The following is a 72089-nucleotide window of genomic DNA, read 5'->3' as shown; positions in this document are numbered from 1 at the left end:
CATACCTTATCGGGAGGATTTCCCGATTTTGCAACCGTTCAATAATTTTTCTTTGTCTATCCCCTGGTTTCCCTCCTCGAAGAATGAATCCGTTAAACTCCATTTGAAAGCTCTTGATAAGTGATGAAGGAGATGAAGTGGTTTGTGAAAAGGTTGGATTTTTACAAAATCCGACGGATGAAATCGAAAGTGGAAATTGGAATAATGATTTGTGTGGTGTGGTGGTTAGAAAAGTATGAGCTTTTTGTGGGTTCAAGGATGTTTTTCCAAGGTGAAAAAATGGGTTTGGAAGGTTGTAAGTTGCAAAAATGGTGAAGAAAGGGGTTCTGCCCCAACCTTTTACAGACGCTGTGGCGGGCGCCACAGGGTCTATGGCGGGCGCCACAAGGCAAAATCTAGTTGGGCCGGATTTTGGTCCTTTGGCTTGGGCTTCTCTTGTCTTTTGGCTTTGAGGGGTCCGGATAGCATTTGTCTTGTGATTTTCCTAGTATCTTTGACTTGCATAATTTTATAAAGGTAAAAACAAAAAATAAAAATGAAACTGAAACAAAAACAAAAAATTAAATATAAATAAATAAATAACTGAAAAATTAAAATGCAAATAAAATAAACATAGAACATATATAGATAAAAATAGAAATACTAATGTATAGATTTTATATAATATTCCAAATGCGATAATATAAGATGAGTTATATAAATACGAGAAATATAAAAAGGAGATAAAATAAGATTAAATGGTGAGATCATATAGTGGGGATGTCATCTTCTTGAGAGGAACCGCGGAGCATGGCTACTTCTTGCTTGAGCTCTGCGATCTCCTGATATAGACAGTCGGCTTCAGTAGCATGGGTGAGATCAGACACTCCCATCTGTAAAGTGAGGTCTGCCACCTCCTGTCTAAGCGTTGCGATCTCTCTACGATACTCAGCAATCTGAGTGCGGATGTCGGGTGTCTGCAATGAAAGATTATTAGAGAAAATAGTGATTTTGGGAGATGGTGGTGTAGGCGTTGTAATACCCCAAAATTTACCCTTCATTTTTCCTGAAAAAAAAATAAAAAAATAAAAATAAAAAATAAAAAAAAAAAAACGAAAAAAAAAAAAAACGAAAAAAAATAATAATAATAAAATAATTTAATTAATTAATTAATTAATTAAATAAATAAATAAATAAAATATAACAAATTATTTTGGACTTGGGTCTCCCTCATTTGAGCCCATTACCCACGAAAATCAGTCTATAAATACTGAAGTTTCAGTAGAGGAAAACACACTTGGAGTTACACTGGGAGATTCACTGGAGAAAGAAGGAAGAAAAGCAAAACCCTGAGGAAAAGATAGTGAGAGAAAAGCCAACAGAGTTCAGAGCAACCTCCAAACCTTGAAAGGAACTCAACTTGTAAACCTCACGGGCGCAACTCAATCAAGCTCTCCAATCAGGTTTGCCCTATATCCATCATCTTTATGCCTTTTATTTGAATGCTCTAAATGTATGAGGTATTATGGGTGAATTTGATACCTTTTTGTGAGCCTTTTGTGAATTTTGATGGAATTATTCATGTGGTTACATTTTGATTTAGGGGCAACTCTGGGTTACCCTATTTTGTTTATTCTAACCTGTCTTGTGTTTCCATGGCATTGTTTTCTCTTGATTTCATCCTACTACTCTAACCCTTTGTCGAGTTTTGTGAGGGCTCACATGGCTTTCGCAGGGACACTCGCGTGGTTTCCCACTTTATTTGTGGGATACCCCCTGGAGTTTTATTCTGATTATTCGTGTTGACTGATTTCCTTTGACGGTCCAGCTGGAGACATTTCAGGGTTTCTTGCCCCTTTAACTGCTATAGCTTCGGATCTTTATCCGTGTGGTAATTTTTTCCCTTTCTCATACTTTATCGCTTTCTTAGCTGGAAGACCTCGATAGGAGGCAATGTTTGAGCCCCTTGGTGGCATTTTACTTTGAGATACATGTTTTGTGTTTTGTATTCATATCCCTGCAGGTAGCGCGGTTCCTTCGTCAAGGACTGCCTTTTTGCCCTCGAGCATCCCAAACCCTAAAACCCAAAGCAACACGTTTACTCCTTCTACTACAGGCGAGTAAGTCTCCAAAGGTCGAGCATCCGGTAGATTGCGTAGTAACGTTGTTCGTCCAAAACCCAATCCATAACCCCGTAGTTAGCCGAACTACGGCTTGCTCTGATTCTCATTCCAGACGAGATACGTAGGCATAAGACGCGATGTCTTAGCGAGCACACATCCCCCCAACTCATAGGTCAGCCGAGCTACGAAGACTCTGATTCTCATATTCAGATGAGATACGTATGCAGTGGATGCGACATCCGCGCGAGTCATTTCTCTTAACCTTTTTAGTAAATAAACACATTAGGTAAACCCGCACCCTTTAGACAAAAACTACAAAAGTGGATCCCGTAGAGTACTATGGATGCGTAGGGGTGCTAATACCTTCCCTTCGCATAACCGACTCCCGAACCCAAGATTTGGTTGCGAGACCCCGTCTTGTCCTTTCCTTTTTTCAGGTTTACTTCGAGCGTTTCCTTTCCCTCCTTTGGGATGAATAACGCACGGTGGCGACTCTTCTGTCATTCTCTTTCGCCGGTTGTTTTTTTCGCACACTGTATTTTTCAGGTTGCGACAGGCGTGTATTCAGCAATGGGTGGTGATCTCGGTTCCTCGACGGTCTCTCCCTGTCCCTCAAGAGCATAACTCCAATTCGCTGGATCATGCACACTGGTCATCATAGGATTTGGCAGTGTGAAATAGTGAATAGCCTCGCTGTCGACTAGCAGTCGGGACTGACATGGGTGGAAAGAGGCTCTCCTCATCAACCCTCTGGTCAAACAGAAGTCGATGTCCATGGTAGTGTACCTACAGTAGGTCCGAAGATGTAACAGTTTGCGAGACAGACCTAAAGCGACAGCAATCTGCATGATGATTCCGCCAACATGGATGGCTCCTTCGGTAGATCTGGAGATACCGTTGAGACTGTATAACAAGAAGTTCACACATGCGACTGGGCGAGACTGGGATGCACAAAATAACAGGAAGATCTCCTCTTCACTTAGTAGTGTCTCTGCATCCGGCCTTCCTAGGAAGGAATGTGCTAATATCATCTGAAAGTATTTGAAGGCGGGGTTATGTATAACATGAGACAGCTACGTAGATGGATCCTGGTTTCCGCCACCCGATATATCACTCCAAAACTTCTCCACCTCCTTACCCAGAAAATATCCCATAGGTGTCTCTGGGATAGCATCAGGAGTGGTTTGGAAACCCAACAGGTTGCCGAACTCTTTCTGGCTGAAAGAGTACTCAACTCCAAAGAGCCTGAAAGCAGCATACCCATCTGGTCCAGAGTATGGGTCATAGTCGAATGAACTCAAGAACTCCAATGTCAGGTTCCTGTAGGTGTTACTCAAGTCATCAGCAAACTCGTCCCAGTGAAGCTGGTGGCTAAGGAATCGGATACTCGGCTCGATACCCAGTGCCTCCATACAGTGCTGATCAGGATAACGTATGGGCGCCATAGGGCGTTGATACAGAGCGATGTAGCGCTCCCTCTGAGCATTATCTCTATAGGCCACGTGCATGTCATCAAAATCCTACATCCTGCAAAACTTAAGAAAGTGATCCTGAAAATACAAACCATTCAAATCTTAGTCTCAATGCAAAAATATGATAAAATAAAATAAAAGAAAAAATTAAATTAAATAAATGCGAAAAAGTAAAATGAAAGAAAAACCATGGGTTGCCTCCCACGCAGCGCTTGTTTAACGTCATTAGCTTGACGATTAGAATTTATAAACCTGTAGCAGTAGGAATCGGTGGATCAATCAGGGTGTGGCTCGAGTAGTATGCTGGAATGTCTCCTCCTTCGTAGAGCTTCAGTCTTTGTCCATTTACAATGAATGGACTATATGTATCGTTCTTGATTTCTACGGCTCCGGATCTCAGAATCTTGGATACTTCGAAAGGACCGGTCCATCTTGAACGTAGCTTTCCAGGGAAGAGTCGTAACCTAGAGTTAAAAAGGAGAACAGGATCGCCTATATTGAAGTTTTTCTTTACTATTCTTTTGTCGTGTTAGGCTTTTGTCCTCTCTTTATATATTTTTCCATTCTCGTAGGCAGATTTCCTAAGTTCTTCTAATTTATGAATGTCTAGGGTACGCTTTTCTCCAGCGGCTAGGTAGTCTAAATTCAAGGTTTTAATGGCCCAATAGGCCTTATGCTCTAATTCAAAAGGTAAGTGACAGGATTTTCCATAAACTAGTTGATAAGGAGTAGTTCCTATAGGGGTCTTGAAAGCGGTTCTGTAGGCCCATAATGCTTCTTGAAGCTTCTGAGACCAGTCTCTCCTAGAAATAGAAACAGTTTTCTCTAGAATTTGTTTTATCTCCCTATTAGATACTTCTACTTGGCCACTAGTTTGTGGGTGGTATGGTGTTACTACTCTATGCCTAACTCCATATTTTCTTAAAAGTTTGTCAAATATTCTCGATATAAAGTGTGATCCTCTATCGCTTATGACTAAACGTGGTGTTCCAAATCTAGGGAATATATAGTTTTTGAATAGTTTGATTACTACCCTATTGTCGTTTGTGGGTGCAACTATAGCTTCCATCCACTTAGACACATAGTCTACAACTACTAAGATATACCTGTTTCCTAAGGATGGTGGAAAAGGTCCCATGAAATCTATACCCCATACGTCAAAGAGTTCTACTTCCTGAATGTTTCTTAGAGGCATTTCATCACGTCTTGAAATGTTTCCAGTGTGTTGGCATCTATCACATTTGACAATGCAAGCATAGACATCACGCCACATGGTAGGCTAGAATAGGCCAGCTTGAAGAATCTTGGCGTATGTCTTAGAGGTGCTCGCATGTCCACCATAAGGTGCAGAATGACAATGCTTGATAATATTATTTACCTCTCCTTCTGGAACGCAACGGGGAAAAATGCCATCTTTACCCCTTTTGAAAAGGAGTGGTTCGTCCCAATAGAAGTTTCTCACATCGTGGAAGAATTTCTTCTTGCGGTGGTAATCAAGATCAGGGGGGTACTATATCAGCAGCCAGGTAATTAACGAAATCTGCATACCAGTGTACGTTACTTATTGCTAAAGAATTTTGGAGGTGCTCATAAGGATCTAGGTTATCATCTCCCATGGTTTCTACTCTAGCGATCAGTCTATCATAGGCGAAGTCATCATTTATGGGTACTAGTTCAGGTTTTAGATGTTCTAACCTAGAAAGGTGACCGACTACATTTTCAGTGCCTTTTTTATCTCTTATATCTAAATCAAACTCTTGTAGTAATAGAATCCATCGGAGTAACCTGGGCTTGGCCTCTTTTTTACTTAATAGGTAACGAATGGCAGCATGATCAGTGTAAATTATAATTTTTGCTCCTACTAGATAAGATCTAAATTTGTCTATAGCGAAAACTACAGCGAGTAATTCTTTTTCAGTTGTTGCATAGTTAAGTTGGGCAACATCTAGGGTTCTACTGGCATAATAAATGACATGTAATTTTTTATCTTTCCTTTGTCCTAGAATGGCTCTAACTGCGTAATCACTAGCATCGCACATTATCTCAAAAGGTTTCGACCAATCAGGTGGTTTCATAATGGGTGCAGATACTAATGCTTGCTTTAAAAGATTAAATGCGTCATTACATTTTTCATCAAAAATGAATTCAGCATCTTTCATTAAAAGTCCAGTTAAAGGTTTAGTTATTTTGGAGAACTCTTTAATGAAACGCCGGTAGAATCCAGCGTGTCCAAGAAAGCTTCGGACTTCTCTGATGGTTTTTGGGGGTTTTAGGTTTGCTATAACTTCTATTTTAGCTTTATCTACCTCTATACCTTTTTCAGAAACTATATGTCCTAAGACTATTCCTTCGGTTACCATGAAATGACATTTTTCCCAATTTAGCACGAGGTTCACCTCCACGCATCTCTCCAGGATTCTCTTAAGGTTAGCAAGACAATTGCGGAAATCAAATCCGCAAACCGAAAAATCATCCATAAACACTTCCATGATACCATCTAGGCAATCTGCAAAGATTGACATCATAGCGTTGGAAAGTAGCTGGGGCATTACAGAGGCCGAACGACATTCGTCTGTAGGCAAAAGTTCCATAAGGGCATGTAAAGGTAGTTTTTTCTTGATCTTCGGGGTGGATAGGTATTTGGAAGAATCCAGAGTATCCATATAAATAGCAGAAGTAAGAGTGTCTGGCTAGACACTCCAACATCTGGTCTATAAATGGTAAAGGGAAATGATCCTTCCTAGTTGCTTTATTTAATTTTCTATAATCTATACACATCCGCCATCCTCCTTCTAAACATTTTGCTACATGTTCGCCTTTATCGTTTTGCACGACTGTGATGCCTCCCTTTTTAGGTACTACATGCACAGGGCTCACCCACTTACTATCCGAGATCTGGTAGATTATACATGCCTCAACTACTTTAGAACTTCCTTTTTAACAACATCACTCATTATAGGGTTTATTCTTCTCTGATGTTCCCTAGAGGGTTTTGAATCTTCTTCGAGCAAAATCCGATGCATGCATACAAATGGGCTTATACCTTTCAGGTCAGAGATTTTATATCCTAAGGTTGAGGGATATCTTCGTAAAATGTCTAAAAGTTGGTTCGTTTCCTTTTGGCTCAAGGTAGCACTAACTATGACTGGACGGTTCATCATTTCATCGAGGAACTCATATCTCAGGTTCTTAGGTAGTTCCTTAAGTTCTAAGGTTGGTTTCTTAGGGCATGGCATAGGATCTGGGGTAAGGGATAAACATTTGTAAAGGTTATCTAAGGCTGAACCTATTGAGAAAAGAACTCCTTCATTTGCTTCCTACAAAGATGCAAAGTTGGCCATTGAGCGTGGTGCAACTGCTGGTTTAGGGAAGATGATTGAGCTAGAAGAAAACAGGTCCCGGGCTGGCATAGGTTATTCTTCTGGGGTTTCTCATACGCAAGGGTTGTTCAAGAGTGGAGGTTTCATCCACACTGGTCAAGACGAAGAGGCTGCTGCCATCTTGGAAGAGGACGAAGAGGATTCTAGCAACTTCGTCATCCCTGGGGGAATCTGCAATAATTGGGTCGCTGTGGATATTCCAACAGTTATCCATAAGTCAAAGTAATGTTCATTGTGTTTAAAAACCCTCCTCCCATGCCAAAAGGAGGAGTGATGACATTGTTGGCGCATAAATACAATGATATTTTCATTCAATAGATTCATGTTAAATGTTTGTTTTCCAATTATTTTCCCTTTTCGCTTTTTGCATGAAATTGGTGATCACATAAAACCTAAAAATAGAATAAAATCAATCTTTTCATCTGCATAATGATTTGCCTTGTGTGAATTCTAAAGCTTTTTATATCCAAAATCATTATGCAGGTTGATCAAACCCATTGAACATAATGATCCAACACCATCTACCAATTTTGAATTCCCTGTATTTGAGGCGGAAGAAGATGTTGAAGAGATTCCTGACGAGATTACCCGTCTACTTGAGCATGGAGAGAAGATCATTCGGCCGCATCTTGAGAATCTGGAAACAATCTGTAACACCTCAAAATTTGCCCTCCTTTCTTGGGACTATCTTAGCATATTGCATTTCATTTTTAGGACATTAGGCATTTGCATATTTCATATCATGTGGCTAAATAGATAAGTCATCCTCCTAAGTCTTTTTCAGAAGATAGAGAGGTTAAGAGATTCAAGCTTGAGGGTCTTGTTGAATTGATCAATCATCTGAGGGTTGCTCTTCAATTAGGGTTTTATTGGTTCCTCAAGGAGGTTGAGTATTATCTTGTTGGCAAGGATATATCACCATCATCGTGGTCTTATCATCCTCAAGGGGTTCATTGTGCCTGATCATTTTCTTTAGGATTAGGGTTTTGACCTCTGGTCAACCCTAGTCAATGGCATTCTCCCAACCAGGGATTCTCAAGGAGATGAGGTCTTTATTGAGATGGAGATCATCATATTGATTTTATTGAGCTTGTACAAGCTAGGGTTTCATTTTGGAGCCATTTCATCAAGTGGTTGAGGCTCAAAATCATTTGTGTATGTTCAAATCATCTGTCAACCATAAAAAGTCAACTGCAAGTCAACTGAGGGCTAGGCGGGGGAGAAATGAGTTTCAACATCTCATTCATGTTCAAGAGAGGCTTATTCATCATGTCAAATGCATATCTTGAAGAATTTGAGGTCAGATCAAAACTTTCCAAAAATGGAAAGTGACCTGTAATTGAAAGTTTCCAAAAATGGAAAGGTTTTGGTTCAAATTCAACTTGATTTTACATCATCAAAGAAGCTTCAAATGAATTTTTGTCCAACATGCAAGTTGAAGATCTCTCTCTCCCATTTCCAAAAAGTCCATGATCATGAATTTATGATGAATGGTTGAGGAGATATGATCAAATCATTGTCAAGTGTGCATGGGACTTCAAAAGGGCATAACTTTTGACTCATAACTCCAAATTGAGTGCTCCTTTTTGCCAAATTCTTCTCATGACATGAACTTTCCAAAACATTCATCACATTGCATGAATTTCCATCATATGATCATTTGCTATTCCATGCCCATTTTGGAGGGAATTTTGAAAATTTAAAATTGGTGCATCATGGGAACTTTTTACCATTGCCATTGTGATTGAAAAATGATTTTAAGTGAATTACATCATGCTTTGGTTACTGTTCACGTTCAGTTACTCCATGCACCATGCAATTTTCATTTTTTGGCCAAACACCTTATTTTTGCTAATTCCAAATTAACTTTGCTTAATTTTGATTAGAAGGTGATTAGGACATGATATATATACATAATTGTAACAGAATTTTGGAGGATTCTAGATCTAGATCTCAAAATTCTCTTTCCCTCCAATTTTTTTCTCTCAATCATAATTCAATTTTTCATCACATAACCTTCCAATTTTCTTGCATATTCTTGTTCCCTAGTGGGGATTTAGTACAGATCAAGCCTTGGATCATCAAATTTGGACCAGAATTGTGCATAGCAAGCTCAAGAACACAAGCATGGAAGTTGATTGTTAAGCAAGATCTAAGCTGTTTCAAGCCTCAATTTCAACTTCAAGCTTCATAACAGTGATCTAGGAGTGGATTTACACGCTTGCCAAGTCCTGGATCTGCCACTGCCATTGTTGGATCTTCAAGAGGTCACATTTTTGAACCTCTTAATTCCTGTTTTTATGTGCCTAACGTTGTAGATCTTTACTTCCTGATCATTCTGATATAAAGAACATGAAATTTGGTGCATTATTCATGGAGATATGATGAATCTAAGTTTAGGATGTGAAATTTCCTTCCCTTCGATTTGCATTCATGATGAAGTAGAGTAAAACAATGGTAGATTTGAACTCTACGTGACAAGAGCTTTCTGGTGATATAAAAATCTTGAGATTCTGGAAAAAAAATCGTGTACTGTTCACCACCGTCTTCATGAAGAAGACGATGGTTTCCGCCGCTAGCGTCCGCTAGTGGCCGTCGCTGGTCCGTCACTAGTTTTTGACTAGGGCTTTGAATGAAACGATGTAGTTTTGGCCAGCGAAGTTCCCCTCGCTTCGATTTCGGCTGGGAGCATTTTCCATTTTATTCAATTCTTTTCATTATTTCATGTTCTTTTTCAATTTTTATTTCATTTTTTTTCATGATCTTAAAAAAATCATAACTAATTGTAGAATGATCCAAATAATTCCTTGTTTTTTGCCACCTTATCCTTGAAATGTCTAGAATTTTATGAGGTTAATTTCTGGAATTGTGCATGGCTGGATTTTGAATTGTGTTAGATCATGTGAACATGTGTACATATATGACATTGCCTTGTTCTTTCCATTGTGAAATGCTTGATATTGCTCCAAATGCCATGAAATTTTGCATGATGATCCTTGACATGTTGATTGATGTTTTAGGCTTGGTTTGATATTTTTCTCATTTGCCATTTCTGTTTTATGTACATGTTAACATGGTGTGACAATGTGTGTCACACAATTGGATGTCCTGTTTGATCATTTTCATTTTCATATCATTTGATCTCTTCTGTTTACAATTTTTGGTATGCTAATTGTGTTTGATGTGTTGAATGCTCATGAAAATATCCAGAATTGTTTGAGCCATTTATGATTTAATGTGCATTTTCTCATCTTGTATGTCCAATTGATGATCATTTTGTGTGCATTGCCTTCTCTTGGTTGGATCATGACCTTGCTTGATGATTTTGATTTGGAATTTTTTATGACATATTCTCAGTTGATTGAAGTTGCTTCATGTTGAATATCAAGTTCTGTTTTGGCTTTTTACTTCACCTTTGACCCTAGGCTTTGTCCTAGGGGTTTGTACTCACATTTGAGTTGTGAATTTCAGGTTCAAGCATGCATCTCCATGATTGATGTTGCTTCTTCATTTGAGCTTGGCCATTTGTTATTGTTTGCTAACATTTGTTTGTTTTGTAGGCTTTGATGATAATTCATTTGAGTGTTTTTCTTATGGCTTACTCATTGTGTATATTGGACTTGTCTGTCTGTTGAGATCTATTGATTGTTGTTTGTTTGTCTGAATGTAGATATTGACTGTTTTAGCTTTTCTTACAGGTACTTTAGCCGCTTTAACTCATTATTTGAGTTGCTTTGCTTTGCTTGTGGTTGGCATACCACCTAGGTAACTTCCTATTCTCCATGTAGTCTGGAAGACCTGTCATGTTACTTTGGCAGACACCTGTCTGAAGCCCTCCTTAAGAGGCAATGTTTGTGCTTGTTTATCTTTGTGCCTTGTATATTCAAAGACCTCCTAAGTGAAGAGGCATTGGCAGATACAAGGGATGTGCAATCCATCCCCTGCTACTCAGTTGTGTCATTCATCTTGCTCACACCATGTGTTGATTCACTTTGAATAAAAACCCAAAATCTTGTTGTGTCAAGTCATGTGGAATAGAGTCCCACATTCTGGATTCCCACACATTCTTTGATTCAAGCTCACCCAGGCCTGGGTTAAGAGCTATGAGGCATAACCCTCATCTCCATTTCATCTGCTCACCCTAACTCTCAACGTTAGAGGTTAAGATTGAAGGAGAATTGCGGTCCAAAACGCAGCGGAAATTAAAATTTTCTCCTTTAGAGATCCTTACGAATGGTCATGATCAGTGATAGAATATTTACCTCTTGTGACGACTGAAACCTTTGGTGCAGATCTCTTGTGACGATCAAAACCTTTGATGCAGATCCACGAAGCGATCACGAACGTTGAACGATGACAACGTCTCTACTCAGTCCACACGAACGGGTTCCTTCAATCTCAGTGCTAGCTGGTACGAATGAAGGCTTTGAGTGAGAGAGAGAGAGTGAGAGAAAACGAAAATAATGCAACCGCAAATTTTTGCTTCTGCACAAGGGTTCTATTTATAGAACCACTTGTGTGGGCTTCAAGCTAAAAAGCCCACTTAAGTGTATTTTGACCCATATCTTATAATATGCCCAAAATCACTTAAGCCCATGGTACCTTACCATATTTCGTATTCTACTCAAGTACACCGTACCTTACGATATTCTATAATTCACTTAAGGGCACCGTACCTTACGGTATTCCTTAATTACTCTATCTCTCGTCAATCCGTCCTTTGTGTGTGACCCTGTAGGTTTTCGCGGCATTGGCAAATATATTAAATCATGTATTTAACATAATAAACAGTGAGCGGTATCTAGCAACACATCACTGCTACCCAAGACACGAAAATGTCATGTGATCTGACAATTCCTTCTGTGATAATAATTATGTGTATAATTACCCTTTTGCCCTTATGTGTATATTGAACACAAGGCATAGACCGTGTCATCCTTGTCCAGTTCAATATTGGGCCCATAGACATTTATCCTGTTATGCAGGATGGGCAAATTCCATCTAGGTCACTCATGTCCCTCAGCATGCTTTGTGGAGTACCCATCAACTGTCTTTATGGTTATCCAGTTACGGACAACGTTGGATCAGCAATAAAGCACTCGACTCTACATCTAGGATCCATAGTGGTTTCAGGTCGAAGAGTGGAATACACTATTATCACCATGAGAATAACTTATGACACCTTGCATAACTTTCTATATAGTATTCTCATAGCGGGTCAATCCGGTATAAATATTACTCCTAATATTCATACCTATGTTTAAGACTTGATAACTCTTTATCCATGATCCATGAGATGTGATCATCAGTCTACAAACATAATAGTCTTAATGCTTTAATGTTATCCCACTTCACACTAAAGCTCGACTACAGATACTTTAGGAATAGTGTCCTTATGTTTAATGTGTTCTCATGATTAAGTCACACTTAATACATTAAACGGACTATCTATTCCAGGGACTTTATTAGTCAACCATAATAAAGAGAATGCCTTTTATTATTCGATACAAGTACCAAAATGTATTGGCCTCTAGGGCTTACACCAACAAAGATCCTGACCACCCTTCCAGTATTTGGCTTGTTTGTCAAGTTCGATATGACCCCTTGACTAAAGCCCAACCTTGCTTGAGCCCCCTTGGTTGTGTATAGTGTGTGCTATTTGCTTTTGATGTTTATCTGCTCAGCTTCTCATCTCCTTTCTGTAGGAGTCGTATGATCAACTTTTGAGGAAGTTGGCGTACGTAGAGATAGACTTGAGTTGACTCACTGCCTGTGTGAGTCAAACTCTTGTTAGAAACCTCAACCTAGGACTATTGTGGATTACATGATAACTATTAGGCTCGAGTCAGTCTCCCTTTTAGTTTGTCATTTCCCAGTCTCTAGTTAGAATAGGAATTTCTCCCCTGTTAAGGGGAACTACGTTGCCCTGATCCTCATGCCAGATGAGGTACGTAGGCAGGAGATCGTGCGAGATCTCTCCGGGCACCCTTTTCTTTTTTTGGTGTGTGTTTGTTCGTTTGGAGTCTGATGTAAGCCCAACGATTGGCAGTTAGTTTCCTGTGGGTTGTGTGTGTGGAGTCTGATGTAAGTCCAGCGATTGGCATTTGGTTTCCTTGTTTGTGTTTGTTGTTTGGAGTCGGACGTAAGACCAGCTATTGGCAGTCTGTTTCCATTTGTGTGTTTGCTTTGACGTCTCAGCGTCTGTGCGTGTGTTTTGTTTCGGCGTGCGTTAGCCGAACTACGGTAGCTCTGATTCTCATTCCAGATGAGATACGTAGGCATAGGATGCGATATCCTAGCGAGCCCGTTCCCATTTCCCCGAACTACATCGACTCTGATGTTTGTTTCTGACAAACTACGTAGGCCCAGGATGCGACATCCTACCGAGTCACCTTCCTCCGTCTTCTTTCATCCGTGTTTTATTCCAGTGTGTGTGCATTCTCGTTGAGCAGTTATTCAGCAACCTTATTCTATTCTTTTGAGCGTGGATCCCGTCGAGTACGACGGACGTGAGAGGGTGCTAATACCTCCCCCTTGCGTAACCGACTCCCGATCCTTGCAATCTCCGGTCGTAAGACCATTTCCTTTCTAGGTTTACTTCGAGCGTTTCCTTTCCCTTCTTTGGGATAAATAACGCACGGTGGCGGCTCTGTTTGTTTTGTTTTTTCCCGCCGGTTGTTTTTCGCGGATGCGACAGCTGGCGACTCTGCTGAGGAACTATAGAAGTTGACCTCTTGCTGGTCCATTTTCCCTAAGCGAGTCAATCCTAGCGTTCTCTAGGATAGTTTTGGTTGCTTTTGTTGCTCTATTTATTGCTTTCATGATTATTATGTTGTGTATATATTTGCATAAATGTTTTCATGCATCATGTTATCATTATGCTGGATTCTGTACAGGTTGGTTCCTCTGATTTGGGGTGGGTGTTCTGTGTGGGGCTAAAACCCAGGCCCGAGTATACACCTAGGATTAGCGTAGTTTCACGTTCCTCACATGTTGGTTGGGCATGTTGTTGCAACGTGACATACCACAAGCCGGACGAGGTTCTTCTGAGAGAGCTCTTCCATTGTGGAGTATTCCACTTTGGTTGGGTTATCTCTTTTGAGCTGTTGACTTCGGTGACCGTTCTTTCTCGGATCTTTGGTTTAGACGATCTTATGAGAGCTGCAACGGCACACCCGAAAGGGCAAACCCGTTGAGTATCTTGTCCGATTGTTGAGACCATTATCCGCCTTAGGATGACCTGATTAGAATTCACCTGTGAGGGGAGGGTTTGATTCTTACAGATGCATGTTCTGATGGTGACTCTTTGTTGGTGACTGTTGGGTCCTATTTATAAGCCGAATTTATGGATGTTTATTTCTGAGACGCCGGAGTTCTGTCCGTGATATTTATCAACGGGGATCCTTTTATTTCAGGATTCCCTGGGTTGGTACAGATGATTTTTGTTGATATCAGTCCAGTGGTTTTCCAGTGATGATGGTGATATATCCTCAGGTTCCGTTTATTTCGGAACCCCGAGTTGGATTTATGGTTGCTCAGTACCTCAGATGGTTGTGATCAGTTCAGAGACCGGGACTCAGTGTAGTGGATGTTCAGATGACTTGGAGGATGGCACAATGCATTGCATTCATACATCAGCATCATTCCCATTTTGCATTCATCTGCACCTAACTCATGTCTATCCATATTTAGGGTACATTCTCGATTGAGATTCTGGTTGAGAGACATCTTAATGTCAGAATGTTATTGTCAAATTATTATCTGTCTCGATGAAACCAGGATCGAAAGACAGAGTGTTCCTAATATGGATAGACATTGCATTCATGCGTGAGTCATAATAACCCGTCTTCTGTTTTGCAGGTGTCAGTTTCTAACGTGTTTGATTGACTTAGGAACCATTGCTCGCGCACGTAGAATCATTCCTTTGCACGCAGCTCGTCTGCACAGATACCCTATCAGACGCAACAGACCCAGACTGATGGATACACCCAACGCAGACATTCTCGAATTGAAAGAGAAGATGAGTGAGCTGATCAATGTTATGCAAGGGTTCGCCTTGGGGCAGAAGGCGTTGGTTGAGAAAGTGGAGAAGCTTGAGCGGGCTTCAGCTGCTAACAATGGTAATAATCAGGAGGGTGTTTCCAACAACGGTCTTGGTGGTTCTAGGGACGGTGGTGATCCCAGAAGGAAGACAACTACTGCTGGTATAGTGATCAACAATGGGGGAGGTTTTGGTTTCACTACAGGCGGAGGGCCAGGTCCTATGGGCAATGATCTGAAGGATAATCAGTTTCCTCCTTTCTTTGGGGCCGAGGAGGATAGAGAAGAAGACCAGTTCTCCGTGCTGAATGAACAGTTTGGTCAATATGCTGCCCAACCACCAAATAAAGAGATTCAGGTATTGGCTGAGAAGATCAGGGCTCTGGAAAGCCATGCTACTCCAGGGGTTGTCAACATGTCAAACATGGGGCTGGTTGAGGGGATTGTGATCCCACAGAAGTTTAAAGCGCCTGCGTTTGATAAATATAATGGGAGTTCTTGCCCGGAAACTCATCTCCAGGCCTTTGTCCGGAAAATTTCTGCCTATACTATGGACCAGAAGCTCTGGATGTACTTCTTCCAGGATAGCTTATCTGGTGGATCCCTTGAGTGGTACACCAAATTGAGATCATCAGACATTAGGAGCTGGCAGGATATGGGGGATGCATTCTTTAAACAGTACCAGTTCAATGTTGACATGGCTCCTAGCCGTACCCAGCTGCAGGGTATGTCTCAGAAGCCGAACGAAGGGTTTAAAGAATACGCACAAAGGTGGAGGGAGTTGGCTGCCAGAGTTCAGCCTCCGCTGGTGGATCGGGAGATGTCTGATCTGTTCATGGGTACCCTGCAGGGGATTTTTGCTGAAAGGATGGTGGGTTGTCCCGTCACTGGCTTTGCAGACATAGTAGTGGCTAGTGAGAGAATTGAAAGCTGGCTGAGAATGGGGAAAATACAGGGAAATGCTCCGTCATCCAGAGTAAAGAAGCTATTCGGGAACGGTCAACGCAAGAATGAGGGTGAATCGAGTGCTGTGTATGCCCAGAGAGGACACGGTAGGGATCGTTACTACCAGCACACTGCTGTGGTAACCATTCCTGCTGGTAATCAATCGGTACAACAGCAACATCAGCCACCTAAATAGAGAGCACAGAGAGCTGGGTACCAAGTGAGAGGCAAGGGGATTGATCGACAGTTTGATAGGCCACCCGTGACATATGCTTTACTGTTTAAGAAGTTGATGGATCTTGGGTTGGTTCAGCCGAGGATGATGGTTCCGGTAAGACCAGATCAGAGGCCTCCTAACTATGATGAGAATGCCAAGTGTGAATTCCATTCTGGTACACCAGGGCATAACATTGAGGGTTGTAGAGCCTTTAAACATGTTGTCCAAGACTTGGTAGACTCCAAGGCCATCAATTTTGCACCATCTCCGAATGTTAATGCTAATCCCATGCCTGCGCATGGTCAGGTGATGGTGGGCGTGATTGCTGAAGATTCGGGTCACGCCTGTGCGGTAGGTGAAGAGACTGACAGTGACTGCGAGCTCGATAGTTGGATAAAACCGTGCGTACCAGGGATGGAAATCCAAAACTCGAAGGCCTAAAAGATCATCACTGTCACTCTGCGCGAAGAGTATTATTTCTGTTTTTCAATACTGTCTGCATGAAAGCCATACGTTTTGCCCGAAACGTAATGGTTCATTGTAAGGGCCACCTCATGTGTTTCATTTTGCAACATTTTACATCAGTAATAAATGGATGTTTTTCACATTAAAAGCGGTGTTCCCTGTTTTTCATTTATTTTTGCAGTTTAAAAATAAATAAAAATGGCAATGTTTGTTTTCATTTTCCCCCCTTTTGATTTGTCTCGTTCCGACTTCAAAAAGTAATTCTCCGGATCTCATTGATAACAATTCAGTTACACCTCTGTATGACTTCGACAATCCGATCTATCATGCCGAAGAAGAAGGCGAAGAAGATTGTGATCTGCTGGAAGATTAACCAGGCTGTTGAAACAAGAGGAGAAGGTGATTCAACCGCATGAAGAGCAGGTCGAGGTTGTTAATCCAAGCACCGAGGAGGTCTGAAAGGAAGTAAAAGCTGGGGCCGCCTTGGAGGCGAGTGTCAAGAGCGGAAGTGATGCCATTCGGTCTCAAGAATGTCGGTGCCACGCATCAGAGGGCCATGATGACTTTGTTTCATGATATGATTCATCATGAAATTAAATGCTATGTTGATAACATGATAGAAAAGTCCCAAACAGAAGAGGGGCACCTGGTAGATCTGGCCAAGCTGCTTGACCGATTGAGACAGTTCAAACTGAGGTTGAATCAGAATAGGTACACTTTCGGAGTGCGGTCCGGTAAGTTGCTGAGGCTTTTTGTGAGCGAAAGAGGAATCGAGGTTGATCCTGCTAAAAAAAAGAGAAAAGGAAAAAAAAGGAAAAAAAAGAGAAAGAGTAATACAAGAAATGCCTGAACCGAGAACAGAGAAGGAGGTTCGTGGTTTCTTAGGTAGATTGAACTACATTTCACGGTTCATATCTCATCTAACAGCCACGTGTGAACCTACATTCAAGCTGTTGAGAAAAGATCAAACGGTCAGGTGGAATAATGATTGCCAAGGGGCATTTGAAAAATAAAAGAATATTTGCAGGAACCTCTGATTCTGATGCCTCCTGAGGAGGGACAACCGTTAACCCTGTACTTGATAGCCCTCGAGGGGTCTATGGGGTGTGTACTGGGGCAGCATGACTAGTTTGGTCGAAAAGAGCATGCAATTTACCTTAGCAAAAAGTTTACCGACTGTGAAACAATATATTCACTGCTCGAGAAAACTTGCTGTACTTTGGCATAGGCTGCTTGCCGACTGAGACAGTATATGCTGGTTCATACCACTTTGTAGATTTCCAAGATGGATCCAATCAAGTACATTTTTGAGAAGCCAGCATTGACCGGACGAGTTGCGAGATGGAAAATGATTTTGACTGAATATGATATCCAATATATCTCTCAGAAAGCAATCAAGGGGAGTGTATTGTCTGATTACCTCGCCCAGCAACCCATTGAGGATTATCAACCGATGATGTTTGAGTTCCCTGATGAGGACATCGAGGTTCTCAAATTGAAAGATTGTGAGGAACCGATCCCAGAGGAGGGGCCTGACCCTGAATCCGAACGGATTCTGATGTCTGATGGGGCCGTTGATGAGAATGATAGTGAAGTTGGTGTTGTTTTCGTTACGCCAAAGGGATCCCCACATTCCTTGTGTTTCCCGGATAACATTTGAATGCACCAACGATGGTGGCTGAGTACGAAGCTGGTATCCTGGGTATCGATTTTCAGTGCGTGCGTCTATTGGGGCAACGCCGTTCTCGCTCGTGTGTGGGATAGAAGCGGTATTACCTATGGAGGTCCAGATCCCGTCATGGAGAGTCCTGATGGATGAAAATTGGAAAAGGCTAAGTGGGTAAGTACTCGGTATGAAGTGTCGAGCCTAATTGAGGAAGAGAGGCTGGCAACCGTTTGTCATGGGCAGTTGTACCCAGTGAACGAAGCGTGCTTTTGACCGAGAGGTGCGACCTCGTGGGTATCATATGGGAGACACGATGTTGAAAAGGATCCTTCCTCCTCAGAGATCGTAGGGGAAAGCGGATACACAGTCATGAATGCCCATTCGTGGTCGAGAAGGTTTTCTCTGGCAGAACCTAGTTGTTGACGACCATGGATGGCGAGGATTTTCCATCCCCTGTGAATGCGGACGCAGTTAAAAAATACTTCGTATAAAGAGACCCGCTGGACGAAAAGAATAAAATAGTCCAAGCAAAAATGGGCATCCCGGTGAACCAGAAAAAATGGAAAAGGTTCGGGCAAAAATTAGGGATAAAAGGAAAAATTGTACACCCGGCAAGTCGAAAACCCCACAAGGGCGGCTTGGGAAAAAAAGGGTATCCCGGTGGACTGAAAACCCGAAAGGGCGGTCCAGGCAAAAGAGGGATTGAAACGAACAACTGCGTCTGGCATGATCGTTTGTACCTTGGTTAAGACACCATGGATAATCCCCGGTAGGGATCGGTCGAAAGCATCTTGTTCAGAAGGCAGAAAGCGCGGAGAGTCTTGAGGACATATGGGGTGTAACCGAGTTGGAACTCGATGAGATCGTGGTTTCACATTGCCATTAGGATAGATTTTCCTTTTATGCGCAATTACCTCTTTTCAGGAATTGCTTCCTGTATTGCTCAGTTTTGAGCCACACCTTTTTCAATCAATAAAATGCATATTCAGTCAAATAATTTTGTTTTTGTGTTTCATTACCGCTTTGATTGCAAAAACATCCGTTTATTTTGATAAAGAATCTTTGCATTTTTAGACATACAGGTCCCTTCCAATGCATGTTTATAAGATTGAAAGCTTGAAATCTTATTCGGAAGGTGGAGTGACCCAAGTGTTGAAACTTTGGCACGCCTGGGGCACGTTTTATCTAAAGATCTCTTTTGCAGGTGCTGTTAGATGTTTTCACTCACTTGCAGGTTGTGATGTGAAGTTTTGACAAAAGATCCCCGTGGAGTCCAATCATGGACAAGGGATTGAAGAATGGTGAAAAGACGACGGAAGACGTGCGACGATCCTGGAGTATTAATCAAGAAGACTCTTCAAAGTTTGAAGAATTGGAAAGTTGATACCAATTTGAGGAGTTCGATCTCCGCGGAGTACGGAGAAGTCGAGAATACAAGGTGATGAATCAGAAAAGTCCAGACGAGTCTGGGAGCTCTCAAAAATGGAAAGCTGACACTGGAGTTAGACGGTGAATACCATAGTTCGACGAGTCGATGGGTGTTCTGTGCCAGACTTTCCTTATTTCCCCAAGCAGAGTTGGGATTGTTACCTCCCCAGCAGATTCAAGGTTTGTGTCTTCCCTAGCAGGGTCGGGATGGTTATCTCCCCAGCAGGTTTGAGATCGGTGTTTCCTCAGCAGCCTGGCCTGAAGGTTACTATTTCCCCAGCGGAGGTGTTTATTGGTATTTGTTTCCCCTAGCACGGCGGAGCTTGTTAGTTTCCCAGCAAGTCGAGGATTGTTGTTTTCCCCGCATAGTGCGTAGGTGGTTTCTTCCCCAGCGAAGTCCCCAAACGGATCGGGTTCAGCGGAGGTCATCCCTGGTGAGGGTGGTCCTTTCCCCAGCAGCAGTGCTATTCCCCGGCAGGGTGGAGATTGGAGTGTTGTCGAGTTCCTCAGCAGAGTGCCTCGAGTTCCCCAGAAGAGTCCCTTGAGGGGGATACCTTTTATGCATTCATCATATAGATAAGCATAGCATATTGCATACTTAATTGCGTAGCATTTCCACGATTGTGGAGCATCACGCTGTAAAAAATCATGCATCAGCATTTCAAGCATAAACTAGTCTCAAGCCGTGGTTACCGTTTGAGGATTGGTTTCGCCAATTGGAAGATGTTACTCTGAGGAGTTTAGCATCGTGACGTTTGGTCAACAGCATTCCCCCTAGTAGTGCGATATTGGAGGAAGAATTTCTGTCGTGCGAGATGGAAGTTGGAAGGTGTTACTCTGAGGAGTTCAGCATCGTGATTTTGGATCAACAGCATTCCCCCCAGTAGTGCGATATTGGAGGAAGAATTTCTGTCGTACGAGATGGAAGTTGGAAGGTGTTACTCTGAGGAGTTCAGCATCGTGATTTTGGATCAACAGTATTCCCCAGTTAGTCCCCGACAAGCGTCTGCTTGGTTTTGACATATGTAGATGTCATCCCTGCGATACCAGTAAGTGTCGTGTCGATCCCCGTAATGTGTTTTCTTTGGTGTCAGTAAACGTCGAGTTCCTTCCCAGTCATCAGTAAATGTCTGGTCGAGTATCTTTTCTTTGGTGTCAGTAAACATCATTGTTCGATGTCAGTAAACGTCGAGTTCCTTCCCAGACATCAGTAAATGTCTGGTCGAGTATCTTTTCTTTGGTGTCAGTAAACATCATTATTCGATGTCAGTAAACATCGAGTTCCTTCCCAGTCATCAGTAAATGTCTGGTCGAATATCCTTTCTTTGGTGTCAGTAAACATCATTGTTCGATGTCAGTAAACGTCGAGTTCCTTCCCAGTCATTAGTAAATGTTTGGTCGAATACCCTCTGATATGTCGCCATCAGAGTGGTGGTTGGTGTTATTTCCGGCATTGCCAGCGGAATTATCACAAGAAAATGGAGAACGGGGTTCAAATGGAGAGGAGGAGATGCTGGGCATTTTTTGGAGAACGAGGTTCAAATGGAGAAAGGGAGACACAAGGTGTTTTCTGGAGAGCGGGGTTCACAACGGCGATCTTGAGCTATCGTCAGGCGACTGGGGTTCAATTGGAAAGCGGGGTTCATTGTTTGGCAAACAAGACTACTATGAAGGTGTCGGGGTTCAATTGCGGTGATCCGGGATCATCTGCACGAAAGAAAATATTTGTTCGGGGTCCAAGAAAAGCAAAAAAAATCATCAATCAGAAAGTTTCGGGGTTCAAGAAAAAGTAAAATAATAATAATAATCCCCAGCGGATGCGGCGTTCAGGCCATGGTTATTCCTGTGTTACCATTTATTTTGGTATCCAGGTCAACATTCTTTTCGGTATTCAGGCCAACTTTCTCCGTACCAAACGGATTTTTCTTTCAAGATCACTTCTTTGCCGATTCTGACAGGCATGGTTAATTATTTCCCAGCAGAGCGCAAATTGTTCGTCTATTCTTGGTATTCAATCACTCTTCACCCTGATCATCTGAAAGCCGAGGTTGTTCATATCGACAGGTTCACAGTGGATTGAATAGGGGCAGCTGTAACACCTCAAAATTTGCCCTCCTTTCTTGGGGCTATCTTAGCATATTGCATTTCATTTTTAGGACATTAGGCATTTGCATATTGCATATCATGTGGCTAAATAGATAAGTCATCCTCCTAAGTCTTTTTCAGAAGATAGAGAGGTTAAGAGATTCAAGCTTGAGGGTCTTGTTGAATTGATCAATCATCTGAGGGTTGCTCTTCAATTAGGGTTTTATTGGTTCCTCAAGGAGGTTGAGTATTATCTTGTTGGAAAGGATATATCACCATCATCGTGGTCTTATCATCCTCAAGGGGTTCATTGTGCCTGATCATGTTCTTTAGGATTAGGGTTTTGACCTCTGGTCAACCCTAGTCAATGGCATTCTCCCAACCAGGGATTCTCAAGGAGATGAGGTCTTTATTGAGATGGAGATCATCATATTTATTTTATTGAGCTTGTACAAGCTAGGGTTTCATTTTGGAGCCATTTCATCAAGTGGTTGAGGCTCAAAATCATCTATGTATGTTCAAATCATCTGTCAACCATAAAAAGTCAACTGCAAGTCAACTGAGGGCTAGGAGGGGGAGAAATGAGTTTCAACATCTCATTCATGTTCAAGAGAGGCTTATTCATCATGTCAAATTCATATCTTGAAGAATTTGAGGTCAGATCAAAACTTTCCAAAAATGGAAAGTGACCTGTAATTGAAAGTTTCCAAAAATGGAAAGGTTTTGGTTCAAATTCAACTTGATTGTACATCATCAAAGAAGATTCAAATGAATTTTTGTCCAACATGAAAGTTGAAGATCTCTCTCTCCCATTTCCAAAACGTCCAAGATCATGAATTTATGATGAATGGTTGAGGAGATATGATCCAATCATTATCAAGTGTGCATGGGACTTCAAAAGGGCATAACCTTTGACTCATAACTCCAAATTGAGTGCTCCTTTTTGCCAAATTCTTCTCATGACATGAACTTTCCAAAACATTCATCACATTGCATGAATTTCCATCATATGATCATTTGCTATTCCATGCCCATTTTGGAGGGAATTTTGAAATTTTAAAATTGGTGCATCATGGGAACTTTTTACCATTGCCATTGTGATTGAAAAATGATTTTAAGTGAATTAGTCATGCTTTGGTTACTGTTCACGTTCAGTTACTCCATGCACCATGCAATTTTCATTTTTTGGCCAAACACCTTATTTTTGCTAATTCAAAATTAACTGCACTTAATTTTGATTAGAAGGTGATTAGGATATGATATATATACATAATTGTAACAGAATTTGGGAGGATTCTAGATCTAGATCTCAAAATTCTCTTTCCCTCCAATTTTTTCTCTCAATCATAATTCAATTTTTCATCACATAACCTTCCAATTTTCTTGCATATTCTTGTTCCCTGGTGGGGATTTAGTACAGATCGAGCCTTGGATCATCAAATTTGGACCAGAATTGTGCATAGCAAGCTCAAGAACACAAGCATGGAAGTTGATTGTTAAGCAAGATCTAAGCTGTTTCAAGCCTCAATTTCAACTTCAAGCTTCATAACAGTGATCTAGGAGTGGATTTACACGCTTGCCAAGTCCTGGATCTGCCACTGCCATTGTTGGATCTTCAAGAGGTCACATTTTCGAACCTCTTAATTCCTGTTTTCATGTGCCTAATGTTGTAGATCTTTACTTCCTGATCATTCTGATATAAAGAACATGAAATTTGGTGCATTATTCATGGAGATATGATGAATCTAAGTTTAGGATGTGAAATTTTCTTCCCTTCGATTTGCATGATTCATGATAAAGTAGAGTAAAATAATGGTAGATTTGAACTCTACGTGACAAGAGCTTTCTGGTGATATAAAAATGTTGAGATTCTGGAAAAAAAATCGTGTACTGTTCACCACCGTCTTCATGAAGAAGACGGTGGTTTCCGCCGCTAGCGTCCGCTAGTGCCCGTCGCTGGTCCGTCACTAGTTTTTGACTAGGGCTTTGAATGAAACGACGTAGTTTTGGCCAGCGAAGTTCCCCTCGCTTCGATTCCGGCTGGGAGCATTTTCCATTTTATTCAATTCTTTTCATTATTTCATGTTCTTTTTCAATTTTTATTTCATTTTTTTTCATGATCTTCAAAAAATCATAACTAATTGTAGAATGATCCAAATAATTCCTGGTTTTTTGCCACCTTATCCTTGAAATGTCTAGAATTTTATGAGGTTAATTTCTGGAATTGTGCATTGCTGGATTTTGAATTGTGTTAGATCATGTGAACATGTGTACATATATGACATTGCCTTGTTCTTTCCATTGTGAAATGCTTGATATTGCTCCAAATGCCATGAAATTTTGCATGATGATTCTTGACATGTTGATGGATGTTTTAGGCTTGGTTTGATATTTTTCTCATTTGCCATTTCTATTTTATGTACATGTTAACATGGTGTGACAATGTGTGTCACACAATTGGATGTCCTGTTTGATCATTTTCATTTTCATATCATTTGATCTCTTCTGTTTACAATTTTTGGTATGCTAATTGTGTTTTATGTGTTGAATGCTCATGAAAATTTCCAGAATTGTTTGAGCCATTTATGATTTAATGTGCATTTTCTCATCTTGTATGTCCAAATGATGATCATTTTGTGTGCATTGCCTTCTCTTGGTTAGATCATGACCTTGCTTGATGATTTTGATTTGGCATTTTTTATGACATATTCTCAGTTGATTGAAGTTGCTTCATGTTGAATATCAAGTTCTGTTTTGGCTTTTTACTTCACCTTTGACCCTAGGCTTTGTCCTAGGGGTTTGTACTCACATTTGAGTTGTGAATTTCAGGTTCAAGCATGCATCTCCATGATTGATGTTGCTTCTTCATTTGAGCTTGGCCATTTGTTATTGTTTGCTAACATTTGTTTGTTTTGTAGGCTTTGATGATAATTCATTTGAGTGTTTGTCTTATGGCTTACTCATTGTGTATATTGGACTTGTTTGTCTGTTGAGATCTATTGACTGTTGTCTGTTTGTCTGAATGTAGATATTGACTGTTTTAGCTTTTCTTACAGGTACTTTAGCCGCTTTAACTCATTATTTGAGTTGCTTTGCTTTGCTTGTGGTTGGCATACCACCTAGGTAACTTCCTATTCTCCATGTAGTCTGGAAGACCTGTCATGTTACTTTGGCAGGCACCTGTCTGAAGCCCTCCTTAAGAGGCAATGTTTGTGCTTGTTTATCTTTGTGCCTTGTATATTCAAAGACCTCCTAAGTGAAGAGGCATTGGCAGATACAAGGGATGTGCAATCCATCCCCTGCTACTCAGTTGTGTCATTCATCTTACTCACACCATGTGGTAATGCACTTTGAATAAAAACCGAAAATCTTGTTGTGTCAAGTCATGTGGAATAGAGTCCCACATTCTGGATTCCCACACATTCTTTGATTCAAGTTCACCCAGGTGTCGCATCCTGCGAAAAATCAACCGGCGAAGCTCGAAATAAAACACACACAGAGCCGCCACTAAACGTTATTTATCCCAAGATAGGGAAAGGAAACGCTCAGAGAAACCTGGAAAGACATGGTCTCGCGACCAGAGAGAAAAGGTTCGGGAGTCGGTTACGCGAGGGGAAGGTATTAGCACCCCTCACGTCCGTCGTACTCGACGGGATCCACGTCCTAGAATAAAGAAAAGGTTGCTAAACATCACACACACACACAGGGAACGCAGGTGGGGTTAAGAGAACGGGCTCGATAAGGTATCGCACCTTATGCCTACATATCTTGTCTGCTACAAGAATCAGAGCCACTGTAGTTCGGCTTACGCACGCCAAACAACACAAAACAAACAAGCAAGGGTGGCAAACATGGAGCCCGACAACCACTGGATGGAATTACGTCGGCATCCGAACCAAAACTCACTCAGAAGGGCAAACGTGGAGCCCGACTGCCAATCACTGGGCTTACGTCGGCATCCGAACCCAAACATACGCAGTCAGATAACATGCAAACACACGCAAAAAGAAAAAGGTTGCCCGGAGTGGTCTCGCACGACCACCTGCCTACATACCTCGTCTGGCACGAGGATCAGGGCGATGTAGTTCCCCTGAAAGGGACTGAATTGCTAACCAGAAACCGGGGAAAGATACACAACTAGGGAGCTGAGACTCGAGCCTAATGTTGTCATGCATCGTTAACCCTAAGTTCGGTTTTCTATCCTACTTGCATAAGCAAACTAACCTAACCAGGAAAGAAGCTAGCACACAAGCATACAATCATATATCATCAAATGAGAACAGGTATCTCAAACAAACATGTCAATCAGATATCCACATAACACGCACTATAGCCAAACAAGGGGGCTCAATCAATCAGGTTTGACTGCCTAAGCAATCGTCTGTACAGGCTGTGTTTGCTCTTAACCTTGCCATTACGAGGCTAAGGTGAAGCAGATGATGGGATGAAGTGAGGATCAGACCTCACAGCTCTTATCCCTAACCAGGGAGAGCGTCTGACAAATGAGCATGGGTCCAGAATGGGGGGACCCTTCTATACTCGGAGACTCTGACTCAATGTGCACTGCACAGGATCTTGGGTTAGGATCTCAATGCTTCAACCATGTAATGGGAGCAAGGAGAAGACTCACTGAATAGTGGGGGACAGGTTGCTTGTCCCTACCTTCCACCAATTGCCTTACTTGAAGGACTTTTCCTGCTTGGGCTTAAAAATAAACATACACAAGCATTGCCTCTTAAGGAGGACTTCAGACAATTTGCCCGGCCCGGTAACAGCCGGGTCTCCAGACTACATGAAGTTTTAAGAAGTTACCTCAATGCAAGTTGCTTAAGCAAAGCAAAGCAAAGCAATAGTTCACAAGGAACTGAGCAACTAAAGTACCTGGAAACAATCAAACTCAGTCAGTACTCAAGCAGACAAACCATAAACAACAAACAGTTAACCAGTTTAAACAATACAACACAAAGCAAGCCCAAGGCTTAAGCCCAAGCTCCAACACCTACAAAACAATGTTATGTTAGTGTACAAACATCCACAACATCAATTAAAATCAACTTGTATCATTCTCCATGTACATTGCTTTTTAATCCTGAAAAATCAAGCAAATATTAGCAACTAGACCACTAGGCCAAGCCTAGGGTCCAAAAACAACAAAAAACTCAAAACAGCAAGGCATTCACAAACCAAACTCAAATTAAAGTCAAACAAGAGCAAACATCATTGGTCTCATGTTTATATCATCCACCATATCCAATTCATGCACAAAACAATCCATATTGGTTCAAAGGAAGCATCAAATATACCAACAGAAGTATTGCATTCAAATCCACATCAAAAAACATCCAAAAATTCTCAAATTAATTACACCTAAACAGGGGATAATCAAGGTCTACCATGTCAAATTTGAGCTCAATTGGGCAAATGAAACCATGTCAATGAAAATCAACAAAAACAGACACAATTACATGCTCCAATTCACAACATCAATGCATACATCCACTTCAAAAATTCATATCTCATTGAAAACAAAAAAGAAATGGATGAGACCAAAACAGGGATGTCACATCATGTGTCTATTACAAGCATATCAAATTTCATGATTATACAATACAATATGAGCATTTCCCAACCAATCTACCAACCTATGTCAAACAAGCTTGCACAATTGGTCAACAGAAATGAGAAATCACAATCAAATTGAAAATGCAATGTAAAATTCCACAAAAATTCACATAGCTTCCTAACATGTTAACTAAGCATCATGCAAAATTTCAATCAATTTCAACATGTATAGGTCACTCAAATAATTCCAGCAATTTGACATAATGAGGTGTGACACAAATTGTCACACCTAAGTTCCAGAATTTGCTGCTCATTGACCAGGTATCAAAAATGCATGAAATTTACATATAAATGAACATCAACCAGTCAAGAATCACCATAAAAATTTTCAAGAATTTATTTAACATTATGAGCATTTCATGAACCAAATGGTAAAATGTGTCGAAATGTCATACATGTGAAAGAACCTTAGGTCAAACCAAAAATATACCATGCACAACTTTGACCAATAGGTCAAAAAAATTCTACACAAGTCAACAAAGTCAAGGAAAAAATCCTCACATTTTTATGAATTTTCTACAATTTTTTATGAATTATTCAATGTGTTAATGAATTTTTTGGAATTAAACAAAATAATTAAAATTGCACAGTGGCAGTTTGGTAATTCTCTATGGCGGGGGAGGGAAACAACTAATTTGAAATTTCAAACTGCTTTTTGGATCAAACACAGTTTCTATCATCACTTTCAACCAATAGTTTCCAGATTTTGAAAAAATCGAAGAACATGCAAACTCAACGAAAATGGCCGTGCATATAACCGTTTTAACCGTCTAAACAAGAGGAACATGAATATCACATTATTACATCCTAAAAGTTCCTAAATCAAGAGAATCGAACAACCTAGGGTTTGTGTTCATACCTTCATTTCCAGATTTCTCTCCCTACAGGTCACTATTTCTAAAACTAAACACATATCCATGATCTACCTAGCAAGGCCTTTCAAACACATATAATTATTAAGCAAATGGTGAAAGTCGAATTTGCTCAAACCTGGATATGGCAGCCGTGATTTTGATGTTCTCAGCGCCAATAAGCCCGAAACAGATGTCGTATAACGATGAGGAAAGTGAATGCCAGGCTCGGTTTCAATTGCTTTGGCCTCTATTGTTCGAAATCCAATTTCACCATGAATGAAGCTTCTTAGCACAGCTGCAATTTCATACTCTTCTCCCTCCAAATTAGCAAAACAGTTTGAGATAATGATGCAAGGAGTTCAAATTGAAAAGAATCACGAGATTTGGTGTAGAATTGATGGAGAATTTTGGAAATGAAGGTTTTTGTGTTCTTGAGGGTTTGGAGAGAATGAAGAGTTTCTTGATCTGGTTTTTGGGTGAATGAGTTTTTCTGTTATGATTAGGAAGTGTTTTAGAATTTATATGGATGCTTAATCCTCCACTAATCCACTTAATTAACCAAATTAGCATGTTAAGTGAAATTGGTTATTTTGCAAATAAGGGCAAAAATGTAATTTCCATGTACAGCTCATTGCCAGCTGTTTTGACAGCTCATGCAAACTCCAAATGTCATATGTGAACCATAGAAACTTGTCCCATGCTCATTGGTGTTGTATTTCTCAAATTCACATATGTGTGGTAATTGTCCAATTTTCACCATTTCACTTTTCAAGCCAAATCTCAATTTAAAAGGCCTATGCATGAAATGAATATTCAAACACACTCCAAATGCCGTTCCTGAGGTGTTGGAAAAAGTCCCATTCAAAAATTCCAATTATTTTGAGAGTTGGACAATTTTGCCCCTGGTCCAATTCAGCTGTCCAGTTGAAAAGTGACTTTTTGCCTTGGCCATTTTTGGGAAAATCCAATGATGCACCCTCAAAGTACATGTCAAATGGAGTTTGTGCATATAAAGAACTTGCAATTTGGACAAAGTATGTGGTAGTTATGGCCTCCCGATTACAGGTCATTTTTGAAATTCACTGAGCCATATTTTGCAAACCATACATTGGATTTTCAATTTCTTGGACTTTTTGGAAAGGTGAGAACAAGATCTACAACTTTCATGTTGAACAATTTTTCATTTGAAGCTTCCTTGGACATCTGTTTTTGAGGTCAAAAACTTTCCATTTTTGGAAACTTCAGTTACAGGTCACTTGCTATTTTTGGCAGTTTTTGTCCTGACTTGATTTTCTTCATTTTTAAGCTTTGCAATGTCATTTAACACTTGTTCCAACATGAATGAAGTGTGTCTAACTCATTTCCACCTCCAAATTCCTCTGATCATGTACAGTTGACCACAGTTGACTTTTCAACTGACAGATGAATCAGGCAATGCACAGATCAATTTGAACCCCAATCTCCAACTGAAATGGCTCAAGGGTGAAACCCTAGCCTCAATAATCACCATATAATCACAAAATGAACCTCATAACCATCAGAAACCTCATCTCCTGATCCAGCCCTGATTGGCCCAATACAACTGATTAGGGTTGACCAGTGGTCAAAACCCTAATCTCAAGGAATCTTCTTCAATCTCCTAATGACATCCAACCATGATGATGATGATGTATCAATTCAATCAATATGAAGACCAATACCCTTGAGAATCATGAAACCCTAATTCACAGCCCAATCCTCAGATGGCCATGATCAATCAATAAACCCTAGGCGTGCACTTGACTTCCTCAGCTTCTGATCAAGACTTGGGAAGATGGCTTGCACAATGTAACCACATGATATGCAATATGAAATGCCTAAAGCCCTAAAATGATATGCAAATATGTTAATACTAGTCCCAAGAGAAGAGGGCAAATTTTGAGGTGTTACAGCTGCCCCTATTCAATCCACTGTGAACCTGTCGATACGAAATAGCCTCGGCTTTCGGATGATCAGGATGAAGAGTGATTGAATACCAAGAACAGACGAACAATTTGTACTCTGATGGGATGATAATTAACAACGCCTGTCAGCATCGGCGAAGAAAAACTCGAAAAACTGACGACCTGGATGCCAAAATAAATGGTAACGCAGGGATAACCATGGTCTGAACACCACATCCACTCGGGATTCTCATTCTTTTTTTGCTTTTCTTGAACCCCGAAAATTTTCTCTTCTTCTACCTGGTCCGAAAACCACTTCGGTCTGAACTCCGAAAAACTGGCCTGAATACCATAAGTGCTTCAACCTGATAGTCGGAAACTTCACTAATCACCACTCTAAGGGCAACACGTCAGAGGGTACACCTTCAACCAGACACTGACTGATGACTGGGAAGAAACTCGACGTTTACTGAACATCGGACGATGATGTTTACTGACACCAAAAAAAGCTCGACCAGACATTCACCAATGACCGGGAGGAAACTCGATGTTTACAGGCACCGAACAATGATGTTGACATGACATCAAACAATGATGCGGACAGACATCAAACAATGATGCGGACAGACATCAAACAATGATGCGGACAGACATCAAACAATGGTGCGGACAGACATCAAACAATGATGCAGACAGACATCAAACAATGATGCGGACAGACATCAAACAATGATGCAGACAGACATCAAACAATGATGCGGACAGACATCAAACAATGATGCGGACAGACATCAAACAATGATGCGGACAGACATCAAACAATGATGCGGACAGACATCAAACAATGATGCAGACAGACATCAAACAATGATGCGGACAAAACATCAAACAATGACGTTGACAGGACATCAAACAATGATGTTGACAGGACATCAAACAATGACCGACCAGACATTAAACAATGACTGGGAAATAACTCGACGTTTACTGGACATCGAATGATGATGTTTACAGGACACCAAAGAAAGCTCGACCAGACACTTACTGATGACTGGGAAATACTGTTGTTCCAAAATCCCGATGCTGAACTCCTCGGAGTATCGTCTTCACTATCCGGCCAAACCAAATCCCAAGCGGTGACCACGGCTTGAATTGCGCTGATCGCGTAACGTCCTTTGATTTTATTTCCATCTCTGTCCGACGGAAACATTTCCTCCAATATCGCACTACTGGGGAACATTGCTGATCCAATCATGAGGCTAAACTCTTCGGAGTAACATCTTCACCTCTGGGCAAACCACCTCTCAAACGGTAACCACGGCTTGAGACTAGCTCTATGCTTGCAACAATGATGCATGATCTTTTTCTGCGTAATGCTCCATAATTATGGAAATGCTACGCGATTTATTATTTTTCTATGCAATATGCTATGCTTACTCTACATGATGAATGCATACAAAGTATCCCCTCAAGGGACTCCTCTGGGGAATACGAGACTCTCTGCTGAGGAACTCGTCACTGCTCTGATTCCACCCTGCTGGGGAATAGCACTGCTGCCGGGAAAAGGTAACCCTTGCTGGGGAAACACCTCCTTTGCACCCAATCCGCTCGGGAATTTGCTGGGGATAAGCACCACCAACACTCTGTGGGGATACAGTCTTTTGTCTTGCTAGGGATATCAATCCCGACTCTGCTTCGGAAAACCCTCACAGATACCTGTCGACTTTACTGGGGAAATGCTCACAGATACTCCGCTGGGAAACAGCAACCTCCATGTCTGGCAACTGGGGAAGCATCAATCTATCGCCCGCTGGGGACAACCATTCTGACCCTGCTAGGGAAACGAATGCTACTCCGCTGGGGAAGACCCATCCAATCCACACGTAGGATCAACTCAGCTGGGGATGCACAAAAAAACCGTCCGCTACGGGAACTTGTCCAATCCACTGGTAGGATGAACACTGCTGGAGATATATTTCATTGAAACCCGCTCCACTCGGGGATCTGCTGGAGATATATTTCTTTGAAACCCGCTCCACTTGGGGATAGCAACCTTCTGGCCTGGCTGCTGAGGAAACACCATTTTAAACCTGCCGGGGATAACCATCTTAACTCGGCTGGGAAAGTCACAGATCTGGAATCCGCTGGGGAGCTAGTCCCATGATTCTGCTTGGGGACTTAGCTGGGAAATGAGAAAAGTAGGTACAGAACACCCGTCGACTCGTCAAACCAAGGTATCTACCTTCCAGCCTCGCATCAGCTTTCCACTTTTGGGGAATTTCCAGACTCATCTGGACCTTTTCTGCTCCATCATCTTGCATTCCAAGTCGCTCCGCGCTCGACGAGAGACGTACTCCTGGGATTTATACAGAAATTTCAACTTTCCGACTTTGAAGAGTCTTCTTGGTTAATTTCAAAGGTCGTCGGACGTCTCTTGTCGTCCTCTACCGTTCTCTAACTTGCTTTGCCCCTGATCAGACTCTGCGGAGAATTTCTACAGACTTTTCAACCTTCCGACTTTGAAGAGTCTTCTTGATTAATTTCAAGGATCGTCGTACGCCGCAACGTCACTTCGTCATTCTTTCACTGATTCGTCCCCGAGCGAACTCTCTGGGGATTTATTACAATGCTTCCACATCACAACCTGCAAGTGAGTGAAAATATCTAACAGTTCCTGCAAAACAGACCGTTAGATAAAACCGTGCCCCAGGCGTGTCAAGATTTCAACACTTGGGTCACCCAACCTTCCAAATAAGATTTCCAGTTTCAATCTTATGAGCATGCATTGGAAGGAACCTGTATGTCTTAAAATGCAAGATTCTTTATCAAAAATTTCTGGATGTTTTTGCAATCAAAGCGGTAATGAAAAACAAAAACAAAATTATTTGACTGAATATGCATTTTATTGATTGAAAAAAGTGTGGCTCAAACTGAGCAATACAAAGGAAGCAATTCCTGAAAAGAGGTAATTGCACAAAAGGAAAAATCTATCCTAATGGCAATGTGAAACCTGTGATCTCATCGAGTTCCAACTCGGTTACACCCCATATGTCCTCAGACTCTCCATGCTTCCCGCCTTCTGAACAAGACGATTCCAACCGATCCCTACCGGGTATTATCCATGATGCTTTAACCAAAGCGCAAACGATCATGCTAGACGCAGTTGTTCGTTTCAATCCCTCTTTTGCCTGGACCGCCCTTTCAGGTTTTTAGTCCACCGGGATACCCTTTTTTGCCCAAGTCGCCTTTTCAGGTTTTCGACTTGCCGGGTGTACATTTTTTCCATTCATATCCCTAATTTTTGCCCGAACCATTTCTTTCTGTTTTTGGTTCGCCGGGATGCCCATTTTTGCCTGGACTATTTTGTTCTTTTCGTCCAGCGGGTCTTTTTATACGAAGTATTTTTTAACTGCGTCCGCATTCACAGGGGATGGGAAATCCTCACCATCCATGGTCGTTAACAACAAGGCTCTATCGGAGAAAACCTTCCTGACCATGCTGGGGATTCATGACTGTATATCCACTTGCCCCACGATCGTCTCGAGGAGGAAGGATCCTTTTCAGCACCATATCACCCACGTGATATACCCGAGGTCGCACCTTTCTGTCAAAAGCACGCTTCATCCTTTGCTGGTATAACTGCCCAGGACAGATGGCTGCTAGCCTCTTTTCCTCAATCAGGCTCAACTCTTCATACCGGGTCCTTACCCATTCAGCCTCTTGCAACTTCACGTCCATCAGGACTCTCAAAGAGGGAATCTGAACCTCAACAGGTAATACCGCCTCCAATCCATATACCAATGAGAAAGGAGTTGCCCCAGTAGACACACCGAAGATCAATACCCAGGATACCAGTTTCCTACTCAATCACACCGTCGTTGGTGTATTCAACGTTATCCGGGCAACAAAATCTTATTCACCTTAACCTCCCCATCAGACATCAGAATCCGTTCGGATTCGGGGTCAGGCCCCTCCTCCGGGATCGGTCACTCTCAATCTTTCGATTTGAGTACCTCGAGATGTCCTTATCAGGGAACTCAAACTTCATTGGTTGATAACCTCAACGGGTTGCAGAGAGATGTAATCAGACAATACACCCCTTGATTGCTTTCTGAAAGTATCCCAAATCAGTCAACATTCTCTTGCTTTTCTCGCAACCCGTCCGGTCAATGCTAGATTCTCAAACCCATACTCGATCGGATCCATCTCGGAAATCCACAAAGTGGCATGAATCAGCATATACTGTCTCAGTCGGCGAGCAGCCTATGCCAAAGTACAGCAAGTTTTCTCGAACAGTGAATGTATTGTTTCACAGTCGGTAAACTTTTTGCTTAGGTAAATTGCATGCTCTTTTCGACAAGACGCGTCATGCTGACCCAATACACCTCGTAGACCCCTCGAAGGCTGTCAAGTACAGATTAACAGTCTCTTTCCATAGGAAGTATCAGAATCAGAGGCTCCTGCTCCTTATTATTTTTTTTATTCTTTCAATGCCCCTTGGCAATCATTATTTCACCTGACCGTTTGATTTTTTTTTCAACATCTTGAATATAGGTTTGCACGTGGCCGTTAGATGAGATGTGAACCATGACAGCTAGTTCAATCTTTCGAAGAAACCACGAACCTCTTTTCTTTCTTCTCGGTTCAGGCGTTTCTTTTTTTTTTTTTTTTTTTTTTTTTTTTTTTTTTTTTTTTTTTGCAGGATCAACCTCGATTCCTTTCTTACAATGAACCCCCAACAGCTTACCGGCCTGCACTCTGATAGTGCGCTTATCTGAATTCAACCTCAGTTTGAATTGTCTCCACCAATTAACCGACTTGCCCCGGTCAGCCAGATGCCCCTCTCCTGTTTGGGACTTTGCTATCATGTCATAGCATAGCATTCAATTTCATGATGAATCATATCATGAAACAAAGTCACCATGGCTCTCTGATACAGGCACTGGCGTTCTGCTTCTTTAGAGGACGGTCTTCTCTCCATGGTAGCTTGTGTGCAACGACACCGGTATCCGACCCGGGCATATCCTGACATGACCAGGTGAAGGCATCCACATGCTCTTTCATCCAGGACTACCATTTTGCTCTTGACTCGCCTCTGAAGCGGCTCCAATTTTCACTTCCTGACCTCGGCGGTGCTTGGAATAACAACCTCAACCCGCTCTGCGTGCGGCTGAATCACCTTCTCCTCCTGTTTCAACAACCTGGCTAATCCCAGTAGATCACAATCTTCTTCGTCTTCTTCTTCAGCGAGATAGATCGGTTTATCGAAGTCATGTGAGGTGTAACCAAATTGTTATCAACGAGATCCGGCGAATTATTTTTCGACTTTGGGACGAGACAAATCAAAAAAGAAAAATGAAAACAAACATTGCCATTTTTATTTGTTTTTAAACTGCAAAAATAAATGAAAAACATGGAACACCGCTTTTTGACTGAAAAACATCCATTTATTAATGATGCAGAAAATGCAAATTTAAACATGAGGTGGCCCTTACAATGAACCATTACGTGTCGGGCAACACGTATGGCTTTCATGCAGATAAAATCAAAACAGAAATCATTACTCTTCCGGATGAGTGACAGTGCTGATCTTGTTAAGCTTTCCAGCTTCCTGGTGCGCACGGCTTTATCCAACCATTGAACTTGCAGTTACTGTCAGTATCTTCACCCACTATATAGGCGTGACCCGAATCTTCAACAATTGCACTCACCGTTGCCTGACCATGTGTCGGCATGGGATTAGCATTAACATTTGGAGACGGTGCAAAATTGATGGCCTTGGAGTCTACCAGATCCTATACAACATTCTTGAATGCTCTACAACCCTCAATGTTATGCCCCGGTGTTCCAGAATGAAATTCACACTGAGCGTTCTCATCATAATTGGGTGGCCTCTGATCTGATCTCATCGGAACCATCGCCCTCGGCTGAACCAACCCAAGATCCATCAACTTTTTGAACAGAACCGCATATGTCACGGGTGGCTTGTCAAAATAGCGATCAATCCCTTTTCCTCTCATCTGGTACCCGGCTCTCTGTTGAGGTGGCTGACGTTGCTGTCGTACTGACTGATTACCAGCAGGGATGGTTACAGCAGCAGTGTGCTGGTAGTAACGATCCCTACCGTGTCCCCTTTGGGCATACACAGCACTGGATTCTCCGTCATTCTTCCTTTGGCCATTTCCGAAGGGCTTCTTCGACCCTGATGACGAAGCATTATCTTGTATCTTCCCCATTTTCAGCCAACTTTCGATTCTCTCCCCAGCCACCACTGTAACACCCCGATTAAAATAAGAGAATTATTTAATTGAGTTAATAGTATTTTATTAATTTAATTAAATAAAGTTGAATTATTGGATTATTATTATTATTATTATTATTATAGATATTATTTATTTTAATAATAATTAAATAAATAATATAATTGGAATATGAAGAGTGGAAGGGTAAAAGTGGAATTGGGTAAAAGAGGCCAAAGGAGATAACTGAAGGTTTTCATTTTCACGTATTTTGCCTCAGAGTCAGAAAAGGGAGAAGCGCTGAAGAGAAAGAGAAGGAAGAGGAAAAGACCAAAGATTGCTCAGAGCTTCCTTCAATCCAAAGAGGTAAGGGGTCTGAACCTTATTAAACGATAATATGCGAGCAATTACATGATATAGGATTGGGTTGTTGATAAATTTGGGGAATTTAGGGAGATTGGGAAAGTTGTGGTTTTTGAGGGAAATTGTCCGATCTGTGAGTATGGTGGCGTTATATACATTGTAATCGAAGTATGTTGTGTATGTATGATTGTTAAATGTTGATATTGGGTTGTAGGCTTAGAAGCCGCGCGTCCACTGTTTCTGCGCTTAAAATCTTGTTTATGCACATAACAGTCAAATGACGTTCGCCATTATGCCTTTGGCGCTCGCCATTTGGGCCTTTTTCCAGAATAAGAGCGTTTAACGCTAAATGGCGTTCACCATTAGCCTAACGGCGTTCGCCATATCAGTTTGACAGACAGTTTTTCCAGAATAGGAGCGTTTAACGCTAATGGCGTTCACCATTAGCCTAACGGCGTTCGCCATATCAGTTTGACGGACAGCTTTCGCGTTTTAAACTCCCAGATGTGATATCGTTGTAATGTTGTTGTTGTTTTGTTGAGTTGTATGTCATGCTATTAATGATGATGATAACATGACTATATGATGTTGTTGTTGCTATGTTGATTATGATGCATGTTTGATGTGCATGCATTCATGAAAGGCCGATGCCTAGTGATGAACGGACTGAGTTCCAATGATGTTGTTGACTCCGGGCTTGTTGAGAGGCTTGGTTCCTTATGGGGAACTCGGATTCTATGGTGGTGAATCTGGGAGTAGTGATCCTGTAGTGGTCACAAAATGGGTATACCGAGTCGTGTTGAGTCATGCATGGGTGTGTGCATTGCAATTGATGTGTTGTTTTGTTGATATTCATGAGTTTGTTGATTATAATGATGATTGTGATGATCCGTGTTGACATATGTGCAAATTATTCATATTATATTCTGTCGTTATATTATTGTTTAATAATGTAATTCTCACCCCTTCTGCATGTGTTTATGTTCATCTATGATGAGCAATGTGCAGATAATGAGGAGTAGCTTTTGTTGAGGTGAAGAATAAGTGTAGAGTTATTCTACAGAGTCGAGTCAATGCTCTGGTCATGTGACACCGGGGTTATGGGATTCAATAGAGATTATATTATTATTTAAGTTGTGTATGAAGACTAAATTATTGATATGTTTTGTTGAAACATTTTTATAAATCGTTAATTGTGTTGTTGTCCGCTGCGAAGTTTTATTAAAATAAACGAAATATTTTTATGTTGTAAAGTGATGAGTGTTAAGTTGAATGAAATGTAAACTCTTCTACATGTTGTACTCTGATAAATTCTTTAAATATGTCGTTTGGGTAGAAGGGTGTTACAACCACAATGTCTGCAAAGTTGGTTACCGGACAGCCCACCATTCTTTCGGCAAAAACCCCCTGCAGGGTACCCATGAAGAGATCAGACATCTCTCTGTCCACTAGAGGAGGTTGCACTCTGGCAGCCAACTCCCTCCATCTTTGGGCATATTCTTTAAACCCCTCGTTATTTTTCTGAGACATACCCTGCAGCTGGGTACGACTCGGAGCCATATCAGCGTTGAACTGATACTGTTTAAAGAATGCATCTCCCAGATCTTGCCAACTCTTGATATCAGCAGATTTCAGCTTGGTATACCACTCCAAGGATCCCCCAGACAGACTGTCCTGGAAGAAGTACATCCACAGCTTCTGATCCGTCGTGTAGGCAGAAATCTTACGTACGAAAGCTTGGAGGTGAGTTTCCGGGCAGGAACTCCCATTGTATTTGTCAAAGGCCGGCGCTTTGAATTTCTGTGGGATCACGATCCCCTCAACTAGCCCCATGTTGGACATATTGACAAATCCCGGAGTAGCATGGCTTTCCAGAGCCCTTACCTTCTCTGCCAGCAACTGGATCTCTTTGCTCTGTGGCTGGGTATTGTATTGCCCAAATGGCTCGTTGTGCATTGAGAATTGATCGGCTTCTCGGTCTTCCTCTCGGTCCTCATCAAAACCGAAGAATGGAGATAACAGGCCGTCTTTCAGATTTTGCCCCTGACCGGGCCCAGGTTGACCACCAGCACCAAAACCTCCAGCAGGGTTGTTCACCATACCCACAGTTTCTCTTTTTCCACCATCACGAGACCCCTGCCCCTGGTTGGAGACACCATCCAGGTTAACACCGCTGTTTGCTGCTGAAGCCCGCTCGAGCTTTTCAACCTTATCAACCAAAGCCTTCTGACCAACTGCAAAGCCCTGCATGATGTTGATCAGTTCACTCATCTTGTCTTTCAACTCGAGGATGTCAGCGTTTGGGAGTTCCATGAGTCTGGGTGTATTTCTTCTGGTGAAATATCTGTGAGGTCGAGTTGAGTGCAAGGGTACAGTTCTACGAGCACGAGCAATGGTTCCTGAAACAGACAAGCACGTTAGAACCCGACACCTGCAAAACAGCAAACAGGTTAATATGCATGAATGCAACGTCCATCCATATGAGGAACACTTTGTCTCTTGATTTTGGTTTCATCGAGACAAATAATATTTCATCAATAACATTCTGACATCCGAATGTCTCTCAACCAGATTCTCAATCCATAATATTCCCCATATGGCTAGACTCAGGTTTGATGCAGATGAATGCAAGATGTGATGATGCAGATGTATGAGTGCACTGGGCCATCCTCCAAGTCCTCTGATCATTTGCACTGAATCTGGATTCTGAACTGATCATAAACATCTGAGGAATAAACAACCACAATTCTGACCCACGGGTTCCGAAATAAACGGAAGACAGATACATCATCATCATCATCATCAGTCTCTGAGCAGACACATCACCACCATCTGAATCGGCCCGGGGAATCCTGAAATAAACGGATCCCCACTGATAAATATCTCGGCCCGGGGAATCCTGAAATAAACGGATCCCCGCTGATAAATACCGGCCAGCACTCCGGCGTCTCGGAAATAAACGGCCATAAATCCGACTTATAAATATGACTCTGATCCACGGAACAAAAAGTCACCATCAACGTCACCATCTGTACCTGTGATAAAGATCATTCCCTCCCCACTCACGGGTGTCATCTAGGCCAGGGTAAAGTCGGAAGAAACGCAGCATAAATAACCTTTCGCAGAATACCATCATATACACACCCGAAGTATGTAACGATAATATCCCACCAGGGTCTGAACTGCTCGTGATGTCAATGTTCCGCTAAGTGGCGCCATACCACCCGCTTCCCATGCATCACTCTATTCCTAGGTTTCCTAGATTTCACTCATAGCCTGGGTATTGGGCCTTTTACCTCGAGTAACTCCCACCCCAAAACAGAGGAGCCACCTGTACAGAGGACGGCAACAATATGATGGTATGATGCATGCAGACATTAATGCAAATATATACACACTGGTTAGAATAATAAATGCAATAAATCAAACAACACAAGCAACCTAAACTATCCTAGAACGCTAGGAAGGACTCGCTTAGGGACGATGGACCAGCATAGGTCTACATATGATCCCCAGCAGAGTCGCCAGCTGTCGCATCCTGCGAAAAATCAACCGGCGAAGCTCGAAATAAAACACACACAGAGCCGCCACTAAACGTTATTTATCCCAAGATAGGGAAAGGAAACGCTCAGAGAAACCTGGAAAGACATGGTCTCGCGACCAGAGAGAAAAGGTTCGGGAGTCGGTTACGCGAGGGGAAGGTATTAGCACCCCTCACGTCCGTCGTACTCGACGGGATCCACGTCCTAGAATAAAGAAAAGGTTGCTAAACATCACACACACACACAGGGAACGCAGGTGGGGTTAAGAGAACGGGCTCGATAAGGTATCGCACCTTATGCCTACATATCTTGTCTGCTACAAGAATCAGAGCCACTGTAGTTCGGCTTACGCACGCCAAACAACACAAAACAAACAAGCAAGGGTGGCAAACATGGAGCCCGACAACCACTGGATGGAATTACGTCGGCATCCGAACCAAAACTCACTCAGAAGGGCAAACGTGGAGCCCGACTGCCAATCACTGGGCTTACGTCGGCATCCGAACCCAAACATACGCAGTCAGATAACATGCAAACACACGCAAAAAGAAAAAGGTTGCCCGGAGTGGTCTCGCACGACCACCTGCCTACATACCTCGTCTGGCACGAGGATCAGGGCGATGTAGTTCCCCTGAAAGGGACTGAATTGCTAACCAGAAACCGGGGAAAGATACACAACTAGGGAGCTGAGACTCGAGCCTAATGTTGTCATGCATCGTTAACCCTAAGTTCGGTTTTCTATCCTACTTGCATAAGCAAACTAACCTAACCAGGAAAGAAGCTAGCACACAAGCATACAATCATATATCATCAAATGAGAACAGGTATCTCAAACAAACATGTCAATCAGATATCCACATAACACGCACTATAGCCAAACAAGGGGGCTCAATCAATCAGGTTTGACTGCCTAAGCAATCGTCTGTACAGGCTGTGTTTGCTCTTAACCTTGCCATTACGAGGCTAAGGTGAAGCAGATGATGGGATGAAGTGAGGATCAGACCTCACAGCTCTTATCCCTAACCAGGGAGAGCGTCTGACAAATGAGCATGGGTCCAGAATGGGGGGACCCTTCTATACTCGGAGACTCTGACTCAATGTGCACTGCACAGGATCTTGGGTTAGGATCTCAATGCTTCAACCATGTAATGGGAGCAAGGAGAAGACTCACTGAATAGTGGGGGACAGGTTGCTTGTCCCTACCTTCCACCAATTGCCTTACTTGAAGGACTTTTCCTGCTTGGGCTTAAAAATAAACATACACAAGCATTGCCTCTTAAGGAGGACTTCAGACAATTTGCCCGGCCCGGTAACAGCCGGGTCTCCAGACTACATGAAGTTTTAAGAAGTTACCTCAATGCAAGTTGCTTAAGCAAAGCAAAGCAAAGCAATAGTTCACAAGGAACTGAGCAACTAAAGTACCTGGAAACAATCAAACTCAGTCAGTACTCAAGCAGACAAACCATAAACAACAAACAGTTAACCAGTTTAAACAATACAACACAAAGCAAGCCCAAGGCTTAAGCCCAAGCTCCAACACCTACAAAACAATGTTATGTTAGTGTACAAACATCCACAACATCAATTAAAATCAACTTGTATCATTCTCCATGTACATTGCTTTTTAATCCTGAAAAATCAAGCAAATATTAGCAACTAGACCACTAGGCCAAGCCTAGGGTCCAAAAACAACAAAAAACTCAAAACAGCAAGGCATTCACAAACCAAACTCAAATTAAAGTCAAACAAGAGCAAACATCATTGGTCTCATGTTTATATCATCCACCATATCCAATTCATGCACAAAACAATCCATATTGGTTCAAAGGAAGCATCAAATATACCAACAGAAGTATTGCATTCAAATCCACATCAAAACACATCCAAAAATTCTCAAATTAATTACACCTAAACAGGGGATAATCAAGGTCTACCATGTCAAATTTGAGCTCAATTGGGCAAATGAAACCATGTCAATGAAAATCAACAAAAACAGACACAATTACATGCTCCAATTCACAACATCAATGCATACATCCACTTCAAAAATTCATATCTCATTGAAAACAAAAAAGAAATGGATGAGACCAAAACAGGGATGTCACATCATGTGTCTATTACAAGCATATCAAATTTCATGATTATACAATACAATATGAGCATTTCCCAACCAATCTACCAACCTATGTCAAACAAGCTTGCACAATTGGTCAACAGAAATGAGAAATCACAATCAAATTGAAAATGCAATGTAAAATTCCACAAAAATTCACATAGCTTCCTAACATGTTAACTAAGCATCATGCAAAATTTCAATCAATTTCAACATGTATAGGTCACTCAAATAATTCCAGCAATTTGACATAATAAGGTGTGACACAAATTGTCACACCTAAGTTCCAGAATTTGCTGCTCATTGACCAGGTATCAAAAATGCATGAAATTTACATATAAATGAACATCAACCAGTCAAGAATCACCATAAAAATTTTCAAGAATTTATTTAACATTATGAGCATTTCATGAACCAAATGGTAAAATGTGTCGAAATGTCATACATGTGAAAGAACCTTAGGTCAAACCAAAAATATACCATGCACAACTTTGACCAATAGGTCAAAAAAATTCTACACAAGTCAACAAAGTCAAGGAAAAAATCCTCACATTTTTATGAATTTTCTACAATTTTTTATGAATTATTCAATGTGTTAATGAATTTTTTGGAATTAAACAAAATAATTAAAATTGCACAGTGGCAGTTTGGTAATTCTCTATGGCGGGGGAGGGAAACAACTAATTTGAAATTTCAAACTGCTTTTTGGATCAAACACAGTTTCTATCATCACTTTCAACCAATAGTTTCCAGATTTTGAAAAAATCGAAGAACATGCAAACTCAACGAAAATGGCCGTGCATATAACCGTTTTAACCGTCTAAACAAGAGGAACATGAATATCACATTATTACATCCTAAAAGTTCCTAAATCAAGAGAATCGAACAACCTAGGGTTTGTGTTCATACCTTCATTTCCAGATTTCTCTCCCTACAGGTCACTATTTCTAAAACTAAACACATATCCATGATCTACCTAGCAAGGCCTTTCAAACACATATAATTATTAAGCAAATGGTGAAAGTCGAATTTGCTCAAACCTGGATATGGCAGCCGTGATTTTGATGTTCTCAGCGCCAATAAGCCCGAAACAGATGTCGTATAACGATGAGGAAAGTGAATGCCAGGCTCGGTTTCAATTGCTTTGGCCTCTATTGTTCGAAATCCAATTTCACCATGAATGAAGCTTCTTAGCACAGCTGCAATTTCATACTCTTCTCCCTCCAAATTAGCAAAACAGTTTGAGATAATGATGCAAGGAGTTCAAATTGAAAAGAATCACGAGATTTGGTGTAGAATTGATGGAGAATTTTGGAAATGAAGGTTTTTGTGTTCTTGAGGGTTTGGAGAGAATGAAGAGTTTCTTGATCTGGTTTTTGGGTGAATGAGTTTTTCTGTTATGATTAGGAAGTGTTTTAGAATTTATATGGATGCTTAATCCTCCACTAATCCACTTAATTAACCAAATTAGCATGTTAAGTGAAATTGGTTATTTTGCAAATAAGGGCAAAAATGTAATTTCCATGTACAGCTCATTGCCAGCTGTTTTGACAGCTCATGCAAACTCCAAATGTCATATGTGAACCATAGAAACTTGTCCCATGCTCATTGGTGTTGTATTTCTCAAATTCACATATGTGTGGTAATTGTCCAATTTTCACCATTTCACTTTTCAAGCCAAATCTCAATTTAAAAGGCCTATGCATGAAATGAATATTCAAACACACTCCAAATGCCGTTCCTGAGGTGTTGGAAAAAGTCCCATTCAAAAATTCCAATTATTTTGAGAGTTGGACAATTTTGCCCCTGGTCCAATTCAGCTGTCCAGTTGAAAAGTGACTTTTTGCCTTGGCCATTTTTGGGAAAATCCAATGATGCACCCTCAAAGTACATGTCAAATGGAGTTTGTGCATATAAAGAACTTGCAATTTGGACAAAGTATGTGGTAGTTATGGCCTCCCGATTACAGGTCATTTTTGAAATTCACTGAGCCATATTTTGCAAACCATACATTGGATTTTCAATTTCTTGGACTTTTTGGAAAGGTGAGAACAAGATCTACAACTTTCATGTTGAACAATTTTTCATTTGAAGCTTCCTTGGACATCTGTTTTTGAGGTCAAAAACTTTCCATTTTTGGAAACTTCAGTTACAGGTCACTTGCTATTTTTGGCAGTTTTTGTCCTGACTTGATTTTCTTCATTTTTAAGCTTTGCAATGTCATTTAACACTTGTTCCAACATGAATGAAGTGTGTCTAACTCATTTCCACCTCCAAATTCCTCTGATCATGTACAGTTGACCACAGTTGACTTTTCAACTGACAGATGAATCAGGCAATGCACAGATCAATTTGAACCCCAATCTCCAACTGAAATGGCTCAAGGGTGAAACCCTAGCCTCAATAATCACCATATAATCACAAAATGAACCTCATAACCATCAGAAACCTCATCTCCTGATCCAGCCCTGATTGGCCCAATACAACTGATTAGGGTTGACCAGTGGTCAAAACCCTAATCTCAAGGAATCTTCTTCAATCTCCTAATGACATCCAACCATGATGATGATGATGTATCAATTCAATCAATATGAAGACCAATACCCTTGAGAATCATGAAACCCTAATTCACAGCCCAATCCTCAGATGGCCATGATCAATCAATAAACCCTAGGCGTGCACTTGACTTCCTCAGCTTCTGATCAAGACTTGGGAAGATGGCTTGCACAATGTAACCACATGATATGCAATATGAAATGCCTAAAGCCCTAAAATGATATGCAAATATGTTAATACTAGTCCCAAGAGAAGAGGGCAAATTTTGAGGTGTTACAGCTGCCCCTATTCAATCCACTGTGAACCTGTCGATACGAAATAGCCTCGGCTTTCGGATGATCAGGATGAAGAGTGATTGAATACCAAGAACAGACGAACAATTTGTACTCTGATGGGATGATAATTAACAACGCCTGTCAGCATCGGCGAAGAAAAACTCGAAAAACCGACGACCTGGATGCCAAAATAAATGGTAACGCAGGGATAACCATGGTCTGAACACCACATCCACTCGGGATTCTCATTCTTTTTTTGCTTTTCTTGAACCCCGAAAATTTTCTCTTCTTCTACCTGGTCCGAAAACCACTTCGGTCTGAACTCCGAAAAACTGGCCTGAATACCATAAGTGCTTCAACCTGATAGTCGGAAACTTCACTAATCACCACTCTAAGGGCAACACGTCAGAGGGTACACCTTCAACCAGACACTGACTGATGACTGGGAAGAAACTCGACGTTTACTGAACATCGGACGATGATGTTTACTGACACCAAAAAAAGCTCGACCAGACATTCACCAATGACCGGGAGGAAACTCGATGTTTACAGGCACCGAACAATGATGTTGACATGACATCAAACAATGATGCGGACAGACATCAAACAATGATGCGGACAGACATCAAACAATGATGCGGACAGACATCAAACAATGGTGCGGACAGACATCAAACAATGATGCAGACAGACATCAAACAATGATGCGGACAGACATCAAACAATGATGCAGACAGACATCAAACAATGATGCGGACAGACATCAAACAATGATGCGGACAGACATCAAACAATGATGCGGACAGACATCAAACAATGATGCGGACAGACATCAAACAATGATGCAGACAGACATCAAACAATGATGCGGACAAAACATCAAACAATGACGTTGACAGGACATCAAACAATGATGTTGACAGGACATCAAACAATGACCGACCAGACATTAAACAATGACTGGGAAATAACTCGACGTTTACTGGACATCGAATGATGATGTTTACAGGACACCAAAGAAAGCTCGACCAGACACTTACTGATGACTGGGAAATACTGTTGTTCCAAAATCCCGATGCTGAACTCCTCGGAGTATCGTCTTCACTATCCGGCCAAACCAAATCCCAAGCGGTGACCACGGCTTGAATTGCGCTGATCGCGTAACGTCCTTTGATTTTATTTCCATCTCTGTCCGACGGAAACATTTCCTCCAATATCGCACTACTGGGGAACATTGCTGATCCAATCATGAGGCTAAACTCTTCGGAGTAACATCTTCACCTCTGGGCAAACCACCTCTCAAACGGTAACCACGGCTTGAGACTAGCTCTATGCTTGCAACAATGATGCATGATCTTTTTCTGCGTAATGCTCCATAATTATGGAAATGCTACGCGATTTATTATTTTTCTATGCAATATGCTATGCTTACTCTACATGATGAATGCATACAAAGTATCCCCTCAAGGGACTCCTCTGGGGAATACGAGACTCTCTGTTGAGGAACTCGTCACTGCTCTGATTCCACCCTGCTGGGGAATAGCACTGCTGCCGGGAAAAGGTAACCCTTGCTGGGGAAACACCTCCTTTGCACCCAATCCGCTCGGGAATTTGCTGGGGATAAGCACCACCAACACTCTGTGGGGATACAGTCTTTTGTCTTGCTAGGGATATCAATCCCGACTCTGCTTCGGAAAACCCTCACAGATACCTGTCGACTTTACTGGGGAAATGCTCACAGATACTCCGCTGGGAAACAGCAACCTCCATGTCTGGCAACTGGGGAAGCATCAATCTATCGCCCGCTGGGGACAACCATTCTGACCCTGCTAGGGAAACGAATGCTACTCCGCTGGGGAAGACCCATCCAATCCACACGTAGGATCAACTCAGCTGGGGATGCACAAAAAAACCGTCCGCTACGGGAACTTGTCCAATCCACTGGTAGGATGAACACTGCTGGAGATATATTTCATTGAAACCCGCTCCACTCGGGGATCTGCTGGAGATATATTTCTTTGAAACCCGCTCCACTTGGGGATAGCAACCTTCTGGCCTGGCTGCTGAGGAAACACCATTTTAAACCTGTCGGGGATAACCATCTTAACTCGGCTGGGAAAGTCACAGATCTGGAATCCGCTGGGGAGCTAGTCCCATGATTCTGCTTGGGGACTTAGCTGGGAAATGAGAAAAGTAGGTACAGAACACCCGTCGACTCGTCAAACCAAGGTATCTACCTTCCAGCCTCGCATCAGCTTTCCACTTTTGGGGAATTTCCAGACTCATCTGGACCTTTTCTGCTCCATCATCTTGCATTCCAAGTCGCTCCGCGCTCGACGAGAGACGTACTCCTGGGATTTATACAGAAATTTCAACTTTCCGACTTTGAAGAGTCTTCTTGGTTAATTTCAAAGGTCGTCGGACGTCTCTTGTCGTCCTCTACCGTTCTCTAACTTGCTTTGCCCCTGATCAGACTCTGCGGAGAATTTCTACAGACTTTTCAACCTTCCGACTTTGAAGAGTCTTCTTGATTAATTTCAAGGATCGTCGTACGCCGCAACGTCACTTCGTCATTCTTTCACTGATTCGTCCCCGAGCGAACTCTCTGGGGATTTATTACAATGCTTCCACATCACAACCTGCAAGTGAGTGAAAATATCTAACAGTTCCTGCAAAACAGACCGTTAGATAAAACCGTGCCCCAGGCGTGTCAAGATTTCAACACTTGGGTCACCCAACCTTCCAAATAAGATTTCCAGTTTCAATCTTATGAGCATGCATTGGAAGGAACCTGTATGTCTTAAAATGCAAGATTCTTTATCAAAAATTTCTGGATGTTTTTGCAATCAAAGCGGTAATGAAAAACAAAAACAAAATTATTTGACTGAATATGCATTTTATTGATTGAAAAAAGTGTGGCTCAAACTGAGCAATACAAAGGAAGCAATTCCTGAAAAGAGGTAATTGCACAAAAGGAAAAATCTATCCTAATGGCAATGTGAAACCTGTGATCTCATCGAGTTCCAACTCGGTTACACCCCATATGTCCTCAGACTCTCCATGCTTCCCGCCTTCTGAACAAGACGATTCCAACCGATCCCTACCGGGTATTATCCATGATGCTTTAACCAAAGCGCAAACGATCATGCTAGACGCAGTTGTTCGTTTCAATCCCTCTTTTGCCTGGACCGCCCTTTCAGGTTTTTAGTCCACCGGGATACCCTTTTTTGCCCAAGTCGCCTTTTCAGGTTTTCGACTTGCCGGGTGTACATTTTTTCCATTCATATCCCTAATTTTTGCCCGAACCATTTCTTTCTGTTTTTGGTTCGCCGGGATGCCCATTTTTGCCTGGACTATTTTGTTCTTTTCGTCCAGCGGGTCTTTTTATACGAAGTATTTTTTAACTGCGTCCGCATTCACAGGGGATGGGAAATCCTCACCATCCATGGTCGTTAACAACAAGGCTCTATCGGAGAAAACCTTCCTGACCATGCTGGGGATTCATGACTGTATATCCACTTGCCCCACGATCGTCTCGAGGAGGAAGGATCCTTTTCAGCACCATATCACCCACGTGATATACCCGAGGTCGCACCTTTCTGTCAAAAGCACGCTTCATCCTTTGCTGGTATAACTGCCCAGGACAGATGGCTGCTAGCCTCTTTTCCTCAATCAGGCTCAACTCTTCATACCGGGTCCTTACCCATTCAGCCTCTTGCAACTTCACGTCCATCAGGACTCTCAAAGAGGGAATCTGAACCTCAACAGGTAATACCGCCTCCAATCCATATACCAATGAGAAAGGAGTTGCCCCAGTAGACACACCGAAGATCAATACCCAGGATACCAGTTTCCTACTCAATCACACCGTCGTTGGTGTATTCAACGTTATCCGGGCAACAAAATCTTATTCACCTTAACCTCCCCATCAGACATCAGAATCCGTTCGGATTCGGGGTCAGGCCCCTCCTCCGGGATCGGTCACTCTCAATCTTTCGATTTGAGTACCTCGAGATGTCCTTATCAGGGAACTCAAACTTCATTGGTTGATAACCTCAACGGGTTGCAGAGAGATGTAATCAGACAATACACCCCTTGATTGCTTTCTGAAAGTATCCCAAATCAGTCAACATTCTCTTGCTTTTCTCGCAACCCGTCCGGTCAATGCTAGATTCTCAAACCCATACTCGATCGGATCCATCTCGGAAATCCACAAAGTGGCATGAATCAGCATATACTGTCTCAGTCGGCGAGCAGCCTATGCCAAAGTACAGCAAGTTTTCTCGAACAGTGAATGTATTGTTTCACAGTCGGTAAACTTTTTGCTTAGGTAAATTGCATGCTCTTTTCGACAAGACGCGTCATGCTGACCCAATACACCTCGTAGACCCCTCGAAGGCTGTCAAGTACAGATTAACAGTCTCTTTCCATAGGAAGTATCAGAATCAGAGGCTCCTGCTCCTTATTATTTTTTTTATTCTTTCAATGCCCCTTGGCAATCATTATTTCACCTGACCGTTTGATTTTTTTTTCAACATCTTGAATATAGGTTTGCACGTGGCCGTTAGATGAGATGTGAACCATGACAGCTAGTTCAATCTTTCGAAGAAACCACGAACCTCTTTTCTTTCTTCTCGGTTCAGGCGTTTCTCTGTTTTTTTTTTTTTTTTTTTTTTTTTTTTTTTTTTTTGCAGGATCAACCTCGATTCCTTTCTTACAATGAACCCCCAACAGCTTACCGGCCTGCACTTTGATAGTGCGCTTATCTGAATTCAACCTCAGTTTGAATTGTCTCCACCAATTAACCGACTTGCCCCGGTCAGCCAGATGCCCCTCTCCTGTTTGGGACTTTGCTATCATGTCATAGCATAGCATTCAATTTCATGATGAATCATATCATGAAACAAAGTCACCATGGCTCTCTGATACAGGCACTGGCGTTCTGCTTCTTTAGAGGACGGTCTTCTCTCCATGGTAGCTTGTGTGCAACGACACCGGTATCCGACCCGGGCATATCCTGACATGACCAGGTGAAGGCATCCACATGCTCTTTCATCCAGGACTACCATTTTGCTCTTGACTCGCCTCTGAAGCGGCTCCAATTTTCACTTCCTGACCTCGGCGGTGCTTGGAATAACAACCTCAACCCGCTCTGCGTGCGGCTGAATCACCTTCTCCTCCTGTTTCAACAACCTGGCTAATCCCAGTAGATCACAATCTTCTTCGTCTTCTTCTTCAGCGAGATAGATCGGTTTATCGAAGTCATATGAGGTGTAACCAAATTGTTATCAACGAGATCCGGCGAATTATTTTTCGACTTTGGGACGAGACAAATCAAAAAAGAAAAATGAAAACAAACATTGCCATTTTTATTTGTTTTTAAACTGCAAAAATAAATGAAAAACATGGAACACCGCTTTTTGACTGAAAAACATCCATTTATTAATGATGCAGAAAATGCAAATTTAAACATGAGGTGGCCCTTACAATGAACCATTACGTGTCGGGCAACACGTATGGCTTTCATGCAGATAAAATCAAAACAGAAATCATTACTCTTCCGGATGAGTGACAGTGCTGATCTTGTTAAGCTTTCCAGCTTCCTGGTGCGCACGGCTTTATCCAACCATTGAACTTGCAGTTACTGTCAGTATCTTCACCCACTGTATAGGCGTGACCCGAATCTTCAACAATTGCACTCACCGTTGCCTGACCATGTGTCGGCATGGGATTAGCATTAACATTTGGAGACGGTGCAAAATTGATGGCCTTGGAGTCTACCAGATCCTATACAACATTCTTGAATGCTCTACAACCCTCAATGTTATGCCCCGGTGTTCCAGAATGAAATTCACACTGAGCGTTCTCATCATAATTGGGTGGCCTCTGATCTGATCTCATCGGAACCATCGCCCTCGGCTGAACCAACCCAAGATCCATCAACTTTTTGAACAGAACCGCATATGTCACGGGTGGCTTGTCAAAATAGCGATCAATCCCTTTTCCTCTCATCTGGTACCCGGCTCTCTGTTGAGGTGGCTGACGTTGCTGTCGTACTGACTGATTACCAGCAGGGATGGTTACAGCAGCAGTGTGCTGGTAGTAACGATCCCTACCGTGTCCCCTTTGGGCATACACAGCACTGGATTCTCCGTCATTCTTCCTTTGGCCATTTCCGAAGGGCTTCTTCGACCCTGATGACGAAGCATTATCTTGTATCTTCCCCATTTTCAGCCAACTTTCGATTCTCTCCCCAGCCACCACAATGTCTACAAAGTTGGTTACCGGACAGCCCACCATTCTTTCGGCAAAAACCCCCTGCAGGGTACCCATGAAGAGATCAGACATCTCTCTGTCCACTAGAGGAGGTTGCACTCTGGCAGCCAACTCCCTCCATCTTTGGGCATATTCTTTAAACCCCTCGTTATTTTTCTGAGACATACCCTGCAGCTGGGTACGACTCGGAGCCATATCAGCGTTGAACTGATACTGTTTAAAGAATGCATCTCCCAGATCTTGCCAACTCTTGATATCAGCAGATTTCAGCTTGGTATACCACTCCAAGGATCCCCCAGACAGACTGTCCTGGAAGAAGTACATCCACAGCTTCTGATCCGTCGTGTAGGCAGAAATCTTACGTACGAAAGCTTGGAGGTGAGTTTCCGGGCAGGAACTCCCATTGTATTTGTCAAAGGCCGGCGCTTTGAATTTCTGTGGGATCACGATCCCCTCAACTAGCCCCATGTTGGACATATTGACAAATCCCGGAGTAGCATGGCTTTCCAGAGCCCTTACCTTCTCTGCCAGCAACTGGATCTCTTTGCTCTGTGGCTGGGTATTGTATTGCCCAAATGGCTCGTTGTGCATTGAGAATTGATCGGCTTCTCGGTCTTCCTCTCGGTCCTCATCAAAACCGAAGAATGGAGATAACAGGCCGTCTTTCAGATTTTGCCCCTGACCGGGCCCAGGTTGACCACCAGCACCAAAACCTCCAGCAGGGTTGTTCACCATACCCACAGTTTCTCTTTTTCCACCATCACGAGACCCCTGCCCCTGGTTGGAGACACCATCCAGGTTAACACCGCTGTTTGCTGCTGAAGCCCGCTCGAGCTTTTCAACCTTATCAACCAAAGCCTTCTGACCAACTGCAAAGCCCTGCATGATGTTGATCAGTTCACTCATCTTGTCTTTCAACTCGAGGATGTCAGCGTTTGGGAGTTCCATGAGTCTGGGTGTATTTCTTCTGGTGAAATATCTGTGAGGTCGAGTTGAGTGCAAGGGTACAGTTCTACGAGCACGAGCAATGGTTCCTGAAACAGACAAGCACGTTAGAACCCGACACCTGCAAAACAGCAAACAGGTTAATATGCATGAATGCAACGTCCATCCATATGAGGAACACTTTGTCTCTTGATTTTGGTTTCATCGAGACAAATAATATTTCATCAATAACATTCTGACATCCGAATGTCTCTCAACCAGATTCTCAATCCATAATATTCCCCATATGGCTAGACTCAGGTTTGATGCAGATGAATGCAAGATGTGATGATGCAGATGTATGAGTGCACTGGGCCATCCTCCAAGTCCTCTGATCATTTGCACTGAATCTGGATTCTGAACTGATCATAAACATCTGAGGAATAAACAACCACAATTCTGACCCACGGGTTCCGAAATAAACGGAAGACAGATACATCATCATCATCATCATCAGTCTCTGAGCAGACACATCACCACCATCTGAATCGGCCCGGGGAATCCTGAAATAAACGGATCCCCACTGATAAATATCTCGGCCCGGGGAATCCTGAAATAAACGGATCCCCGCTGATAAATACCGGCCAGCACTCCGGCGTCTCGGAAATAAACGGCCATAAATCCGACTTATAAATATGACTCTGATCCACGGAACAAAAAGTCACCATCAACGTCACCATCTGTACCTGTGATAAAGATCATTCCCTCCCCACTCACGGGTGTCATCTAGGCCAGGGTAAAGTCGGAAGAAACGCAGCATAAATAACCTTTCGCAGAATACCATCATATACACACCCGAAGTATGTAACGATAATATCCCACCAGGGTCTGAACTGCTCGTGATGTCAATGTTCCGCTAAGTGGCGCCATACCACCCGCTTCCCATGCATCACTCTATTCCTAGGTTTCCTAGATTTCACTCATAGCCTGGGTATTGGGCCTTTTACCTCGAGTAACTCCCACCCCAAAACAGAGGAGCCACCTGTACAGAGGACGGCAACAATATGATGGTATGATGCATGCAGACATTAATGCAAATATATACACACTGGTTAGAATAATAAATGCAATAAATCAAACAACACAAGCAACCTAAACTATCCTAGAACGCTAGGAAGGACTCGCTTAGGGACGATGGACCAGCATAGGTCTACATATGATCCCCAGCAGAGTCGCCAGCTGTCGCATCCTGCGAAAAATCAACCGGCGAAGCTCGAAATAAAACACACACAGAGCCGCCACTAAACGTTATTTATCCCAAGATAGGGAAAGGAAACGCTCAGAGAAACCTGGAAAGACATGGTCTCGCGACCAGAGAGAAAAGGTTCGGGAGTCGGTTACGCGAGGGGAAGGTATTAGCACCCCTCACGTCCGTCGTACTCGACGGGATCCACGTCCTAGAATAAAGAAAAGGTTGCTAAACATCACACACACACACAGGGAACGCAGGTGGGGTTAAGAGAACGGGCTCGATAAGGTATCGCACCTTATGCCTACATATCTTGTCTGCTACAAGAATCAGAGCCACTGTAGTTCGGCTTACGCACGCCAAACAACACAAAACAAACAAGCAAGGGTGGCAAACATGGAGCCCGACAACCACTGGATGGAATTACGTCGGCATCCGAACCAAAACTCACTCAGAAGGGCAAACGTGGAGCCCGACTGCCAATCACTGGGCTTACGTCGGCATCCGAACCCAAACATACGCAGTCAGATAACATGCAAACACACGCAAAAAGAAAAAGGTTGCCCGGAGTGGTCTCGCACGACCACCTGCCTACATACCTCGTCTGGCACGAGGATCAGGGCGATGTAGTTCCCCTGAAAGGGACTGAATTGCTAACCAGAAACCGGGGAAAGATACACAACTAGGGAGCTGAGACTCGAGCCTAATGTTGTCATGCATCGTTAACCCTAAGTTCGGTTTTCTATCCTACTTGCATAAGCAAACTAACCTAACCAGGAAAGAAGCTAGCACACAAGCATACAATCATATATCATCAAATGAGAACAGGTATCTCAAACAAACATGTCAATCAGATATCCACATAACACGCACTATAGCCAAACAAGGGGGCTCAATCAATCAGGTTTGACTGCCTAAGCAATCGTCTGTACAGGCTGTGTTTGCTCTTAACCTTGCCATTACGAGGCTAAGGTGAAGCAGATGATGGGATGAAGTGAGGATCAGACCTCACAGCTCTTATCCCTAACCAGGGAGAGCGTCTGACAAATGAGCATGGGTCCAGAATGGGGGGACCCTTCTATACTCGGAGACTCTGACTCAATGTGCACTGCACAGGATCTTGGGTTAGGATCTCAATGCTTCAACCATGTAATGGGAGCAAGGAGAAGACTCACTGAATAGTGGGGGACAGGTTGCTTGTCCCTACCTTCCACCAATTGCCTTACTTGAAGGACTTTTCCTGCTTGGGCTTAAAAATAAACATACACAAGCATTGCCTCTTAAGGAGGACTTCAGACAATTTGCCCGGCCCGGTAACAGCCGGGTCTCCAGACTACATGAAGTTTTAAGAAGTTACCTCAATGCAAGTTGCTTAAGCAAAGCAAAGCAAAGCAATAGTTCACAAGGAACTGAGCAACTAAAGTACCTGGAAACAATCAAACTCAGTCAGTACTCAAGCAGACAAACCATAAACAACAAACAGTTAACCAGTTTAAACAATACAACACAAAGCAAGCCCAAGGCTTAAGCCCAAGCTCCAACACCTACAAAACAATGTTATGTTAGTGTACAAACATCCACAACATCAATTAAAATCAACTTGTATCATTCTCCATGTACATTGCTTTTTAATCCTGAAAAATCAAGCAAATATTAGCAACTAGACCACTAGGCCAAGCCTAGGGTCCAAAAACAACAAAAAACTCAAAACAGCAAGGCATTCACAAACCAAACTCAAATTAAAGTCAAACAAGAGCAAACATCATTGGTCTCATGTTTATATCATCCACCATATCCAATTCATGCACAAAACAATCCATATTGGTTCAAAGGAAGCATCAAATATACCAACAGAAGTATTGCATTCAAATCCACATCAAAACACATCCAAAAATTCTCAAATTAATTACACCTAAACAGGGGATAATCAAGGTCTACCATGTCAAATTTGAGCTCAATTGGGCAAATGAAACCATGTCAATGAAAATCAACAAAAACAGACACAATTACATGCTCCAATTCACAACATCAATGCATACATCCACTTCAAAAATTCATATCTCATTGAAAACAAAAAAGAAATGGATGAGACCAAAACAGGGATGTCACATCATGTGTCTATTACAAGCATATCAAATTTCATGATTATACAATACAATATGAGCATTTCCTAACCAATCTACCAACCTATGTCAAACAAGCTTGCACAATTGGTCAACAGAAATGAGAAATCACAATCAAATTGAAAATGCAATGTAAAATTCCACAAAAATTCACATAGCTTCCTAACATGTTAACTAAGCATCATGCAAAATTTCAATCAATTTCAACATGTATAGGTCACTCAAATAATTCCAGCAATTTGACATAATGAGGTGTGACACAAATTGTCACACCTAAGTTCCAGAATTTGCTGCTCATTGACCAGGTATCAAAAATGCATGAAATTTACATATAAATGAACATCAACCAGTCAAGAATCACCATAAAAATTTTCAAGAATTTATTTAACATTATGAGCATTTCATGAACCAAATGGTAAAATGTGTCGAAATGTCATACATGTGAAAGAACCTTAGGTCAAACCAAAAATATACCATGCACAACTTTGACCAATAGGTCAAAAAAATTCTACACAAGTCAACAAAGTCAAGGAAAAAATCCTCACATTTTTATGAATTTTCTACAATTTTTTATGAATTATTCAATGTGTTAATGAATTTTTTGGAATTAAACAAAATAATTAAAATTGCACAGTGGCAGTTTGGTAATTCTCTATGGCGGGGGAGGGAAACAACTAATTTGAAATTTCAAACTGCTTTTTGGATCAAACACAGTTTCTATCATCACTTTCAACCAATAGTTTCCAGATTTTGAAAAAATCGAAGAACATGCAAACTCAACGAAAATGGCCGTGCATATAACCGTTTTAACCGTCTAAACAAGAGGAACATGAATATCACATTATTACATCCTAAAAGTTCCTAAATCAAGAGAATCGAACAACCTAGGGTTTGTGTTCATACCTTCATTTCCAGATTTCTCTCCCTACAGGTCACTATTTCTAAAACTAAACACATATCCATGATCTACCTAGCAAGGCCTTTCAAACACATATAATTATTAAGCAAATGGTGAAAGTCGAATTTGCTCAAACCTGGATATGGCAGCCGTGATTTTGATGTTCTCAGCGCCAATAAGCCCGAAACAGATGTCGTATAACGATGAGGAAAGTGAATGCCAGGCTCGGTTTCAATTGCTTTGGCCTCTATTGTTCGAAATCCAATTTCACCATGAATGAAGCTTCTTAGCACAGCTGCAATTTCATACTCTTCTCCCTCCAAATTAGCAAAACAGTTTGAGATAATGATGCAAGGAGTTCAAATTGAAAAGAATCACGAGATTTGGTGTAGAATTGATGGAGAATTTTGGAAATGAAGGTTTTTGTGTTCTTGAGGGTTTGGAGAGAATGAAGAGTTTCTTGATCTGGTTTTTGGGTGAATGAGTTTTTCTATTATGATTAGGAAGTGTTTTAGAATTTATATGGATGCTTAATCCTCCACTAATCCACTTAATTAACCAAATTAGCATGTTAAGTGAAATTGGTTATTTTGCAAATAAGGGCAAAAATGTAATTTCCATGTACAGCTCATTGCCAGCTGTTTTGACAGCTCATGCAAACTCCAAATGTCATATGTGAACCATAGAAACTTGTCCCATGCTCATTGGTGTTGTATTTCTCAAATTCACATATGTGTGGTAATTGTCCAATTTTCACCATTTCACTTTTCAAGCCAAATCTCAATTTAAAAGGCCTATGCATGAAATGAATATTCAAACACACTCCAAATGCCGTTCCTGAGGTGTTGGAAAAAGTCCCATTCAAAAATTCCAATTATTTTGAGAGTTGGACAATTTTGCCCCTGGTCCAATTCAGCTGTCCAGTTGAAAAGTGACTTTTTGCCTTGGCCATTTTTGGGAAAATCCAATGATGCACCCTCAAAGTACATGTCAAATGGAGTTTGTGAATATAAAGAACTTGCAATTTGGACAAAGTATGTGGTAGTTATGGCCTCCCGATTACAGGTCATTTTTGAAATTCACTGAGCCATATTTTGCAAACCATACATTGGATTTTCAATTTCTTGGACTTTTTGGAAAGGTGAGAACAAGATCTACAACTTTCATGTTGAACAATTTTTCATTTGAAGCTTCCTTGGACATCTGTTTTTGAGGTCAAAAACTTTCCATTTTTGGAAACTTCAGTTACAGGTCACTTGCTATTTTGGCAGTTTTTGTCCTGACTTGATTTTCTTCATTTTTAAGCTTTGCAATGTCATTTAACACTTGTTCCAACATGAATGAAGTGTGTCTAACTCATTTCCACCTCCAAATTCCTCTGATCATGTACAGTTGACCACAGTTGACTTTTCAACTGACAGATGAATCAGGCAATGCACAGATCAATTTGAACCCCAATCTCCAACTGAAATGGCTCAAGGGTGAAACCCTAGCCTCAATAATCACCATATAATCACAAAATGAACCTCATAACCATCAGAAACCTCATCTCCTGATCCAGCCCTGATTGGCCCAATACAACTGATTAGGGTTGACCAGTGGTCAAAACCCTAATCTCAAGGAATCTTCTTCAATCTCCTAATGACATCCAACCATGATGATGATGATGTATCAATTCAATCAATATGAAGACCAATACCCTTGAGAATCATGAAACCCTAATTCACAGCCCAATCCTCAGATGGCCATGATCAATCAATAAACCCTAGGCGTGCACTTGACTTCCTCAGCTTCTGATCAAGACTTGGGAAGATGGCTTGCACAATGTAACCACATGATATGCAATATGAAATGCCTAAAGCCCTAAAATGATATGCAAATATGTTAATACTAGTCCCAAGAGAAGAGGGCAAATTTTGAGGTGTTACACCAAGCCTGGGTTAAGAGCTATGAGGCATAACCCTCATCTCCATTTCATCTGCTCACCCTAACTCTCAATGTTAGAGGTTAAGAGCCTGACCACCCTTCCAGTATTTGGCTTGTTTGTCAAGGTCGATATGACCCCTTGACTAAAGCCCAACCTTGCTTGAGCCCCCTTGGTTGTGTATAGTGTGTGCTATTTGCTTTTGATGTTTATCTGCTCAGCTTCTCATCTCCTTTCTGTAGGAGTCGTATGATCAACTTTTGAGGAAGTTGATGTACGTAGAGATAGACTTGAGTTGACTCACTTCCTGTGTGAGTCAAACTCTTGTTAGAAACCTCAACCTAGGACTATTGTGGATTACATGATAACTATTAGGCTCGAGCCAGTCTCCCTTTTAGTTTGTCATTTCCCAGTCTCTGGTTAGGATAGGAATTTCTCCCCTGTTAAGGGGAACTACGTTGCCCTGATCCTCATACCAGATGAGGTACGTAGGCAGGAGATCGTGCGAGATCTCTCCGGGCACCCTTTTCTTTTTTTGGTGTGTGTTTGTTCGTTTGGAGTCTGATGTAAGCCCAGCGATTGGCAGTCGCTTTCCTGTGGGTTGTGTGTGTGGAGTCTGATGTAAGTCCAGCGATTGGCATTCGGTTTCCTTGTTTGTGTTTGTTGTTTGGAGTCGGACGTAAGACCAGCTATTGGCAGTCTGTTTCCATTTGTGTGTTTGCTTTGACGCCTCAGCGTCTGTGCGTGTGTTTTGTTTCGGCGTGGGTTAGCCGAACAACGGTAGCTCTGATTCTCATTCCAGATGAGATATGTAGGCATAATATGCGATATCCTAACGAGCCCGTTCCTATTTCCCCGAACTACGTCGACTCTGATGTTTGTTTCTGACAAACTACGTAGGCCCAGGATGCGACATCCTGCCGAGTCACCTTCCTCCGTCTTCTTTCATCCGTGTTTTATTCCTGTGTGTGTGCATTCTCTTTGAGCAGTTATTCAGCAACCTTATTCTATTCTTTTGAGCGTGGATCCCGTCGAGTACGACGGACGTGAGGGGGTGCTAATACCTTCCTCTTGCGTAACCGACTCCCGATCCTTGCAATCTCCGGTTGTAAGACCATTTCCTTTCCAGGTTTACTTCGAGCGTTTCCTTTCCCTTCTTTGGGATAAATAACGCACGGTGGCGGCTCTATTTGTTTTGTTTTTTCCCGCCGGTTGTTTTTCGCGGATGCGACACAGTCAACTTGGGGTCTGAGGATTGTGTGCGAGAAGTGAAGATTGGGGCACTCCTGGAAGAGTCTGTTAAGAAGGGGTTGATTGAATTGCTACGAGAATATGTTGATGTCTTTTCCTGGTCATATGAAGACATGCCGAGTCTAGATACTGATATTGTGCAACATTTTCTACCTTTAAAGCCTGAGTGCGTGCCTGTGAAGTAGAAGCTCAAAAGAACTCATCCTGATATGGCAGTGAAGATCAAAGAGGAGGTTCAGAAGCAAATTGATGCAGGGTTTCTGGTGACTTCTACATATCCTCAATGGATGGCCAATATTGTGCATGTGCCTAAGAAAGACGGAAAAGTCCGAATGTGTGTGGATTATAGAGACTTGAATAAAGCTAGTCCAAAAGATGATTTTCCTCTACCACACATTGATATGTTGGTAGACAATACAGCTAAATTCAATGTCTTCTCATTTATGGATGGATTTTCCGGATATAATCAGATTAAGATGGCACCCGAGGATATGGAGAAGGCAACATTCATCACACCTTGGGGAACATTCTGTTATCGAGTGATGCCCTTCGGTCTGAAGAACGCCGGAGCCACGTATCAACGAGTTATGACCACCTTGTTTCATGATATGATGCACAAGGAAATCAAAGTATATGTTGACGATATGATTGCCAAGTCAAGAACGGAAGTTGAACATGTAGAGCACTTGTTGAAGCTTTTTCAGCGTTTGAGGAAGTATAAGCTCCGTCTGAATCCCAATAAGTGTACATTTGGAGTCCGTTCCGGCAAGTTATTGGGCTTCATTGTTAGCGAGAGAGTATTGAGGTTGATCCTGCAAAGGTCAAAGCAATACAAGAAATGCCTGCACCCAAAACTGAGAAGCAAGTCCGAGGTTTTCTTGGCCGTTTGAATTATATTTCCAGATTCATATCCCACATGACTGCCACATGTGCACCGATATTCAAGCTCCTCCGGAAAAATCAGTCCCATGATTGGACCGAGGATTGCAAGAAAGCTTTTTACAGTATTAAAGAATATTTGTCCGAACCTCCGATCCTGTCTCCGCCTGTGGAGGGGAGACCATTGATTATGTATCTGATTGTTCTTGAAGACTCAATGTGTTGTGTCCTTGATCAGCAAGACGAATCAGGAAATAAAGAATATGCTATTTACTACCTGAGCAAGAAGTTCACCGATTGTGAGTCTCGATATTCAATGCTTGAAAAGACATGTTGTGCTTTGGCTTGGGCTGCTAAGCGCTTACGCCAGTATATGTTAAATCATACGACTTGGTTGATATCTAGAATGGATCCAATCAAGTATATCTCCGAGAAGCCTGCTTTAACAGGAAGGATTGCCCGTTGGCAGATGTTGTTATCTGAGTATGATATTGAGTATCAAGCTTAGAAGGCTATTAAAGATAGTATATTGGCTGACCACTTGGCACATCAGCCAATTGAAGATTATCAGTCAGTTCAGTATGACTTCCCAGACGAGGAGATTCTGTATTTGAAAATGAAAGATTGTGATGAGCCTACACTCGATGAAGGGCCAGATCCTGGTTCCAGTTGGAGTTTGGTGTTTGATGGCGCTGTAAATCATTGTGGAAATGGTATTGGGGCAGTGATTATTACTCCTCAGGGCACACATATTCCTTTTACAGCAAGGTTAACTTTCAAATGCACGAATAATATGGCTGAGTATGAGGCCTGCATTATGGGATTGGAGGAGTGCATTAATCTAAGGATCAAGCATCTTGATGTATATGGTGATTCGGCCCTCGTTGTAAATCAGATTAAGGGTGAATGCGAAACGAATCAGCCTGGTCTTATTCCATATAGGGATTATGCGAGGAGGATTTCGACATTCTTTACTGGGGTTGACTTCCATCATATTCCTCGAGATGAGAATCGGATGGCAGACGCTCTTGCTACACTTGCTTCGATGATTGTGGTTAAACTTTGGAATGAAGTCCCCAATATTACTGTAATGCGCTTGGACAGACCAGCTCATGTATTTGCAGTAGAAGAAGCGAAGGATGATAAGCCATGGTATTATGACATCAAGTGCTTTCTTCAGAACCAGGTTTACCCGCCTGGGGCATCTGTGAAAGATAGGAAGACTCTGAGGAGATTGTCGGGAAGTTTCTACCTCAATGGTGATGTGCTTTATAAGAGAAATTTTGACATGGTTCTGCTCAGATGCGTGGATAGACACGAAGCAGACCTGTTGATGACTGAGGTCCATGAGGGTTCATTTGGTACTCATTACAATGGACATGCCATGGCTAGAAAGATGTTGAGAGCAGGCTACTATTGGCTAACAATGGAGTCTGACTGCTGCAAATATGTGAAGAAATGCCATAAGTGTCAGATCTATGCGGATAAAATTCATATTCCTCCGACACTTCTGAATGTGATCTCATCACCATGGCCTTTCTCTATGTGGGGAATTGACATGATTGGCATGATAGAACCGAAAGCGTCCAATGGACATAGATTTATTCTCGTAGCAATCGATTACTTTACCAAGTGGGTTGAAGCGGCATTGTATGCAAATGTGACCAGGCAGGTGGTCGTGAAGTTTATCAAGAATCAACTCATATGCTGTTATGGCGTGCCAAATAAGATCATTACTGATAATGGATCTAACTTGAACAACAAAATGATGAAAGAGCTGTGTAGCGAGTTCAAGATTGCACATCATAATTCCTTCCCTTACAGACCCAAGATGAATGGGGTTGTTGAAGCTGCTAATAAGAATATCAAGAAAATTATCCAAAAGATGGTTGTCACGTATAAGGATTGGCATGAGATGTTGCCATTTGCTTTACATGGATATCGCACATCTGTTCGCACTTCAACAGGGGCAACCCCGTTCTCCCTTGTTTATGGCATGGAGGTTGTACTCCCAGTAGAGGTGGAGATCCCATCAATGAGAGTCTTGATGGAAGCCAAGTTGACTGACGCTGAATGGGTTCAGAGTCGTTCTGACCAATTGAACTTGATAGAAGAGAAGAGATTGACCGCCATAGGCCGTGGTTAATTGTATCAGCAAAGAATGAAGAAAGCCTTTGATAAGAACGTCAAGCCTCGTGTGTTCCAAGAAGGTGACCTTGTGCTCAAGAAAGTCTTGTCTTTCGTGCCCGATTCCAGGGGCAAGTGAACTCCAAATTATGAAGGACCGTATGTTGTTAAGAGAGCCTTTTCAGGCGGTGCTTTGATACTTACAACTATGGATAGGGAGGATTTCACTCGTCCTGTGAATTCAGATGCAGTCAAGAAATACTTTGCCTAAAATAAAAACAGAATAGCTCGCTAAGTTGAAAACCCGAAAGGGCGGCTTAGGCAAAAATGAGTGTCTCGGTGGATTGAAAACCCGAAAGGGCGGTCCAGGCAAAAGTTAGAGACATGAAAAATGAATATATGTTTCCCGCTAGATTGAGTACCTCATCCTGGGGCAATCTAGGCAAAAACTAGGGATTTGGCAAGTAACTGCATCCTGACAAGTCTTTGTTCTACAACTGTCATCCGTCAGAGATTCTTGCTCATTCGTCATCAACTGAAGCTTCAAATACATCGGATTCAGAATTGGTGGAGAAATGGTCATTATGTTCAATGTAGCCCTTTTCCAATATATATCACCAATTTCAAACTTGTAAAGATCTATGGAGTCTTGCCATTTGCAGATTACCATTCCATCAAATAAATTTGAGCCTTTTATCCAATTATTTGCACTCTTATTTGTTTCTATTCAACAAACGTTTTGCATGCTTTAATTGAGAAAATATCACTGTTTTGAATAATCGAAATTTTCATAACTTGTTTTTAAACAAAGAGAACATTCACAATGACGAAAGGATACTTAGGAGATCCTCAGTGCTCCCCCAAGGATGGTATGATCCCTAACAGGGTAAGACATTTGTTCATATTCCTGGCATGCTGTATCTTCTTCCTCCGGAGCCTTTTGTCGTTTTCCTACTGGGTGGAGTTGTTTGGTGACTTTTCCCTTCAGCAGAGTAGCGACCTTTCCTCCTCAGCAGATGTGATCTCTTTGGTGAGTACGGTACTTGGTGGTTGATCCCCAGAATCCCTTTATCCCATGGGATAGATGCCCCAGTGGAGTTGCTTATGCGGCAGATGTTTATCTGTGCAATAACTCCTGTCCCCAGCTGGAATGACTGATGTGCATCCCCTGCAGAGATCTTTGCTTCCTGGTTTCTCTTGCCCTCATCATATTGGATGCTCTCTGGTGAACCTGGCTTTCTCTCTTGAGATGTAGTACCGGATGTTTGTGTATTTATTCCTTGGAGTTGTATGTGTTAGAAATGTCTGTTTGTCAGCATTCATCATACATAAACCACGCATATGTGCATATAATCTTCAAACATTCGGATATTCATATTTCATTCTTTGCCATATATCTTTGTTTAATTCCCTGCTAGTTGGTAATACATTTCCCAAGCAGATGTCGGTGTCTGATCTCCCCATATAGAGTCAGCCCCTTAAGCAGAAAGTGTATCTTTCCTTCCATATTCCCCATTGAGTTATATCCTCGTGGACGACGGTTGTTTTTGCTTCCTCCCAACACATATTTTGGGATGGGTTTCCCTATTGAGTTATATCCTCACTGGGAAAAGTCTTGATTCAGTCTTCCTCTTTAGTTTGATCCTAAATTGGCTTCTTGAGATCTGTTTCCTATGTTTCCCCGTGGTATAAATGAATAATTGCTCAGTAATTAGTAATCATTCATCTTATCCTCGACAGAGTCTGTGGTTTTCTACCCTTATACCGGTAGTTGTAAACCCTATTTTCTCCCCTTTGCAGAGTTAACCTTTTGTTCATCCTAATCGATGATGGTGACTCTTCTGTAGTTTTCTACCCAGTATCCGGTAGATGTAATCCCCTCCTCGACGGTTATCATTATCCAATATTCGGTGTTGATATTCCCTCATTCTTTTGGATTATTGCTATGATTATGCCGTTTATCCCCGGCAAGTCATCTTTCATGCACCAGTTGTCGGTATTGCTTGTCGCTCCCCTTGAATGGTCATCATTATATACCTAGTTTCGGTATTCCGATGCCTTTCTCTCTCGGTCAATTTATCCTTTATTAACCCAATAACCGGTTGTGGATAATCTTCCATGCGAGTATATTATCTACGTTCTGACGGTAATAGATAATATATCTCATGCACTCTTTGGTTGAAGCCTTTTGTCTTCCTCAGTTGAGTAAGATTCGTATCCCTTTTGTGGAAATCGAATGTCCATCCCATAGTCGAGTTTGCTTTTTGCCCTCTTTTTGGATGATGAGTGTTTTGGGAATATTCCCCAATTCATGCTTTGGCTGGTCACCTATTATATTCCTAGTAACCGGCATCCCTGGTGTTCCTTCCTTCTGCTCCCTATTATGACTTTTTGTCCCCTGTGGAGTCAGATTTTCCTGAGTTGAGATAAACCTTTCTAGATCTTCCTCAGATAATTTGGTTGATTGATATCTCTCACCCTTATATTGGTCTTAGATATTCATTCTCCCAGAGCATGTTTTTCCCTCACCCTTATACCGGTGGGATTACATGATCTCTTTTTGAGCTTATTACCCAGTAACCGGTAATACCTCATTTGTTTTCCTCAGCTGAGTCCTGAGTGGACGCACCCACCTGAGTCCGGATTTTTATCCGAAATATCCGTTGCGGATAATTTTGGTTGTATTGGAATATTCCCCAATACATGCATCTTCGAGTCAGCTCGAGTCCTTCCATTGATTTATTTCATGGATTCTCTCTGTGTCTCTCAGCAAGTTTCAAGTCGTGACTTGCTCACGCATCTTTATCCTTTTATTCCTCGATAGAGTCTCTGTCCCATAGAATGACTTACTCATATGGATTGTCAGTTTCTCTGGATTTCCTTTCTTCTTTTTAGACACATATCCCCATAGAGTATTACCATTTGCATACATACATTCGCATCATGAAGTCTCTTAGGGACCAAAATTCGTCTCTTTGTTATTATTTAAGCCCATTCTACCCCGTCGAGATGAAGATTTTAACCTTCCCTTCTCCGGCTAGAATGACCTTAAATAGGGGCATCTGTAAGACCCCAATTTTGTCCCTAAGATCCCTCATGGCATCATAACATTGCATTTGCAAAGCCTCAAGGATCATAAGCATATTGGTTCCCTTTACCTTTGGATGGGACCTCTTGTAAGTGGTTTGAGATCACCAAGCATGATTGAATTGTATATTATTGCTTTTCTTATTTTGTTTACTAACCAAAAGCACAAAAATATGTCACTAACATCTTTTGTTTGTAGCTTGAGCAATCACAAGGTCAAAAGCTTCAAGGAGATCCTTTGTGCAGAGATATGGTCAAGAGGAGATGATAGCAAACATGGTAATGGTTCCCAAAGCTCTCATCCATCAAATATGCCTCCCTAGCATCTCAATTCATCATTTTTATCAAAGCAAGTCAAAGAGTTTGAGGTTGGTCCCTCAAAGAAACCCTAATTCATCTGTGCACCACAATGCCTTGCTCATGAAGCAACCTCAGCCCATGATCAAATACAACAAAGGGAAGCTCTTTAATTCATTATTTAATGCATATTTGAACTTATTTTAGTGTCCTCAATCATCAATTCATCAAGATATGAGTCATGGACTTGAGAAGTTGATCAGTCAATTCATCTGACTATTTTGAAATACACTGAGACCTAACTTTTTATGTGTTGGTCAAATGGAGATGATCCCAAAAGAAAAAATGTTATTAAGGACAATATGAACAACTTTCATGTTCATAAAAAATTCATTTGAAACCTGGAAGGTCATCATCCATTCCAATACATTATAGGTTATTTTGACTGAAACCCTAATTTTGGGTCAACTTCCCAAGGACATAACTCATTCATTTTTTATGATTTTTAGGTGGGATCAAATGCATTGGAAATATTAAGATGTCTAATTCAAATTTTATGTTGTAAAAAATTTCAAAATCTCAAAGGAAACACATGTGATAATGCAAGACATTATAGGTCCTTTTGGGCCAAATGCATTAAAAGGAAAAAAAGTCCAACTTCAAGTGCCCATAACTCTTTCATCAAAAATCCAAATGATGCAAAATTGAAGTCCATTTTGATTGCCTTGAAAATATCTACAACTTTGATGTTGGCGGTTTTTTCATTTGAGGCTTGCATAATCAAAACAGAAGGGCTTGAACATTGGCCAAATATAGAAACTTTGCCTCTCCATGTTTTGCACCTTGCACTTTAAACTCCAATTTCACCAATTTCCACACTTCAAATGGAGTTTTGCCCAACATAACAATTTTTCCTTGCATCAAAACCTTTCCAACCATTACTCACATGATCATGTTTGGATTTGGCAAATGGCATTTTCGAAGAGGTGAAGTTTTAGGCATGATTATGCATAACATGTTGAAATTCATCACACAAGCTAATTCACTCCAAGCTACACGTCCAAACCATCTCACATTTATTTCAGCTTGCATTTGCACCAAGTTTTGGGCCTCACATGCGCCTGTACAGGCCCATGCATGGAGGACCCAATTCACATGCACACGAGTTTGATCATGCATTGCATCAGCTTTTGCTATAAATACACTTGATTGCTTCACTTGAAATTCAACCTAATGGCGCCTGAGATGCTGCACAACTGAATTCATAACCATTACCAAAGAAGCTATTTCACTTTTCTTCAAATTTTTCAGATCCAAAATTCAACTACATCTGGTTGAATCCTTGGATCTAAAGCTTCTAAACCTTCATCCTTCAGCTCATTGATCTTCTGTTTTGGCAAAGAAAGAAAGGAATCAAGCTCAAACCTCCAGAGTTCAAGTTTATTCTTCAACTGGTATTTTCTTCGAAACTCATCATATCTTGACCTATTTGCTTGGATCTTGTGTTGGATGAAGTCCTCTCAATAGAGGCATCATGACTGTGCATTTAATTTTTGAAATCCATTAAGTTCGTGATGAACACCACATAACTTCCATCTCTGATTTCTCTCAATATAGAGATCTAGAGTGGAATTGCGTGGCACAAGGATGATGTACATCATCCCAGCTTTCCAAAGATGTATAGATCGTGTATTTTGGTTAAGATATAGTTGTCTTCAATTTTGGCCGGAAAACAAAAGCTCACCGGAGAAGAAGGTGGCTCCGGTGGCCGTCCCATTGCCAGTTTGAATGTGGATCGTTGGATTGAGTTTTCCAGATCTAATCCTGGCCCTCGCTTGTAATGACTCATTTTAATTCATTATGTAGCGCATTGACTTTGTTCTATGGTGGATGCGCGCATCTGGAGCGCATGATCTGCCAGCTCAATTAATGAGCTCAGATCTAACACTCCTGGTTTTTTTGAATTTCCAATTTTCTGATTTAATTTCTTTTATTCCAATAATTTTCAAAAATCAATATCTTCTTCATTTTAAATCCAAAAAATATGGGACCAATTGCATTCTTCTCCAAATAAATTCTAGTTTCTGATTTTGATTTTTAATATTTTTTATTTCATCATTTGATATTTTTTGTGAATTTTCTCTTTTCTGGTTATTTTTAATTCATTTTAAATAGTTTTTGATATTCAAAAAATACAAAAATATTTTCCTAACCTATTTGAATGATGATGGATCTATGAAAAATATTCTCATCAATTTTTTAATTGATTTGAGATTTATTTGAGGTTTTAGTTCAATTAGATTATTTTTATTCCTTTTTAATTGATTAAAAATAGTTTCTGACTTTTAAAAATGCTGAAATTTTTTGTCAAACTTAGTTTGACCTTGTTGAACTTGGGATAAATTACTTGGACCTTTCAAGGTTGATTTGAAGTGATTTTGAAGTTTGACCTTTCTTTTATTTTTAATTCAAGTTTATTTTAATATTGAAAATGCCAAAAATATTTTGCTTATTGTTTATTCTCCAATCTTCATCTCACTTCTGATTTCTCCTAGTTTGACTTTGACTTTCAATGTCATTTGGTCAATACATATGGATTGGTACATCTTATTTCATCTTATGCATTTTGATCTTTCCATTTCCTTATCCTTTCTTCATCTCCTTCTTCTTCTTCTTCCTTCTTTTTGATCAATGAGTTAAAGGTTGATAAGTTAGCATTGATTAGGGAGACTTAATCTTCCTTGATTCAAATTTAATTCATCTTGATCAATTGATCAAGTGAATGACTTTGCATTAAGGATAGGCTGTTTTCTAAATCATGCAAAAGGCTTAAACCAATACAAGATCAATTCTCTTTTCCTTTTTGGCATGGCAAGTTGTGGGAACTTGGTTCACTAATCAAGACTTCTAACTTGTGTTGTTGCCTACATTATTATTGACCGGCCTCAGATAGTTGTGACTTCTACATAAGTCCAATTACGATTGCTTAACATAGCGCTAAATTTTTCTTATGGCACACTAACTACTAACACTAACCATTAACAATTAACACTTACTTATTGCACTTTACTTTTATGCAATTTACTATTCTTGCACATATTATCCATTTGCTTTTCCTTTTGCTCACTTGAGCACATGTTTATGTTAATGCCATTTGCCTTTTGCTCACTTGAGCACATAATTGTGTATATGTTATTGTGCTTGTGTTTTATTTTGATTACCAAATGCAAAGAAATGGACAAATGGACTTAGTTTCTAGGACTTTCCCTATGCAAAATTGGAGTAAAAGGACCTTAATGATTGTAGCACCTCAAATTTGCACCTCCCATTTTGTATATACATTTTCATGTTTAGGTCATTAACATTGCATTAACATTTGCATGGTCCATCACAAGTCATCAGGCAAAGACTGGTCAGGGGATTCAATTGTGCAAGCAAGCAAATGCATTTTCTATGGAATCAAAGCCCTAGGGTTGGTACAATGAGTTCATATGACCCAAGGATCATTTTGAAGTGGTTTGGTCAAGCATTGAAGGCTCAAGGTTCATCAGTCAATGATCAATTCATCTGAAACCCTAAAAAGTCAACAGAAGTCAACTGTCAACTCAACCATGGATTTGGAGGTAGGGGATGGTTAGAGATGCCTCATTCATGTGTAAACAAGTCTCATTTGTCATTGCAAACATCAACATTGAAGAATTTGAGGTCAGATCAAAACTTTCCAAAAATAGCAGGTGACCTGTAATTTGAATTTGCCAAAAATGGAAAGGTTTTCAACTCAATATTAAATCATCAAGAAAGATTCAAATGAAATTTTGTTCAACATGAAAGTTGAAGATCTTTCTCTCCCATTTCCAAAAAGTCCAAGATACTGAATTTCTCATGTATGGTTGAAGAGATATGGATCAATCTTGGCCAAGTAGGGTTTGAACTTCAAATGTGCATAACTTTCAAACCAAAAGTCCAATTTAAGTGGTCCTTTTTGCATTGTTCTTGTTTTGACCTGTGCTTTCCAAATCATGCATTACATGACATGCATTATCATCACATAATCATTTGGAAATTCACTTGATTTTTGGAGGGAAATTTTCAAGTTTAAAATTGGTCAACTATTTGAACATTTAATCACTTCCATTGGTCCCAAAACAAAATTTGGAGTGAATTTGAGATCATTTTCGTGCACTATTCATCATGCACACCATGCATAGAGGTGAAATATCCAATTTTGCACTTACACTCCTATTTTGCTAATTACAATTGCCATGGCTTAAACATGTTTAAGAGAGTGATTAGGAGGGAGTATATAACACAAATCATAACTGTTTTCAGCTAACCATAATCACTTTTTCAGATCTAGATCCAATTCTTGAAAATTTTCTCTCACTTTTTTTTCTTGCAAATTCTTCAAACACAAGCCACTTTTCTTGATCCATTCATCATCTGTTAGCATTTGTGAACAAGTTTGAAGGAAGATCCAAAGGAATTCGTGCAGTTTTGAAGCAGCTTGAAGCTTGAGTTCATCCATGGCAAATCAAGATTCTGGCTAAATCGCGTGCAGTTGAGCTTCAATTCTTCATCCAATTAACTTCACAAGCACTTTGGAAGATCTGTTGAGCATCACAAGGCTTGGATCCATTGAATTCCAGTTCTGTTTTCTCCAAGAGGTCAGGAATCGAATCTCTTGTTTCTCAAAATTGTTATGTGATTGTTGTTCATCTTTTGATGCTGGTTAACCTGAGCTTTAGATCATTGAAATCCATGTAGAATTGAGTGAGTTAGGTCAAGTTAAAGATTCATGCATGAAAATAGATTGCTTCGATTCTCTTGATGTATGTTGAATTAACCTTAACCATGCCTGGATTCGTGTTGTATGTTGAAAGATCTACACCATGATGTGTTTGATTTTGATTTCTGGAAACTTTTGTTCTTGAGTATGGCACTGTTCATGATGAACATGATGAAGATGATGAATTTTCGTTTCCAGAATTGTGTTTGATCTTCAGAAATGTGTTTCTGGCATTTTGCATGTGTTTGTGGTATAACGCGCATGTACTGGACCACGTATGCATCTGCATGGCGTTTTGATTGGCCCTAGCGCCTTTGACCAAGCCACGTCACCATTGACCCTGCCAACTGGATTAATGAAACGCAGGGTTTCATCCAGTTTGGCGCCAGCGTTTGAATTGATTCTCAATTCGATTCCTGGCTTCAGCAGAAATTCAAATGCCTTTCATATTTTTTCTTTTCCCTCCATCATTCATACTATGCTTCTCATGCATTTTTTTTATTTTTTCTTTAACTTCCAAAATTCATAAATAACTGAATAATGATCCAAAAATTGTGAGATTTTTTGCATGATGCTCCTTGTCCTGTCTAGTATTTTATGAGCATTTTTTCATAAATTGTGCACGGCTGGAAAATATTTGGTGCTAGGGTTTGTGTACATGTATGCATTCTTGACATTGCCTTGCCATATCCTTTGTGAAATGCTGGTTGTTTATCCAATGCTCATGAAATTTTACATGTTGAAACTAGACTCTTTGCTTGACATTTTGGTGTTGATTTGGTATTTTTACCATTTGTGGTTTCTGTTTTATGATCATGTGAAGTTAGGTGTGACAATGTGTGTCACACCTTGTGATGTTCAACTTGGTTGATATATTTGCCGCGCCAAATGTTATCCAAATGCCTTGATTTTTTGCATGATGCTTGTTATGGATGTTGTGATTGCTCATGATTTTTGTTGGAATTTTTGGATTGATTTCTTA

The sequence above is a fragment of the Lathyrus oleraceus genome, chromosome 5, assembly GCF_024323335.1.
Source record: "Lathyrus oleraceus cultivar Zhongwan6 chromosome 5, CAAS_Psat_ZW6_1.0, whole genome shotgun sequence".
In the NCBI taxonomy this organism is placed as follows: Eukaryota; Viridiplantae; Streptophyta; class Magnoliopsida; order Fabales; family Fabaceae; genus Lathyrus; species Lathyrus oleraceus.
Note: the sequence above shows the minus strand (reverse complement) of the source record.